At 38.3% G+C, this 72,089-nt stretch overlaps 2 protein-coding genes and 3 long non-coding RNA genes across 6 annotated transcripts in view; 4 read left to right on the top strand and 1 right to left on the bottom strand.

Annotated features, from left to right (window-relative positions):
• The first annotated feature begins 34,712 nt into the window (after positions 1-34,712).
• LOC128210945 (uncharacterized) lies at positions 34,713-37,547 on the top strand. 2 transcript variants are annotated; one of them, XR_008257173.1, is made up of 5 exons: positions 34,713-34,742; positions 34,972-36,506; positions 36,705-36,794; positions 37,070-37,184; positions 37,444-37,547. It is a non-coding gene; the product is annotated as an uncharacterized LOC128210945 (long non-coding RNA). The 2 variants fall into 2 exon arrangements; XR_008257172.1 differs by having other exon boundaries at positions 34,715-34,783.
• An 888-nt stretch (positions 37,548-38,435) lies between these two features.
• Positions 38,436-43,983, top strand: LOC128210944 (uncharacterized). Its single transcript, XR_008257171.1, has 5 exons — positions 38,436-38,564; positions 40,949-41,094; positions 41,541-41,826; positions 42,041-42,144; positions 43,779-43,983. It is a non-coding gene; the product is annotated as an uncharacterized LOC128210944 (long non-coding RNA).
• Positions 43,984-44,961: 978 nt separating this feature from the next.
• Positions 44,962-47,789, top strand: LOC128210943 (uncharacterized). Its single transcript, XM_052915287.1, has 4 exons — positions 44,962-45,081; positions 45,927-46,033; positions 46,558-46,721; positions 47,592-47,789. The coding sequence occupies exons 1-4, from the start codon at positions 45,061-45,063 to the stop codon at positions 47,759-47,761; spliced, it is 462 nt and encodes a 153-aa protein (XP_052771247.1). The 5' UTR covers positions 44,962-45,060; the 3' UTR covers positions 47,762-47,789.
• A 3,381-nt stretch (positions 47,790-51,170) lies between these two features.
• On the top strand, positions 51,171-54,499 carry LOC128210942 (uncharacterized). The gene is made up of 4 exons (XR_008257170.1): positions 51,171-51,197; positions 52,737-52,878; positions 53,132-53,244; positions 54,071-54,499. It is a non-coding gene; the product is annotated as an uncharacterized LOC128210942 (long non-coding RNA).
• Positions 54,500-71,027: 16,528 nt separating this feature from the next.
• LOC128212007 (uncharacterized) overlaps positions 71,028-72,089 on the bottom strand; it is a 19,401-nt gene continuing 18,339 nt past the window's right edge. Inside the window, exon 9 of the mRNA XM_052917218.1 lies at positions 71,028-72,089. This exon is cut by the window's right edge and continues 853 nt beyond it. The gene's annotated coding sequence lies outside the window, so the exon portion shown is untranslated.

The following is a 72,089-nucleotide window of genomic DNA, read 5'->3' as shown; positions in this document are numbered from 1 at the left end:
AGAATCGGCGAGATGATCTTCCCTTGGAATAAGCCGATGCCATTTTCGAAGAAGTCTGATAGTTTATTAGTATGTTTAACACATGACTTGACTTCGCTATACAAAGACCTAAGGCTGTTCAAGATTTTTCCGTCGATCCCTTCTTTCAGTTTGTACCATAATCCACTTCTGTAAATCCGGTCAAAACACTGGGAGTAGTCAACGTAAGCAGCATATATCCTTTCCTTATCGTCCAAATGCATTTGTACAAGATTATGCAGCACAAATATCGCATCGGAGGTACTATGATTTGTTATAAAACCAAATTGGGCGTCTGTTAGCTTTTCGTATTTTAATGCCCAAGATTTAAGTCTATTATTTAACACGCTTGTGAACAGCTTACCAAAGCAGCTAATTAGTGTCACACCTCTATAATTATTTACATCATCTGAAGGTGATTTTTTTAATATTGGCACAATTATTCCTTTAGACCATACATTTGGGAAGGCCCCAGAGTCGAGAATATTATTAAATAATATTTGTAGCGGCCGATCTAGATGGTCAGCACATTCAATAAAATATTCGTTCAAGACATTGTCAATACCGGCAGACTTATTACGTTTTAAGTGTTTTATGCCGTTTCGAATCTCACTGACAGTAAATTCCGAGTTTAGTTTATTGTACATAGTCTCATGTGTGTGTTGTTGTTCATCGAAGTTATCCAAGAAAGACTCAATTTCTTCGGCATCCTCGACCTGAGCTTTTTCTGAGAGTTGCTTGAAATGTTCAACAAAAGCATTTAAAGAAACGCTGGAGTTCGTTTCTGATTTAATTTTTTTGAATTTTTTTCCAGTAGACCCTAGGTTGAGATCGCCTTAAGTCATGCATTTGTCGTCCCCTATTTATAGCATAGTTACGCTTCGTTCGTCTAACACAATATTTGTAGTCCTTTCTACACTCTTTCATAATTTTGAATTTAGCATCGTTACGTGTGCAATTATAACGTTCGGTACTAATTGATAGATATAAGATGAAGTAAAGTAAATTCTTAATGAATACGGACGGAGTAAGTGAAGCGAAACATTGCTCCGTAAAAATTGATGTTCAAAATAAAATATTTTTCAAAATCTTTGAAAATTGGCCAGAATGATGTGTCAGGCATGTTATCCTTACTTTTGCTAAAATGACCTATATTGGCGTCGTCAGTTATTGCAAAAAGAGCTTACACCGTACCCCTTTATTTACATTTTGATTCTTTGGGCGTCAATCAATTGCCGTTTGTCATTATAAAGTTATTGAAATTGCTATAAAGATGCCTTACTACAGTTATATAACTGAATACAATATGCATTTTCAACAAATGTGTAAATTATGTAATGTGAAGAAGATATGCTGCGTGTCATTATATAATTGTGCACGTATATTTACGTTCAACGACTGGCCATGACGTGAAAATTACTTCCTTAAATGCTCGGCACTTTTTATATTTTTACTAACATTTTATAGCCTTTATTCAGCCTTTCATTTTATATAATAAAATATATGTGTTTTCGGGCTAATTAAGCAACCAATAAAAACAATGCGTTCAGAAACGTTTGTTTTTAACGTTGCTGACGTCATCGTTGTTTTGATTTACGCAGTCATAATGCGTAAAATTGTGATATTTTAAAAATTGAATGCTAAGAGAATGGTAATAACCAATAAAGGAATGTTAAAATAACAATAAACAAATGCAACCGAAATATGATTTTCTATAACAAAATGTGTATTTGATAGGTTTGCATTAATGATTGATACATTTTTCGGAAATCGACACAAGCTAGTGATATCACAAAACCAGACCTTAATGCTTTGATGTGAATACAAAGTTAGCTGCAGGTAAATGTTTCTTTAAAAAACTAAAAGCGAATGAAACTATTCACAATTTCAAGATACATGTGTACAAGATACAAGAATCTTTATTTAAAATCGGGTAGTGTTAACAAGAAACATTAGCTCAATGAGCTATTTTCCGACATAAATAACAAACATACATAACATATCAAATAACAATAACAATGAGCTTGTGACCTGGAAGAAAAAGTACATATGTTAAAATGAACACATATTGCAGCATGCCTACAAGTACAAATAGGAAAAAAGGATTAGAGCATTGTGAACAGTGATAACACCAAAACGTTTTCCACGCTGTACGGCCAGTCCACACGCGCACGGTTCCACTTGTTGATAAAATGGTTAGTTGTTTCAACAGAATAACCTAAAGGGTAATCATATACATTGAAGTAGCAGAATTGTGAGTATCAAATATACAAGGGAATAACAGCTTTGTACATCGACATGTAGTTTGTAAAGAAGACCAAACAACAAACTTGTAATTAATCTAGCATGATAGGAAAAATACTTTGCAATTATTACTTAGGCCACTACTTTTATATAAATTGGTTTACAAAACTGGCGGGTCTAATTTTCCGAAAAGTACAAAAAAAAATAAAAAATGAATTTCACTTTTTTTTCAATTTTTTTTCCCGACCGTATTGATTTTGGTGCGAAACGAACGAAAAACGAACAGATAAAAGTACGAATGCAGTAGATCTCGACTGGTTTGTTGTTCCGTAGCCGTATTCGCCGATTTATAGTGATAGCATGTGAGCCAGTCAACTGTTATGGCAGCGCCGTTGGCAATGGCGGAATTGACGATATCAGTCATTCTTTGTATGAAATAATTAAGTTAAATATGCAGGAGTTGTTAAAATAACAATAGCAAAATACATTGGCAAATTTAACAGCCGACACAAACAATAACTGTCACGTAATTGTTGTTTTTCCCCGCAAATTTAGGTCATGAAAATATTGTTGTTTATAGATGAAAAATAAGTGGCAGCGGCTACCATCGAATAAGTAGACACAAATATCTGTAAATTATGTGTGAGAAAAAATATTTTATAACATTTGATGGTTAAATATCAAATAACAGTGCACTTAGTGTGAGTGGTGAAATCGAAAGTAAACTTGTCATTGAGTCAATGTAAAGCTTGTGTTTATTCTAGATTACATGTTTATTCATGTTTGGGTTAATAGTAGAGTAAAAACAATGAAAGAGTTGAACACATGTGTCAATGACATTTACTAATGCCAGGAGTTGTGTGCAAAACATTAAGATAAAACAACACGGAAAACTATTTTGAATAAGTCCATTTTAATTTGTAATGAACTTGATATTTCACCATAAATGAGATTTGTTGTAACCAAGGAATACTCTTTAAAATGAAAAATAAACACTCATGAAGTATAGATGCCCTGTGAACGCATGATACACAAATTGGCGGAGTTGGGAGAAGATGAAAATATCCGATACATAATTATGGATTTCACAGTTACAATCATTGGTACATAAAGTTAAGTCACATGCTAGATTTATTATTTTGCTATGTGATTTTTATGTACTGATGTGGTAATTTGCTGCAAGATTTGAATTTGAAATGGATTTGCTGAACATCGCATGGTAAATATCCCGGTCCGAAAATATCCGGACTTAGCATGGATTGGGTTACACACAACTAGGACCCCGCATGGTAAAGGTTATTACAACTCAAATCTAGGTCTAGTTTGGTTTTTAGTTTTTCAGGAATTGTTTGCACAATATTAAAGCACAATGTCTTCATACAATATTACTTCCTTATTTACAAAATTGGAAATTATTTCACTTTATTGACATTTTCCAATATTGAAATAACTGAAACAATGCTTAGAAAATGTAATGTGTTGTCTTAATACAGTGCAATTCTTGTGTATTTTAAAGCGTAAAATTTGCCTTCCCTTTTTTCCAATTTAATATTGGTCAGTTTTTAAGTGTTCTGCATTCACTTTTGCTTTAGCATACCCTTAAAGCTAAACAAATGTCCTGCCGAGTAATATTCAATGTTTCTTTGATAAAAAGTGTAGTTTATACATGTAAACATGTTTTATAGTCAATTTCATTGATGTTTTATATGCACAGTATGTAAGATTTAAACTGTGTGTTTAATTAGAACTTTGAAACTTTGAGTGTATTAAAACATGCATTAATAGCAGTTTAAAAATTTAAAATGTCAAGTAAATGATATCAATTTTCAATGTTTTTATGTTGTTCTCTGATTTTCACCCTTTAAGAGTATGTTTTGTGACTTTTTTCCTTTTTTTTTTTCGACCACCCGGTGGACATTTTTTTCCAAAAATTCTTGTAAACCAAAAAATAAAAAAGGAGTGGCCTTAAGGGAGGTATGTTATGTACCATGTTATTTTGATATTATACCTATCACTGTAAAGAATGTTAATTGAAAAAAATGAAAGTGAAGTCGTAACACCTCAACAAAATTTTTGCCGAAAGAAAAACACAAGTATGTGTTCGACAGATGTTATATAAATTTGAACAACCATAATTAGATATTACCCCATGTAATTTAATTTAATTAGTTGCTATTTTAGTCAAAGAAGTCCGCTGGAATCTTTTCTGGTATTTAAATCCTATATCTTGTCCAGAAGGTGTAAGCCATCCCACTGAAAACAAAACTCCTTTTCCATTAAGACAAAGGATAAAATATATTCAGTGCAACATCTAATAGTTCTTAATTTCTTCTATCTTTAAAGCAAAAAGGTATTATTTACACATTGAACATTAACAAGAGGGACCGGTCCAAGTGCGGATCAGCCTTCTAAATTCCAGGTAGTTTTGGGAGACCCTTATTTCCTTTGGGAGGCTGTTCCATACCTGACTGGCCTCAAAGCGGAAATAGTTTTTTCCATATTTAGTTGAAATTGCTTGAAATTTATCAGGGTTAGCCTGCATTTGATTGGAAGTAAACCAGTTTAACAAAACGTAACTTTCCTCTTCAAGAGTGGTCTTAACATCAGGATTTTTATCACACACAGAAAGAGTATTGTCATCTGCATAATTATACAAAGCTGCATTATTGATAAAGTAGAATATGTCATTTAGGAAGATGTTGAAAACTAAAGGCCCTAGTATTGATCCTTGTGGTACGCCTTTGAGGATGGAGTCCCAATAACTGGTAATTTGACCAAGTTTGACACGTTGCATTCTGTTTGTAAGATAGCTGTGCATAAGTTTACATGCTGGGGCTGAGAGGCCGTATGCATTAAGCTTATCTAAGATGAGATCATGGGGCAGGCAGTCGAATGCTTTTGATAGGTCCATTATAACTTCACCTACATATTTGTTCTCATCAAGGGCCCTCTTCCAGTCTTCCACCAGCCTTAACAGGGTGGTTTGACATCCAAATGTATGTTGTTCTGAATGCTGCCAGGAAAGGATGAAAAATGTTATCAAAATGATTTATCAGTTGCTCACTTATGACCCGTTCGTACAATTTGGACATTGATGGTAAAATACTAACTAGTCTATAGTTCTTTTCAACAAAGGGGTCATCTTTCTTGAATATAGGGGTAACTTGTGCTAGCTTAAGACTATTTGAAAATGATCCTTGGTTAATAATTTCATTGGCGATGTTTCTGATGGGAACCTGTAAAGTATCTTTCCCAGCTATGATGATTTTGGGAGGAATCAGATCTATATCTGTTCCTTTTTTGGGATTTAACCTGTCAATGTATTTTCCAATATCTTTATCGGTAACTGGGGTAAAGTGAAAGGCAGGTGGTGTTTTGCAATTTTCCTTTATTTTGTAAATACTCGGGTGTTTTTCTTTATCCTGAGTTCCAGATATTCCAATATTTTCAGCTATATTAATGTAAAATGAGTTCATTTTGTTGGCCACAAGCTTTTGATCAGAAACCAGATTCTCTACGTTGTCTTTGAGTATTATTGGGTTATCTGATTAATTTGTCGGTTTCTGTGACAGAAGTCCTTAGATTTGGGTCCTCCACTACACCGTTCTTGGAAATAAACAGCTATAGATTCTTTTTTCATCTTGGTTTTGAGATTTCTGAACTTAGTGTAGTTTAACCAGTTGGCCATGTTCTGATTTCTGTTATAGGTGTTTCTTGCTTGACGAGCCTTGTAAATTAGTTTACGGTACCTGTAGTTAATATAAGGTGGTGGATTCATTTTGGGGTTTTTCTGTTTTAGTGGGGCATGCTCGTCAATAACTTGTTTCAATAGGTGTTCGTGAGCCCAATATATATCGTGCATGTCCTCAAGGATATGGGCGAGATGGAACGGTACATGAGAAGGATGTTCATTAAATGATTTGTTATCAAAGTTCTTGTATGACCTGAAAGTAACCTTCTTTTTCATAAATGGCTCACATTGTTCTGGTTCACTTGTGGCTATGAGGTTGTGACAGTCGCTTAGGCCGCAATTAAAGTTTACATTTGTACACAAGAAAGGCTTTGCATTGATGAGGATGACATCAATAAGTGTGGGCCTGCAATTTTTCATAAAACATGTAGGGTCAGATATAATATTTTCTAGGCTAAAGTTATCACAAATGTTATTAAGAGGTTTACATTTTTTTCTTTTCAGTAAGTCATTATTCAAATCGCCTATGCAGATAATATGTTCAAAAGTTATTTACATTTTGTCCAAACACTTAGAAGTATAATTTTCTGGATCTGGCATCGACGGTTTTCGATAAAAGCACAAAATACCCCATTTCCGCCTCTGGAGTGACAGCTCATAGCACAGGCACTCAAGTTGATCATTTTCTTGGCCCCTGCGGCGTTTGAAGGGGAGATCAGCACGGGTGAAGGCCATCAATCCTCCGCCATGACAGTTGCGATCTAGTCTTTCTAGCTTATATCCGTCTACAGTGAGGAGGTTGTTGTTGAAACTCTCACCCAGTTTGGTTTCAGCAATTACGAGCAGATTTGAAAGTTTATCATCAAAGATTGTACGAATTTCATGAAATTTGTACCGTATGCTGTTGATATTTAGGTAGCTTAGCATCGGACGTTTATTGTTATAATTTCTTAGAGATTTTAGGTTGTCAAATAAATCTGAAGAGTCGCTGTTTGTGCTGCAAGATCAAGCAGAATCATTAGTCATATGGGTTGTGGTGTCCGCTGTTGTTTCCTCGCCAGGTTGTAGCCTATCTTCCTCTGGATCAGCGTTGGATCCCAGTTAAAATGCTCTTGTTGTTATACAAGGCCGCGAAACAGTGGTTCCAGCTCTTTTAAGAGCTGTGTATAAAAAACAGTCAATGACACTTCTGAGCTAGAGCAAAAGAACGGATATCATCATAAAACGTAAGTATGACTCGTTAGTTTATTTTATATCACAATTTTGAGGACTTATTTGAGAAATCGGGGAATGCAGTGCCATATTAATATGTTTAATCTTCACACGTATTTCGGTTACTTTGTAAACACATTGTTTATGGAATTATAAAACCGATTCTCCCATCATAAACACACGCATGTTTACAAACAAAAGCAGAAATTGTTAGCTGAATTTGCCTCAAGAAACTTACATTTAAGATAAAACCAGTATGATCGAGTGCTTTTATTTGGTCGGGAATAAAAAGACCGCCTGTTTATCGGTGCAGTAATAAATAAAAATAGTACTTATAACTAGATAATTTTTATACCCGTTAAATAATTCATTGTGTCATTTCAGCAAACGACAGTGACATAATTCCGCTGTCAGGTAAGCATTTGGATACCGGCGACACGTTTTCGCCATACATTAGACCCGCCGGTATTCCGACCACCATCACATCGCTTACCGAAATTGCGATACACCTTCGTGGTTGAAGACATTTGACAACCCCGTCCTGATACCACACAATGCAGCTTTTGACACCAGAGTATTAATAAATAACTTCCTGCTTTGTAGTGCATGTAAGCCATTCGCATATGATTTATGGTTTTGCGGATAATTTAAAGCTATGCAAAGTGATCTTTCATGGACGTTCAAGCTAAAAATTATCTGCTATCGTCTAAAATATATTGAACATATACTTCAATGCTCACGACGCGGAAGCTGATGTTGCCGCCCCTGGAGCCTTGCAACAAACAGTCGACGCTCTACCACAGAAGCTGCAGATAACGCTGTTACAAGAAGCGCATTATAACCTTTACAGAAAAGCACTACCTGCGGACATATGGAATGTAAATAATTCCAAAAGCATTAAGAAAAGCCGTAGCAAAAATACTCAGCAAGCAAGGCTAAATGGGTCCCATATGGGCTGAATCTGGGCAAAAAGCCCATATGGGGCCCATATAGGACCCATACGGTTGAAAATGCCCAGATTGGACCAATATAGCTGCTAATCTATATTAATTGGATACACAAACGGAAAAGAAGATCATTGTTATATGAAAATATGTAAACATCGATACTATGTGAAAAAAGCTCATAATTCCATGCATCGGCTTCATATCTTTTGCCATGATATGCCCCAGATAGGTCCCATATGGGTCCCATATACTCGGCATTATCATTATAGTAGGGCAGTGTTAGATGGTAAGGCACGATGTTGTGGCGATGATACACAAGGAACAGATATTTTCCCGTAATTTCATATTTTATAGCTAATCAAATATGAACCTTTTGCAATTTTGTTTTTAGTAGCAATTTAGTCACAAAAAAAAAATATGCGGAAAATTTGATTTGTCACGTGATATTTTATCGACGCACGAATGATGAACGTGATTGAGTAAAAAAACAATGGTCTTTAAAGGGGAGGTAAAGGTTTTATTTAACTTTTAAAGCAAGTTGTATCTACATTTATAGTATTTTGATTTAGAACAAGTGAATTACTGATGACTTCCATGCAGAAGTATTGTTCGTGCTAAGAGTTTGTAATTTGTCATATAATTTCGCGATCATATCGATGTAAATTATAAAGTAACCTGAAACTTGTTTATTTGTTTAAACGCCTATTTCTACATATAAATACATATTCAATGGCGTTGTACAATAATGAATTATAAGATAATAAAAGCAATACAGACACAAGAATAAAATAACCAGTAATCAATGAAAAAAAATCACGAATATTAGCACACAGTACACAACATACATAGTTCAATGAATAGTATATAAATTATTTACAATATGATGGGTGTTCACCATCGTGTAAACAGACAGTAGCTCATCAATATATTGGTAAATAGTTCATGGGTATACATTTTAAAACAATGCATAATAATCTCTGAAAAGATGGGTTTTCAAATGTTTCTTGAATATGTTTACTGAATCACTTTGTCTAAGGCTCAGAGGCAGTTCATTCCAAAGCTTAGGGCCAATAGTTCTAAAACTTCTGTCACTGAAGGCCTTTTTCTCAATTAAAGGCACAACATAGCATCCTATTGATGATTCCGAGGATCGTAGTGTGCGTTTTGAATTTTTTCTAGACAAAAGTTCAATAAGGTATTGAGGAGCATTTCCAACGGAACAGTTATACATATAAGTGAGGATCTTAAAATTAATTCTTGCCTTTATGGGTAACCAGGTCATACAATGCCTGTTTTGAACTATCACGCATAAAGCGGTTGAGAACAAGTTTGGCACACATATTCTGGATGCGTTGTAATTTATGTAGTTCCCACTGAGCGACACCATACAGAATGACGTTACAATAATCCAAGTGTGAAATTACTAATGACAGAACTAAGACCTCAGTTGCTTCTTTGGTTAGAAACTTACGGATAGTTTTTATCTTAAAATAGTTCAACATAGCAGTTTTACACTTTCTTTTAATATGCTATTTGAAATTAAGTGTGGCATCTAGAAAAGCACCCAAATGTCTGATATAATTCTGCAGTTTGATGTTATCACCGCATATTTCAATTTCTTTGGTGTTACATTTATCCAACTGCGGGCGACTACCAAACATGATAAGTTCTGTTTGAGATGCATTCATTTTTAGTTTGTTATTGTTCATCCAGTCGCTTATGACAATAGCACAGCCTTGAAGTTCCTGAATTGCAGCCTCTTCTGCGATTGTTGTTGGTTTGAAACGAACGTTCGCTGTATGGTCGTCCGCAAACCCAAACACGGAAATGGACGGGGGCACAATGTCAAATAGAGGCCCAGCATAGGTCAAATAGAGCAAGTAAAGGCATTCGGGATGGCAGATGGCAAAACAAAACTAAAAAAAACAATGGCAAATTAATGGTTCATGCAGCTGTGGGGAACCTATTTACATATAAACCACCAAAGATACTTTGACATATTCTTTTCTCTTGAATGGATTCTGACAATCTGACATTATCTGTTATCCAATTTAAAAGTGCACCAAGGAGGCTGTTCGAGGATGTGAGCCAGGGTGAACAGCCTGCCACTGCTGCTAATGGTGATGATGGCACTGTTACAGCCAAGACTAACACCCCCCAACTTCCAGCGTCCCGTTTATTATTCGATGCTCGGCAGAGCAGAATCCATGAAGGTAAATAGAAAAAAAATCATGAAATGTAAAATGATTTTCATAATTGAATCTTGCATCTTTTTATTATTAAAAACATTAACAAACAGCCAATCACATTAATGGTTTAATGGTTCACTGTATGTGACCTAAAGTGTCTTGTTTCAATTTTAATTTTTGACAGAATGCTATTTGTTCCAAATCCGGTCACCTGGATATTTGTGATGTTGTTAAATCAGCAGGAGCATTTGCGACAGCATAGGCGGCTCCTGTGTCTCATCCTAGCGAGAGATTCAGCACAAGATGCAGTTCCTAGTGAGTTGCCAGAGCGGATATCTTCCCCCTGAAAACTCTGGAGGATTCGGCAGCCTTCAACGAACGAATGTCACAATCGAATGCTGCAACATACATTGTAAGTTTCCCAAACACAGTTGACCGATTGTTTTTTATTAGGTGTCTTTAAATCTAAGAATGCATAATTCGTGCCTTAAAATTACATTTTGAAGTGACATTATTCATTCAGTTTTGTTTTTGAAACGTGATCTGATCAATATATTAAAGAGCAGGCACACAAACCGAGCCAGTACTAGGGGGTGCTGACAGTGCTTCAAATTTTAAAATGTTATTGTACCACATTAAGTGTGAAACTATTGTTCATCTTGAAATTATTTACTGATTAGCATTTATATGTTGATTTACAGGCATTTTCATGCACAACTTTTTGTTCAAGGTAAAATACTTGGCAGAATATGGTGGGAGTGACACAGTGGACACGGTTTCTTGGATAATGAAGACGGTGTTGACAACAAATCTGGCCAGCCAATACAACCTAACGGGAACCAAACAAAAAGAGAAACTGGACGTATTCCACTTGATAAACATCTTTTTGAGTAAGTAGTTTTGTTGTTGTATATATTAAGGTGTTCTAAATGAAACTACTTATGCTGTGCATATACATCAATGAATTTAAAAAAAAAAAGTATTAGTATTAAAAAATGACAAACTTTTTAAGATATATGTAAATTTATCTGCCCAGCTAAAATTACAATATATAGTTGAAGATGAAATGCTGCTTATTTATTACTAAACATTTGATAATCACTTTGATGAAATTACTGTCTCAGATATTCATCTATCACTATTTACAGGATGTCTACAATTGAACCCAGCAACACGCTCTTGTGACCGCAAGGAAATTGAGGGGGCCATCCAGAAGTAGCTTTCCGAGTCTCGAGGTCGTGAGGTTGGCCACAAAGGCCGAGCAAGGGTTACCCCGATGCTTCCTGAGTAGAATGTTGACTAATTTACTTACCAAAAAATTTCGGATTTACGATTCGAAATTTAACCAAAAAAAATCCGATTATAAACAATAGGCATGCACCGATTATTTTATCATAAACATCAATGTCTTGTGACATGTTATGTAGTTTGTATGCAAAATGTATCTCAATAATGTAATAATGAGATATCTTCAACTTTTTCAATAAATTTTCATATCGTTAAGGGTTGCAAGAAGAGCATTTCTTATCTATATTTATAGGCAAATACATGTTGCTTTAACTTCTTTGTATAAGCATAAGATAAACTGTCCATGACAAATAAGAGCCCCATCAACAAGACAAATATGTTGAGTTCACATTTTAATGACTATTCAAAAGAAGACACTAGTATTCAAATTGGGGTACACTGGGAAATTTCTGAGACTCTTAATAAGCTCGTAAAAGGACCTGAAATGTGTGATAAGAGTGCAAGGACTTAAATAAGAGCAGTTGGACGTTTTGCGTTCTGTTAGGCAAGGAGGGGTCCTGTCAACATTTTTGTATTTGGTTTACGTCGACCTACTTCTCGTCGACCTTGAACGAAGCAATTATGGAAGTATGGTTATGTCAGTCAAGGGAGGTAATCCATCGTTTGCGGATGATATCTCACTAGTATCAATCACTCCCCTTAATCTACAACGCCTAGTAAACATTGTATATACATATTGCCAGAGCTGGAAAATTGAAGTCAATGTCAAGAAAACAAACACGGTTGTCTTTACAAAACGACGAACTGCACCACCAATTGGAGTACTTTATGGAAACATGTACATTGAACAATCAAGCTACGTAATCCATCTTGGTATAAGGCAGGACTATAATTTAAAATATACCACTCGCATTGAAGAAATATTACAGAAGGCGAGAAACGCATTTTATTCCATGGCTGCGCAGGGAGTTAGTCCCCATGGAATCAACTCACTGATCTCTATAGATCTATATAAGAAAATTGTCAAACCAATAGCATTATATGGTTGTGAGCTTTGGTGTAACATGTCTACGACAAATGCTAACTTAGTCAATAGGTTTCAACACTTTATTGTAAAAAAGATACTGGGGTTTACGATATTGACTAGATCTGATATGTGTGAAGCGATAGTTGGCTTGCATAAGCTTAGTTGCGACATTGAAATTAGAAAGCTTCTGTTTTTGCACAAACTCCTAAGCTTAAATGTCCACTGCATTAGCAGAAATCTATTTATTCGTAGGTATCTATTATACTTATCACAAGTTGGAACTCACATGTATGGTTTTGTAACTGATATCTGTTGTATCCTATGTAAATATGGTTTACAGTCAACTGTTAATGATGTGATTGTTAATCCATCAAAGCTGCCATCCAAATCAAATTGGAAGAGCCACGTTAAGACCTTAGTTTACCAGTTTGAAGAGAGCGAATGGAACTCGCGTGTGCTTTGTGATGACAGTTTTCAATATTTTAGGGTTCTTCACCCAAACGTCCGCTATGTATAGTATACAAAGTGTGTTTTCACAGCGGATACACGTCATTTATAAGTGACATTCATGTTTTTGGGACGCAATTCCCTGCAGACTTATTGCATCTAGATGGAAAACCTTGTTTTCCCCAAACGATCATTTAAGTTCATCTTCGACTGTGTTAAAGTTCCCCTTTAGGGAAGGTAATGCGTAGGGCACGCAGGACATGTTGCTGACGTTTATAGAAATATATACATGTATACATATGTAAATGCATGTACCTGACCGACACGCAAAAGCTGTACACATATTGTGTTAACTACATGTATGCTGCATTGTGCATCACCATGTTTTTTTTATTTAAACATTATGTAACCCTTCCATTTATAATATGTTTATTGTAATAATTTGTACATAACTTGTATATCTTCAGTAATGGAGGAAATAAAGAAGATAGATGGATAGAGGTGTCAGTAATGTCATGTTTTACTTCAATTTTTGTTTCCCTGATGAACATTGTAAAGGAAACCTGTTGGCATTGAATAATAATCAGTATCGGAATGATGTCGGTTTTTGTTCTACTATAATATTGTCTTATCCTGGGTACACCATTTTAAACTTTGATACACTCACTATAAACTTATTTTAAGATGAAGTAAGAAATGTGGCTGAATAAAATAAGCTACTTAAGGGTGTTACGCTTATAAGAACTTTCGAGAAATTGGAGCCAGATGATTATTATTAAATCAACACCATTTATTTCCTTGGCTATAACAGTGATCCCTGATTTGTACATTTTTTTAACCTATGGAGTGATTTTGTATATATTAATTAATCCTCCTTGATTGACAGCAATGAAACTGGTCTAAATGATATAAATTATTTAAATATTTGTTATATGCTGTTGCTATATTTTTGTTTCATATGCATTTTGTAATGTAACTTTTCATACATGGAGGAAATAAGGATACATATGTTTTAACATTCAGTCATGTCAGTTCACTAGTCAGGTGCATTAATTGAGTTAGTCAATAGTTCTGGTTTGTGTATAATATTTCTCGTTTTTGATTCTTTTTTATTTTACATTTATATTTTTTGTGATTGAATCCAATGCGCCTATTAACTTGAAACTGTTATTTTATTCTGGTCTGAAACACTGCTTTATGTCAAAGCAATATTGTTATACTTGATTGTGTAGATGCACTCCATGCTCTGTTTATTAGAATTGTGCGTCTTTGATTTGTGTATTTTTTTTAAACACATTCGTTAAAGCATTTGGAGCATCTGGATGTATGCCGGTACATCAGTTTAAGTAGTTTGTAAATTTTTAAATTATATCATTAATTAAATGTAGGGTTTTAGAGTTGTATTTATTGATCTAAGTTTAAATTGATTGCCAGTGAAGTGTATTATTGCAAACATAATTAAGATTCCAAAGAGTTATTAACTGCTAAAAAGAATTACGACACAATAGACTTGCAGCGGACTAAAGGACTAAAACATACCGCATTTTGAGAATGTAAACCGTCGAAATACATCCGAGGTTGTATTTGATAAAAATGGCCGAGGAGCTCCAAATGTCGTTAAAGCCTTTAAAATGTGTGTTTTTACATGTAATTTTTGACAAGCTTTTTTAATTCAACAGCTTTAATTAAGTGACAGATACAATCAATAATACAAAGTTTACACTTTATATTATTAAGTTAATAATCAAATTCCCATATAAATGTGCTAGATCCCTTTAACTTGGTATTGTCAAACCAAACTGAAAAAAAGTGTCAAAATTTCACATTATTTTTGTGTGCCACTTTAGTATTTAATTTTTGTTGACTTTTTAGTTTGTACATCTTGTTTTACATTTCTGTTTTTTCATATTATTAAACTTAATAAGAGTATTGCTATCTTCGTTGTGTAATGAAATATTATGTTGACATTATGTCATTTGTACTTCTCAACATAGCTGTTGGTCTAGATAACCAATGAAGGGATAGTAATGCAAAAGGTGAACACTGGAGATAAAATATTTAAGTTAATTGGAATCACTATATATAAAACATGTAATAACAAAAGTAACGGTTTATTGCTTAGGTATGGCCCATATACAGCCCAGATATACCATGTGGACCCATATGGGTCTCATATCAAGCCCTGTTCCAAAACCCATGTGGGGCCCACATTCGACCCATATGGGTTGCCCATATGGGACCCATATGTTTTGCTGGCTGGGTATTGGCCTGTACTAGACAGCACGGGATGATACTCCAAACAGCGTAACACCGTTCTGGTGCGATGGACTATCTGTTTTACTAAAAACAAATAAGTTAAATCAGCAAAACCAATCGCCGCTATATCACCTTCTTTTTCTGAGTTAATTATCAATTATGGTTGTTAACCTGATTCACATATATAGACTATAGTAGTGTTTTGAAATGGATGTGTGAATTTTTGTCAAAAAATTACAACTGTTTTACGTTTTCGCAGTACAATTTACGATTGCAATGGTATTGTTTCATATCTTTCCAATTATAATTAAAAATAAAAAATATTATTATTTTTAGCCAACTTCACGCCGCTAGGCCGCTATATGCCGCTGAACTGACAACGTTTTGGAAAAATGTTGAAAATCGCTTGAGATTTATAATTTGTGCATTAAAACAATTAATTTATCATTGGTTTAGAAGAAAACGCACATAAAAATATTCTGAATAGAAAACCATTTATTGCCGCTATGTTAATATATGAATAAAACATTGATTTATCATTGTCTTCCAAAAACAAAAAACGCATGAACAATTGCTTAAAAATAGGAAATAATTAGGCCTCTTGGCCGCTAGGCCGCTAACTTCACGGCGCTAAGCCGATTGGCCGCTAACTTCACGCTGCTAGGCCGCTAACTTCACGTACATCAATAATCATGTCTTTTTACCTTTGGCAGCCGCCTTGTGTACAGCTGCCAGCTAACAGTTGGCAGTCAGCTGGCAGCCTGTTAACAGTTGGCAGCCAGCTGGCAATTGACAGCCAGTTAAGAGTTGGCAGCCACTTTATTTTAAAACAATACACACCTAGGGTTAGGTTAGGGTTACGGACACCACAGCTGGTAGCCTGTTAACAGCTAACAGTTGGCAGCCAGCTGGCAATTGACAGCCAGCTAACAGTTGGCAGCCACTTTATACTTAGCCATGCTTTTTGGTTATTTAGTTGTTGGTTTTGACGCTGAATTCAAATCTGTAAACCGTTTTTTTGATATCTGTATCCGTTCCACCGGAACCTGTGGGCGGGTGGTTTTCACAAAGTGGTTAGTTTCGCCCTGACCCATATAACTTTTTTATTTTTTAAGATTTGAAAAAACGGACTTCATATTCGTTCTCGGCGTCATTATTTACCATATATATCAAAGTTTTAGGCGATATTTTTGTCTAAAAAAAGACAGACATTTTTTCACTTAGGGAAATTATTATAAAAAATTAAAAAAACATGAACTAGGGGTTTCTAAGGTCTTTTATCGTCTTTAGAGACGTGAAATACCTGTAACTAGACTGTTTTGTTTCTTGTTTAGTAGTTGATTATATTATACGTAAGGGCTTATCAGTTCGGGGCGATACTAACCAACCCCAAAAAAGTACCCATTTTCGCGAGTTTCTTTTTTATTAATTGAGATATCGCAAAACGGTTTTCAGATACTTGTTCAGCACTAAAACTACCACGAAAATAACCACCTTTGTCGATTTATTTTTTATTTTTGCCTAACCGCAGAATTTTTGCCAGGGTATAATCAGTAGAAATTCTGGGGTTAAAAAATAAATTTAAAAAAAGAGATCTTTTTGGTTATTGAGTTGTTGGTTTTGACGCTGAATTCAAATCTGAAAACCGTTTTTTGATATCTGTATCCGTTCCACCGGAACCTGTGGGCGGGTGGTTTTTACAAAGTGGTTAATTTCGCCCTGACCCATAACTTTTTTATTTTTTAAGATTTGAAAAAAACGGACTTCATATTCGTTCTCGGCGTCATTAATTACCATATATATAAAAGTTTTAGGCGATATTTTCGTCTAAAAAAATAAAGACATTTTTTCACTTAGAGAAATTATTATAAAAATAAAAACATGAACTAGGGGTTTCTAAGGTCTTTTATCGTCTTTAGAGACGTGAAATACCTGTAACTGGACTGTTTTGTTTCTTGTTTAGTAGTTGATTATATTATACGTTAGGGCTTATCAGTTCGGGGCGATACTAACCAACCCCCAAAAAGTACCCATTTTCGCGAATTTCTTTTTTGTTAATTGAGATATCGCAAAACGGTTTTCAGATTCAAGTTCAGCACTAAAACTTACAAGAAAATAACCACCTATGTCGATATTCATTTTTTTTTGGCCCAACCCCAGAATTTTTGCCAGGCTATAAACAGGAAAAATTCTGGTGTTAAAAAAAATTTTTTTTTTTAATATTTTCGGTTATTTCGTAGTTGGATTTCACGCGGAATTCAGATCTGAAAACCGTTTTGCGATATCTGCATCCTTTCCACCTGAACTTATGGGGTCAGTGGTGTCAGAAAAGTGGTTATTTTCGCCCTGACCCATATAACTTTTTTATTTTTCATGTTATGAAAAAAAGGACTTCATATTCGTGCTCGGCGCATTTATTTAACCCAAAGTATCAAAGTATTTGGCGATATTATAGTCCAAAAATTGATCCCCAATTTTGTACAGCGGCAAATTATATAAAACAAATAAAACAATGAACAAAAGGTGTAGGGGCTAAGGTGAGTGCGCATATTAGGGCATTATTTGACGCTGAATTCAAATCTGAAAACCGTTTTTCGATATCTGTTTTCGTTGTACCGTAATCTTTTTTTGGGGTGAGTGCTAAAATAAGTTGCGTTCAAAATTTCTAACTTTTTTAATATTCAAGCTAGCTCAATTCTGTTTTCAGATTCGTTTTTGTCGTGCCCAAATACCTTGCCAGGCTTATTATTTTATATAAAATCTGACATAATGAACAAATGAATTAATATGTTGTGGTTTTGAGTCACTTAAAAATAGCCATAAGTGCACGTTCGGACGAACGCACTCGGTGACCCCAAAGTGTCGTACACCGTTGGTCGTGTTTTTTTTAAAGGCGCCTGTCCAAGTTTCAATAAGATACCTCCTAAGACAAAAAAGTTATTAACAAAAACAGATCGCGCGGACGCGTAAGAGAGCAACTTTTAGCACACTGGTATTGCCCCACCATCTCGTACGGACGAACGAACAGAGATACGCCCATAAATCTTTTTGCGTTAAAACAGGCATAGATTATACTAAAATCTGACCATTTCAGAAGCACTGCTCAAAAAATAAAGCTAAAAGAAAAATTTCAAACCAGGACGCTTCTATAATTACCTGTAAAATAGCACTGCTTCTACTTTTGCGCTCAGACAGGCGGACAAACGTTGTTTTTCGCATTCATTTTCACGTGTACGTCTAGCGCATAGATATACCTGACATATAATGGCGTTTTCTTAAATATATTCCGGGTATTTTGGTCCTAAATGAAATCCCCGCAGGTAAAATGGCCCGTAAATTGACCCGTATCGGATCTATCTCGAGAACAAAAAATAAATAAAAATATTGTTCAGCCTTCTTTATTCTATGTGTGAAAATTGAAAAACTGAACAGGGGGCCTTTGGGGTTGTGTTAGAGTGTTTTTTAGTGGTTAGATTTGACCCCAAGATGACCTTAGCCAGCCTTTAGGCCGTCATTTTCCGAAGGCGACTGACATTTGGCAAAAGTTAGGGGGGGGGGGTACCCCGGTTTCTCATTGCGCTCTTGGAAGTTTCCGGGCCATTTAGGAGTTAACCCTAGGGTTAGGGGTGTGGTTACTGGTATTTTAGGTGGTGAAATAAACAGTCAACGATTCTTAAGTCGCTCCTTCGATCTTGTTAATCGATTGGAAAACATCACATCTTTGGGTATATAAAAGAACACAATGTCTACAACTAGGAAATAGTTTATTTCAAAGTGTGCGTGTTCCAGAAAGTGAACCATTTACAGATACTGTTCCGATTACATATAAACAAATCAAATAACATCAAATTGCACTAAGGCCACCTAGTGAAGCTGCTGGAGCTCACACGCCCGCTCCACGTTCCTGCTACGTTCACTGTGTTCACTGCCTGTGAGGGCCCGGAACCGAGGTCGTAATAACGCCTCTCCGTTTCGCTATGCCTGAGCTGGCGCGCGACCGCATCCCGCATGTCCGGCCGGAAGTCTGCCATTAGGGTGGCGAAGCGTTTCCTATTTTTCGTACTGCTGAAATCCCCGTACGCAGCCTGGCAGCCAGTCTCGCGCCACGCTTCTCGTAACTCGTACCCACCCTACTGCTAGGAAATGGCCGTCCGGTGCTCGACACGAAGGGGTGGGTGGCCGTGGGTGTACTCTCACGGACGTAACGACACAGTGCCAGTGCTGCCAGGTGCCACCGCTCAAGTGCCGGTATAAGAAAACTCCCCAGATTGGCCGTCTTGTGGTTAGCGACGGCAATCACGTAGTAGACGGTGCCGTCCACGGCCACCTCCCGTCTGGCCGCCTCTATCTCCTCGATCGTCAAACCCTCCAAGACGCCGCTTCGCGCCCCAGAGGCGAGTAGGAAGTTTGACATAATGTATCTTCGGGCGCGGTTTACATTGGCCGGCCCGACTCCGTCAGCACCGCGCGGTCTATTGTCGCCGTGTTCGTGCTGTGTTCGTAGAACACACTCAGGTTTCCGGGAGCCACGACCTGTTCTCTGTCCTTTGCGGCTAGTGTCAGCCTACGTCTGACCTTCTGCTTGTTGAGCGATCGCTTGGTACCCTCGAGCGAGGCGTTGATCGCGGCGAGGCGCTCGGCGGTCAGGCGACCCAGGTAGTGGAGGCAGCTGGCGAACAATAGTAGTATGGTCAGCCGGCTCGTGAGCGTTCCCGGCGCTAGCCCCTCACTTTCGCAGTGATCAAGATAGTCCTCAACGTTGTGCCGGCTCAGCGCGACCTCACCGGGGATGCCCTCCCCACAGTAGTCAGGAACTTCTGCGTAGTCCGTGCGTACTGTTCGGCTAATCGGCTGTCCGCTGCCCCCCGGCGCGACGCTGGAGGTGCCGGCGGAACTCAAGTGCGTCCGCGCCCAGCTGCACACGAGGACGGCCGGGGTCGCGCCTTGCTCATCGCGGTCCGGGCTGGATCCTGAGGTTGCGGCGTCCCCTTCCGCTCCAATGACTGGCTTGTCAGTACTGTCTCTAGGGCGGCCGTCTGTAGTCGCAACGGTCAGCTCATCGTGCTGGTCCTCGGATCGGTCGGCCACCTCTGCGGGCATTGGTCGCCCGTCCTGGACCATCTCCATGTCTGGCATCTCGTACCTGCCGACCGGCTGCGCATGGAGCCGGCGTATATCATCAGTGTCGAGCGCGTGCTGCCTCCGAAGGTGAGCGGTAATGAACCGTGTCACGGCTCCGCAGCCGTCCACCGGGCATATCTTGTACAGGCGTGCGCCCTTGGATGTTGCCGATGTTGGCGACGATCTTCACCTGCAGCTCGGTTAGCCTGTTACCGTGTTGACTTCTTACATGTGCCCTTAGACGCTGCACGATGCTCGTGCAGAGTGGGCATCTCTTCATGTTTCTATGTCCTGGCATTGTTTGTGATATGAACAAGTTCAGTGTGTGAATAGTCAAGGTAAACTGTGGCTGTCTCAGCGGCAGTGTCCGATTATATACGAACACCCTAAATTGACTGGCATTGCTCATGAACAGTGGCACATGCCAGTAGGGGCCCATTGTACCCACACCGAGCGAGGTGCTAAATGACACCTTATTGGCAGGCAGTGGCCTGTGTGGGGAAGGGTCGTTCGCACCTCGCGTGTCCGCCTCAGAGGCGTGAAAATCTAGACGACAGGCCCTTGCGCCAGCACTGACATCCTGGTGCTCAATAATTACGTGTTGTTATTTTTTCTCAGTAACATTGTACACGGTGAATGGTTGGTACAACACCGAGAGATAACATGATTTTGTCGTGCATTGTAAACATAAGACGCTAAACTTCAGAACGCCCTTCGAGCCCAGACCCCGGGACAGTCCAAGCTCCGGGGCTAGCGGGGTCGGTTCGTTAAGGTATCGTCGAGCCCTATCCAACAGTACTTCAATCGCCCGGATCGGCCCACTGGCTGCTGAGGAACGGTCGTTCATAATTTATCCAGCCACCCCCACCCCACCCCACCCCCCAGCCCCGTCTCGGCGACTTATTACCTCCCTTTGATTATTTTGGTTCAGGGTTTATCTCATTTTCCAGTTATTTGTCAAAACGCTACGAGAACAGTGTCATTTTTACATTTCAAAACAAATGCCTGCGCCATGTATGAGGCGAAGTGTATATAAGGGACCAGATTCACATTCGGTTTGACGGTTAGCTATTTACGTACTGAGGTTCTTATTCATTTTATTGCGACAAAACGTGCATATATGTTGAATGCAGCGGCGTGTGATCGCCGACGACCGGCGGCTCACTCAGGGACGCCCTGGGCATTATCGTTTGCTACTCTTCATTGACACGAGCGTACATCTACAGTGATACGAAACATAAGATTAACACGGTGGTCATTAGCGTTTCAGCGCGCGACTGGCGCGCACGGGCACAGGAACGCTTAGAACACGCTTGCCCAAGCACTGTTAGCTGGGGACACGTTAATGGCTCTCTTTCTTTATATGAGCATTTAAATCTGTCGCATTCCAGTATACGGGCAGTAGCATGCGCATTCATTTGAATGTATAAACGCCGCCGTCTGCCGCCCCCCCACCTCGCCTCTCGGCTACATGCACTTTAGAAATACGGTTTTTCGAGAACGTCTTAACTGGGGACACGTCTACCTAGCTGTGTGCAAGGTTTTGTAGGTGTACACGGAATAATAACGTTTTAGTGCTCAAACATTATGTCTTAATACGGCTTTCTTTCAGCAAACTGCTTATGTTGCCATTCACCAGCATGCATGGACAGAGGATACCCAGCACACCCGTGCTAAGTTAAAATTATTTTCTGCTATGGTTACACGGGCAGTACATAGGCCTTCATTGTCTCGAAGTTTCCACACCCTGTTCGCAATAATGAATTTTAAATGAATTAATGAAACCAACACGCGCATACTATGTTATAACCCGTATGACACACGGCCGCCATCCTGCCGTCGACCCCACCTCCCGTGCGGGTACTTGGGCTTTAGAGATGAAGTTTCACGAGCACAACGTAACGGGGGACACGTTTACCTAGCTGTGTGCAAGGTTTCGTACCTGTATTCGGAATAATAACAGTTTAGTGCTCAATCCTTATGTCTAAATACGTCTTTTTCCCAGCAAATTGCTCCTGTTGACAATCACCATCGTGCTTCGCCCGACGATCCCCAGCACACCCGGGGACCAAGTTGGAATTATTTCTGTACCGTGTTAACACGGGCAGGACATTTGCCTTCATTGACCCGAAGTTTCCACGCCCTGTTCGCAACAATGATTTTTTAAGGAATTAATGAAATCAACACGCGCATTCATGTCTATGTTATAACCCGTTATTGCGAATGTAATTTAAGATGGGGCGAACGAGCTACCGTTGTAAGGTCTCGGCGAGCTGCGTCCATAGCCGTCAAGTTCGCGGCCGGGCTCGAGCCCGGTACCCGCGGACGGACGGGTACCTGCTCGAACGCGATACCTTGACTGCTTACAGACTTTGTATCTGAACATCTGAGAATCGTGATATCAGATTCGGTTCTCAAGATGGATCGACATCCGGTTTGCCGCCAGCCAGCTTGCAGCGCCGGAAATTGATTTTTTGGTAGGTATTGACCAAAGACCATTAACAGCGGAGTGCCAGGTGCATCTGCTAGTGAATATATGAACACGCAAAGCTCTCGGGTCAATTTACGGGCCGTTTTACCTGTGGTGATATTATGTTATGACAAAATTACCCGATATATAGCGAGGAAACACCCATTTGTTTGAGTTATAACCATGCCCTAGACGGACATGTGAAAATCAATGCAATAAACGACGTGTGTCCGCCTGTCTGGGACCAAAGTGCCATGCGGGCCGAGTTTCACATGTAATTATAGAAGCGTCCTGGTTTGAAATTTGTCTCGTACCTTTAGTTTTTGTGCAATGCTTTTGAAATTCGTCATTATCTAGTATATTCTGTACCTGTTTTAACGCAAAAAGGGACGCTAAACCCTTCAAGATGCACCCCTTGGGGTGTGCGGGATGATAGTTTTTGACTGGTTTCAACAGCGTCAAAGTTTGCGCAAATTCGCGACATTTCGTACACAAAACGCGCTCCCATATAGCTACTAAGGGGGAGCTAATCTCGAAGGTATCTTCGGAACCAAGAGTGATAGGAGCTTGGTTCTGGTATTGAAATTTACGTCTCACCATACCCTACGTCACGCGCACGTCGGTGCATCGCTGGCGTTATTACGTCACATTTTACATTCGCCTATAACGTTATTTTATACACTAAAATGCAGCACAAAATGCCCTAAAATGGGGTCGGCAATCTCGAAGATATCTCAGCATCCCTACACGTGATCAGGCTGGGACCAATTTTACCTTGTAGGGGACGCTAAACCCTTCAAGATGCACCCCTTGGGGTGTGCGGGATGATAGTTTTTGACTGGTTTCAACAGCGTCAAAGTTTGCGCAAATTCGCGACATTTCGTACACAAAACGCGCTCCCATATAGCTACTAAGGGGGAGCTAATCTCGAAGGTATCTTCGGAACCAAGAGTGATAGGAGCTTGGTTTTGGTATTGAAATTTACGTCTTACCATACCCTACGTCACGCGCACGTCGGTGCATCGCTGGCGTTATTACATCACAGTTTTCATTCGCCTATAACGTTATTTTATACACTAAAATGCAGCACAAAATGCCCTAAAATGGGGTCGGCAATCTCGAAGATATCTCAGCATCCCTACACGTGATCAGGCTGGGACCAATTTTACCTTGTAGGGGACGCTAAACCCTTCAAGATGCACCCCTTGGGGTGTGCGGGATGATAGTTTTTGACTGGTTTCAACAGCGTCAAAGTTTGCGCAAATTCGCGACATTTCGTACACAAAACGCGCTCCCATATAGCTACTAAGGGGGAGCTAATCTCGAAGGTATCTTCGGAACCAAGAGTGATAGGAGCTTGGTTCTGGTATTGAAATTTACGTCTCACCATACCCTACGTCACGCACACGTCGGTGCATCGCTGGCGTTATTACGTCACAGTTGTCATTCGCCTATAACGTTATTTTATACACTAAAATGCAGCACAAAATGCCCTAAAATGGGGTCGGCAATCTCGAAGATATCTCAGCATCCCTACACGTGATCAGGCTGGGACCAATTTTACCTTGTAGGGGACGCTAAACCCTTCAAGATGCACCCCTTGGGGTGTGCGGGATGATAGTGTTTGACTGGTTTCAACAGCGTCAAAGTTTGCGCAAAATCGCGACATTTCGTACACCAAACGCGCTCCCATATAGCTACTAAGGGGGAGCTAATCTCGAAGGTATCTTCGGAACCAAGAGTGATAGGAGCTTGGTTCTGGTATTGAAATTTACGTCTCATTATACCCTACGTCACGCGCACGTCGGTGCATCGCTGGCGTTATTACGTCACAGTTGTCATTCGCCTATAACGTTATTTTATGCACTAAAATGCAGCACAAAATGACCTAAAATGGGGTCGGCAATCTCGAAGATATCTCAGCATCCCTACACGTGACCAGGCTGGGACCAATTTTACCTTGTAGTGGATGCTGAACCCTTCAAGATGCACCCCTTGGGGTGTGCGGGATGATAGTTTTTGACTGGTTTCAACAGCGTCAAAGTTTGCGCAAATTCGCGACATTTCGTACACAAAACGCGCTCCCATATAGCTACTAAGGGGGAGCTAATCTCGAAGGTATCTTCGGAACCAAGAGTGATAGGTGCTTGGTTCTGGTATTGAAATTTACGTCTCACCATACCCTACGTCACGCGCACGTCGGTGCATCGCTGGCGTTATTACGTCACAGTTTTCATTCGCCTATAACGTTATTTTATACACTAAAATGCAGCACAAAATGCCCTAAAATGGGGTCGGCAATCTCGAAGATATCTCAGCATCCCTACACGTGATCAGGCTTGGACCAATTTTACCTTGTAGGGGACGCTAAACCCTTCAAGATGCACCCCTTGGGGTGTGCGGGATGATAGTTTTTGACTGGTTTCAACAGCGTCAAAGTTTGCGCATCAATTCGCGACATTTCGTACACAAAACGCGCTCCCATATAGCTACTAAGGGGGAGCTAATCTCGAAGGTATCTTCGGCACCAAGAGTGATAGGAGCTTGGTTCTGGTATTGAAATTTACGTCTCACCATACCCTACGTCACGCGCACGTCGGTGCATCGCTGGCGTTATTACGTCACGGTTTTCATTCGCCTATAACTTTATTTTATACACTAAAATGCAGCACAAAATGCCCTAAAATGGGGTCGGCAATCTCGAAGATATCTCAGCATCCCTACACGTGATCAGGCTGGGACCAATTTTACCTTGTAGGGGACGCTAAACCCTTCAAGATGCACCCCTTAGGGTGTGCGGGGTGATAGATTTTGACTGGTTTCAACAGCGTCAAAGTTTGCGCAAATTCGCGACATTTCGTACACAAAACGCGCTCCCATATAGCTACTAAGGGGGAGCTAATGTCGAAGGTATCTTCGGAACCAAGATTGATTGGAGCTTGGTTCTGGTATTGAAATTTACGTCTCACCATACCCTACGTCACGCGCACGTCGGTGCATCGCTGGCGTTATTACGTCACAGTTTTCATTCGCCTATAACGTTATTTTATGCACTAAAATGCAGCACAAAATGCCCTAAAATGGGGTCGGCAATCTCGAAGATATCTCAGCATCCCTACACGTGATCAGGCTGGGACCAATTTTACCTTGTAGGGGACGCTAAACCCTTCAAGATGCACCCCTTGGGGTGTGCGGGATGATAGTTTTTGACTGGTTTCAACAGCGTCAAAGTTTGCGCAAATTCGCGACATTTCGTACACAAAACGCGCTCCCTATAGCTACTAAGGGGGAGCTAATCTCGAAGGTATCTTCGGAACCAAGAGTGATAGGAGCTTGGTTCTGGTATTGAAATTTACGTCTCACCATACCCTACGTCACGCACACGTCGGTGCATCGCTGGCGTTATTACGTCACAGTTTTCATTCGCCTATAACTTTATTTTATACACTAAAATGCAGCACAAAATGCCCTAAAATGGGGTCGGCAATCTCGAAGATATCTCAGCATCCCTACAAGTAATCAGGCTGGGATTAATTTTACCTTGTAGGGGACACTAAGCCCTTCAAGATGCACCCCTTGGGGTGTGCGGGATGATAGTTTTTGACTGGTTTCAACAGCGTCAAAGTTTGCGCATCAATTCGCGACATTTCGTACACAAAACGCGCTCCCATATAGCTACTAAGGGGGAGCTAATCTCGAAGGTATCTTCGGAACCAAGAGTGATAGGAGCTTGGTTCTGGTATTGAAATTTACGTCTCACCATACCCTACGTCACGCGCACGTCGGTGCATCGCTGGCGTTATTACGTCACAGTTGTCATTCGCCTATAACTTTATTTTATACACTAAAATGCAGCACAAAATGCCCTAAAATGGGGTCGGCAATCTCGAAGATATCTCAGCATCCCTACACGTGATCAGCAGCTGGGACTAATTTTACCTTGTAGGGGACGCTAAACCCTTCAAGATGCACCCCTTAGGGTGTGCGGGGTGATAGATTTTGACTGGTTTCAACAGCGTCAAAGTTTGCGCAAATTCGCGACATTTCGTACACAAAACGCGCTCCCTATAGCTACTAAGGGGGAGCTAATGTCGAAGGTATCTTCGGAACCAAGATTGATTGGAGCTTGGTTCTGGTATTGAAATTTACGTCTCACCATACCCTACGTCACGCGCACGTCGGTGCATCGCTGGCGTTATTACGTCACAGTTTTCATTCGCCTATAACGTTATTTTATACACTAAAATGCAGCACAAAATGCCCTAAAATGGGGTCGGCAATCTCGAAGATATCTCAGCATCCCTACACGTGATCAGGCTGGGACCAATTTTACCTTGTAGGGGACGCTAAACCCTTCAAGATGCACCCCTTGGGGTGTGCGGGATGATAGTTTTTGACTGGTTTCAACAGCGTCAAAGTTTGCGCAAATTCGCGACATTTCGTACACAAAACGCGCTCCCATATAGCTACTAAGGGGGAGCTAATCTCGAAGGTATCTTCGGAACCAAGAGTGATAGGAGCTTGGTTCTGGTATTGAAATTTACGTCTCACCATGCCCTACGTCACGCGCACGTCGGTGCATCGCTGGCGTTATTACGTCACAGTTTTCATTCGCCTATAACTTTATTTTATACACTAAAATGCAGCACAAAATGCCCTAAAATGGGGTCGGCAATCTCGAAGATATCTCAGCATCCCTACACGTAATCAGGCTGGGATTAATTTTACCTTGTAGGGGACACTAAGCCCTTCAAGATGCACCCCTTGGGGTGTGCGGGATGATAGTTTTTGACTGGTTTCAACAGCGTCAAAGTTTACACAAAACGCGCTCCCCCATATAGCTACTAAGGGGAGCTAATCTCGAAGGTATCTTCGGAACCAAGAGTGATAGGAGCTTGGTTCTGGTATTGAAATTTACGTCTCACCATACCCTACGTCACGCGCACATCGGTGCATCGCTGGTGTTATTACGTCACAGTTGTCATTCGCCTATAACGTTATTTTATACACTTAAATGCAGCACAAAATGCCCTAATATGGGGTCGGCAATCTCGAAGATATCTCAGCATCCCAACACGTGACCAGGCTGGGACCAATTTTACCTTGTAGGGGACGCTAAACCCTTCAAGATGCACCCCTTGGGTGTGCGGGATGATAGTTTTTGACTGGTTTCAAAGCGTCAAAGTTTACACAAAACGCGCTCCCATATAGCTACTAAGGGGGAGCTAATCTCGAAGGTATCTTCGGATTTTGATTGTCCAATGTCCATGTCGTGCCAGCCCAATATTCGATTTTGAATGTCCAATGTCCAATGTTGTGCTAGCACGACTTTCGATTTTGAATGTCAAATGTCCAATGTCGTGCCAGCCCAGCAATCGATTTTGAATGTCCAATGTCCAATGTTGTGCTTGCACGACTTTCGATTTTGAATGTCCAATGTCTATGTCGTGCCAGCCCAATATTCGATTTTGAATGTCCAATGTCCAATGTTGTGCTAGCACGACTTTCGATTTTGAATGTCAAATGTGCAATGTCGTGCCAGCCCAACATTCGATTTTGAATGTCCAATGTCCAATGTCGTGCTAGCACGACTTTCGATTTTCAATGTCCAATGTCCATGTCGTGCCAGCCCAATATTCGATTTTGAATGTCCAATGTCCAATGTCGTGCTAGCCCAAGAATCGATTTTGAATGTCCAATGTCCAATGTCGTGCTAGCACGACTTTCGATTTTGAATGTCCAATGTCCAATGTCGTGCTAGCACGACTTTCGATTTTGAATATCCAATGCCCCTGTCGTGCCAGCCCAATATTCGATTTTGAATGTCCAATGTCCAATGTCGTGCTAGCCCAAAAATCGATTTTGAATGTCCAATGTCCAATGTCGTGCTAGCACGACTTTCGATTTTGAATGTCCAATGTCGTGCTAGCACGACTTTCTATTTTGAATGTCCAATGTCCATGTCGTGCCAGCCCAATATTCTATTTTGAATGTCCAATGTCCAATGTCGTGCTAGCACGACTTTCGATTTTGAATGTCCAATGTCCATGTCGTGCCAGCCCAATATTCGATTTCGAATGTCCAATGTCCAATGTCGTGCCAGCCCAACAATCGACTTTGAATGTCCAATGTCCAATGTCGTGCTAGCACGACTTTCGATTTTGAATGTCCAATGTCGTGCTAGCCAGCCCACAATCGATTTTGAATGTCCAATGTCCAATGTCGTGCTAGCACGACTTTCGATTTTGAATGTTCAATGTCCAATGTCGTGCTAGCACGACTTTCGATTTTGAATGTCAAATGTCCAATGTCGTGCTAGCACGACTTTCGATTTTGAATGTCAAATGTCCAACGTCGTGCCAGCCAACATTCGATTTTGAATGTCCGGTGTCCAATGTCGTGCCAGCACGACTTTCGATTTTGAATGGCAAATGTCTAATGTCGTGCTAGCACGAATTTCGATTTTGAATGTCCAATGTCGTGTAAGCATATTACAGTATAGGGTATTTTTAATTTTGTCAAATCTCATTTTATGTTTATGGCAATGTATAATATTGATCATATATATGTTCAAGTATGTATAAAATATAATTTTGGCTAGTTGAAATTATTTATTTTGACTTTATTGAGCCCTTGTTATCAAGCCACTGTGGTTTAAGCCATAAACATTAATTTTCAAACGGAATAATGAAAATCCTTTATTTGATTTTTTTTTTCAGCATTCTTGTATCATAGGTTTGCAGATATATACGCAAAATTTGGCTTATTCCAAGACAAAAAGGTAAAAAAAGTTGTAAAACGGTAAATCTATGAGAGTTCAGCTTTTACAGACATTTCAAAACAAACTGACCAATCATGTTTTCACTACTGATGCAAGGGAAACAACTTAGTCTGCGGTTGTTACAACTATGAGTACGAATTGTCTTTCTTGTCCATAATAATCTTATATACCGCTGATTAAGTTCTTTAGGGATTCTCAACATTGTTTAAAAACACACGGATATATTAACTATCAAGATTTCCTTGATCCCATTCTATGCAGTGACTTGTGCCTGTTTTTGAAAAACAAATGTTAGTAGCCCATTATATGATTACGTAAAGTGTTTTGTTTGCACGCTTGTAATCGCATCAGTGTTTGTTAACCACATTAACATAATATATTCATAAAAATATTCATTTCTACTTTTAAGGTTGTTTATATATATTTTGTTGTAAGATGTATTGAACAATCAGCCAACAAAAAATTCATAACTGGGGAGGGGAGGTGGGCACAAGAAGGCGGAGGTTGTCGCTCAGCCCAATGTTCATTTTAACCGATCCATTGAAATGTCATGTTTAAGGGGTGACATATAAAGATGTATTTCTGTATTAGGACTGAAAAATAAACTAAAGAAAGACATTAACTTAACTGGAGTTACTATTGACCATGAAAGACGACCTAGATATATTTTCATGTATTTTAGCGTTCAGTATGAACATCAATTCCATGTCGTCCAGATGTCGGCAGTGATTTATACCAATAGATGGCCAGCTATTAAAAGTTTGAAATGGTGCATATTGCATTATTTCATGTATTTGTAATGCTGTTTTGTTTTATTCAAGGTTATGCCCAAACTTCCCTTGCCAGCCAACTGTCGGAGCGGGAGGGGTGCACGGATCTATTTGCCCCCCCACCCCCTTTATCCAACGACCTGGCGGAATAGCCACTGTGCTTTCTCTACAATCATTTGAGTTTGCAAATCAGGTTAAATATACAACAAACAAGGAATGGATGGCTATTGTAATATTGCAAGTTTTTAATAACCCAGCCAAAGTTTTGCTTTCGAGCTACTTTCAAAATGAAAGTGTTTTACATGATATATCTGCCCTCGTTCAATGATAAAAGCACGAAAGTTTCTTTGAATCCCTTGCATGGAAATATCTTCAAATTGCAACATAATGATTTTGAAAGGAGAGGAGCGAAAGCGTCCACGCCTTCGTCCCTTCACTCCTTGGCCCTCGTACTTTCCCTTCTTCGCATTCGTCCTTATGTGTCTTCGTTCCTTCCAGTGAGGGCGAAGACATGGTGGCCATAACGGAACACCGTTCATAACAAGGTGAAAGTCATAATCCTGTACAAACGAACAGTAGAATTGTTTGACAAAGAAAATCTACAACTGTGTACAATATATACATGTTCCATTCTTAATAACTCCGAAGTTGTGGTTTAAAAATCTCAATGACAATATTTACGTATCTCAATGACAATGTTCACGAATCTCAATGAGAATGTTTACGAATCTCAATGACAATGTTCACGAATCTCAATGACAATGTTTACGAAGCTCAATGACAATGTTCACGAATCTCAATGACAATATTTACGTATCTCAATGACAATGTTCACGAATCTCAATGAGAATGTTTACGAATCTCAATGACAATGTTCACGAATCTCAATGACAATGTTAACGAATCTCAATGACAATGTTTACGAATCTCAATGACAATGTTCACGAATCTCAATGACAATGTTCACGACTCTTAATGACAATGTTCACGAATCTCAATGACAATGTTCACGAATCTCAATGACAATGTTTACGAAAATTAATGACAATGTTTACGACTCTTAATGACAATGTTCACGTACTCAATGACAATGTTCACGAATCTCAATGACAATGTTTACGAATCTCAATGACAATGTTCACGAATCTCAATGACAATGTTTACGAATCGCAATGACAATGTTTACAAATCTGACAAATTATGAAATTAGCCTAAACGTTTCTTAACACCTTAAGCAATATCTTCCAACGTGGAATGGGTTATACTGTTCCCGCCAGACCAATAGACACAGGTTCGACACCTGTTGCGTTTCATCTCTATTTTGTGTCAGGATCGCTTGAGGTGATCGAGACATAGTCATCACAATGACGGATCCGTGAATGTGCATGCGTCCGTCCGGACTGAACCTTGTCCGGACTGAACCTTGTCCGGACTAAACCTTGTCCGAACTTAACCTTGTCCGGACTAAACCTTGTCCGAACTTAACCTTGTCCGGACTGAACCTTGTCTAGTTAAAAATTGTTTGTAACCCCAGTGCTTGTCAAGCTTGGTCTTAAAAGCGTTAAGGTCTTTTGCATCCACAACCCAGTTGGGCAAACTATTCCAATCGTTTACAACCCTCACACAGAACGAATACTTCCTGACATTTAGTCTGCTACGCTGCTTTTTCAGTTTCATGCTGTGGCCCCGGGTTCTCGTACCTTGGGATAGAGGCAGTAGGCTGTCTTGGTCAATCCTGTCAATGCCCTTCAGGATTTTGAATACCTGGATCATGTCTCCTCTCTCTCTTCTGAAGTAGAGGGATGGCAGTTTGAGTTTTCGTAGCCTCTCTTCGTAGGGCAGGTCCTTGACATCGTTACAAAGCTTTGTACTCTTCTCTGAACTTTCTCCATTTTGTCGATGTCAATGGCATACTGCTGTATTCTGGGGGCATTCCCGTACTCCAGCACTGGCCGAACCATGGTCGTATACAACTTCTTCATAACATTGTTAGCTCTTGTTGTAAAAGTTCTCTTTATGAGCCCCAGGATTCTGTTTGCCTTCCCCACTGCAGTGTTGACATGTTGATGAAGGTCAAATTGTCATCTACATTTAGCCCAAGATCTTTTTCCATTTCTGCTGCTGCTAGTTCTGTTTGCTGCCCTTCACTGTCGCGCATGTAGTACTGGTGCCGCTTGTTGTTATGACCAAGGTGCATAACGCTGCATTTACTTGCATTGAAGCGCAGGAGCCACGTGTCTGACCAATTTGACAGCCTCTCAATGTCTTCTTGCAGCTCGCCCTGTCTTCGTTCGTCGCAGATTTTCCATACATCTTTGTGTCGTCGGCGAAGATACGAGTCACACTCCTGACAGCATCCGGTAGATCATTTATGAAGATTACAAAGAGTATGGGTCCAAGGACGCTGCCCTGAGGAATACCGCTTGTCACTTCCGCCCAACTGGATGTGTGCCCGTTGACTGCTACTCTCTGTAAACGGTCTTGTAGAAAGCTGATTATCCAGTCTCTCACTTTCCCCTTTATGCCGTAACTTCTTATCTTGTTGGATAGTCTCTGGTGTGGAACCGTGTCGAATGCCTTCTTAAAGTCGAGATACACAGTGTCCAGCGGATCCCCTGTCCAACGCCTCGGTCCATTCATCCAGGCAAACTAACAATTGTGTCATACATGAACGACCAGGGACAAATCCATGTTGTTCGTCGCAGAAAAAATTATTTGCTGTCATATGGTCCATCAGTGCTTCTCGAATGAAGGACTCCATCACCTTACATAGGACCGATGTCAGACTGACAGGCCGATAGTTCCCGGGTGTACTGCGGTCTCCTTTTTTGAATATTGGGGTGACTTGTCCGTTTCCATTGTGAGGGCAGCTGACCGGAATCAAGTGACTGCCTGAAGATTTGACACAGTGGTGCTGCGATGCTCTCTGCTACTCCTTCAAGATTCTTGGATGGAAACCATCTGGCCCAGACGATTTGCTGGTCTTCAATTTCTGGAGGTGCTTGCAGATTGATTCTTCTGTGATGTTTTGTCTAGCAAGTCACTTCCATTCGCTCTATCTGTCATATGTGGTACACTCTCAATGTCCTCGTTAGTGAAAACACTACAGAAAAAGTTGTTGAGAATCTCTGCTTTGGATTCGTCATTGCTGTACATAACACCCTCATTGTCCTTCAAGTCGCTAACCCCACTCTTAAACAGTTAACTTTGACTGTGTATATTTCTAAAAAGCTTTTGGATTGGTCTTCACCTCAGTTGCTAAGGATTCCTCAAAGTTCTTACGCAGTTCTCTTGTATAACTCCTGAGTTTGTTTCTAGCAGTGCAATATTTCTGGTAGTCATACATGTCCCTCGATTCAGTGTAGTGAGCCCAAGTTCTCTGTTTGGCTTTAATGAGCCTCATGCCTGCTTGTCCATATAAGATCTTCGTTTAGCCTTATGTTGTCTTCCTGTGCGGTGGGTCGGTATATGGGTATGCATAGCACTCTCAAGAATACCACTAAAACTGTCCATGCTTCTTGTATGCTTTTCTCCCCTAGTACTGTATTCCACTCAACACTAGATAATATGTCTCTCATACCGTCATAATCCCCTTTGTCATATTTAAACTTCACTGTCTTTGTATTGACCATTCTACATTACACACATATTCAAATGCTAGAGTACAATGATCACTGTTCCCAAAGGGAGCTCCGTGTTGTAGGTCTTTAATGATGTTCTCCTGATTTGTTAACACAAGGTCAAGCACAGACGGTCTTTGGTCCCCACGGTATCTGGTGGGTTGGTCAACATGTTGTATCAGAAAACAATCTTTCAAACACTCTGTGAACTGATCACTATCAGAATTTTCCCTGTCAGTTGCAGCATATAAAATCTTTTTGTTATAGAGTTATCTCAAGAAGTGCATGTATGTATTTAGCACTTTAAAATGCTATACAACCTATCTGGGGTTTTCTGAGTTAATTTCCAGTTAATTTCCGGGTAATTAATTGTCTCCTTTACAAAATTGTTGTCGCTGAATAATATGGCAGTTGTCTAAAATATCCGAACGAAGTGGCACTTTAAAAAAATGAGGCGTTCATTGAAGGTAAATGTTTATATATGGAAGGCAAATATTTAATTGAAACTTCTTTTGAACATTCCGATATTCGATTCTACTCGTCTGTGCTTCCAAGAAAGCAAATATATGAAGTATTTGATATTAGCTGGGTAGGTATGATTAGTGTAATGTAACCGCCCCACGGTTGCCTCCCCTTGTTATAAAGTATTCATTTGCTGCCATAAGGAATTCCTCATTGTCGCATTATTTTAAGTTTAAAATGTATAATTATTTACAGCGTAATGTTCTTTAACAATTTCTGTGTATGTACTTGCTGCAGTCATTTAATATTGCGTTCAAATTTTATTTTGCTTGGCTGTTCTTTTCGGGCGTAAAATATCAGTTTCTTTAGTTGAAACTTTTGTATCGAGTTGCAGGAGTGAACTGATATCGATTTTTTTCTAATTTTAAGATGGCATTGGGAGTAATTTGCGCTTTTTGTTTATTCCAGCTTAGCTCTGGTATTACGGACAATTTTGATGGCAGAGATGAAGGACATATCTGTGGGGTTTTTCACATCGTTGCAAGTGTTCCATCAGGTTATAATTAGTTGTGGCAGACTGTGTGTGAGTAATGTGTACTTGGCAAACAATGTCTTCAAGGAAAAAAAAAACTGATTGTAAAAGATTTTAACAGTTTTGGTACTACTGGGTTCAAATTAAGTAATTTTAAAGATGATTGTGTGGCCTCAAGGACGAGTGTGGGGCCTCAAGGACGAGTGAATAGGTGACAAAAGTGATGCCCCCTGAACACTCCCAGGTAGTTTGTGTGAAGGGTCTCAATTCAGAAGAAAAGGTGACCGAAATGTTGGCGGAATCATTTGGCCAGAAAGAAGCAACTTCATAGCCAGGGAAAAACAAGAGATACAGCAGTGGTTGGCAGAGAAGTAACGGTCAGTCGAAGAGCTAAATCAGCAGCAAGAGCTGATTTCATTTCCAGTAAAAAGCACATAACACCATTCAGACAGATGCCAGACTTACAGAAAGTGGTGGCAAAAAACTTATGTTTGGTTTATCATTGACTGACAGTGACTTTGATTGGTCTAGTACAGAAGATTCCTCAGAATAAACAGCAAAGGGTAATTCAATTTCTATGATAAACACAAAAAAATATTCTAAGAGTTCTGGAATAACAGGCGCGTAGGAACTGGGGCCGCAGGGGCCGTGTCCGTGGCCTGAATATTCTGGCTAGTTAAGGCAATGGGGCCATGAATATTTGATACTGACTTTCTTAATAATCATATTTTAAATAAAGCTATGCGCATATAGATCAAAACCAGTCTGACACGATATTGAATAAATAGGTAACCAAAATTAAACCCGTGACCATCTAGCTAATTGGCGTGTGAATGGCGTGAAAACATGGTGGTGGTGGTATGAATGTGTAACTCAGAATATTGCTTTTTACGAACTAACTTTTAATTTATTTGTAGCTGGTGTGAAGTAGAAATGATATATAGAATGGTGCTATCTCTTCTACTAAGATGGGTGTATCTGAGTTTATAGATAGATTTATTTTATTAAGGAATGCACATACATGGACTTTTAAAATAAACAACATGTATAGTAAATAACATTATACATACATGATATTATCAATAGCCATGGCAGGCACCGAACCAAGGATGACACAAAAAAGAGAAAACACTTATTTCCCTTGTGGTCCTTATCATTGACTGACAGTGACTTTAATCCATCAAGTACCGAATATTCCACAGTATAAACAGCAAAGGGTGATTCAAAATCTAAGATAAACAAAAAATCTTCCTCGCCAACCTTCACAAAGGATGTGGCAGGAGAAGGCAACAACTACGTTAATAAAGTGCCTGACATTCCTCTTCACCAGCCTGGAGAGGAAGCCAGGGAAATAAAATTATGTGAGAGCCTGGTCTAGTAAAAAACACACAGGACCACCGCTTTGTGATGTCCCTTCACATGACTGGCTGATGCTTTGCCTCATCTAGCAGAACTGTCTGTTGCTATGCAGGTATGTCATCTTTAGACCCTTGAGTAAGACCTAGTAAATTTATTTATTATCTATAACAATCAGAATTATTTTATCTACATCTTCTAATGACTACCAGTAAGTCATAACTCTTTCTTTAAAGGCACATTCAAAAGATCATTTAAAGGCTAATTGAATGCAACTGATTAATCATTTGGTTTACCTTTTGTGTATTTTCAGGCAAGGGATGCAGTGTACACCACAGTGTCAAGCCTCTGGTAAAGGGGACATGTGCTATCCTGCAAGGACTGCTGGCAGAGCCTACCAAGCGTATGTAGATCATGTGACCATCTTGAACCGTCAAGGTTTTACAATCAGAGAGAGTTTAAGACAGATATTGACTATTTCCAGAACAAAGTACACATGAAAAATAATTTCCATGACACAACTCTGTGAACATATTATTTTTACTGTTATTGTTTTTTTAATTAAATAATGAAATGTAATATAAGGTTAAATATACTGCATCTTGTTCTATTTCAAAATTTCTTTTGTTTAAGTGATCAAGATCATTCACTCCTGTTCAGTTAGATATTGTTGTGCAGTTGCAGATCTACAGTCACTTCCTGATGAACATTGTGGTGAACCTAGAGGATCGATTCCCAGACCTTCCACTCCTCTAGAAGTTTGAGGTCTTCAACACCCGGAAGTTCCCTCAGGGTAGGAGCCAACCTGCCATGAGGAAGATGGCATTTAAACGTTATAATGAGTATATCAAAATAAAAAATGATCGTGCATGCTGAGAAAGTAGTTACATGTTGCCTTGACTAAATTGCTTTGTTTATTTTGATATCATAATGTAAATAGAATAGTTTATACAGTCATGGTATAAATTATAGGACCATTCTTTTGTGTTTTTAATCATTGCTAAACAAATGAACTTCAGTTTGACTGTAAGAATACAAATATTTGTCTTCAGACCCGGTAGGAGAGTATGTCAGGGATGGTTTGATGCAAGCTAAGCAGGCCAAAGTTGATTGAAAAGATTATGTCCAGACGTATGGGAACTGTACAAGATGTGTTGTGGAGCAGGGATACGGTGATGATGACAGAGGTAGGATACTTTGTCTTAAAGCTTAGGTATGTGTTTTTAAGTGCATGTTATATTCAGGGGACATAGGAATCTAGTCAAATCTCGTACACAACAGGGATAGCTATGATTATCAGGAAGGTATTGTAATGTAGTGTTTATGTACATCAGCACAGACTGGATATATTTAAGAAACGATCGTGCTAATAATGGAGAAAGTGTAGTTTTTTGTGTATGTGCTTGTAAAAGTTAGCTATCTAGTCCTAGTAAAAACTAATGCATGAAACCTTGCAGGTGGATAAAACTTCCATAGATAATATGAAGAGGAAAACTGTGTGTGTTCAAGTAACTGTCCTGATGTGAATTAATGGACCAGGTATATAGATTTATAGCTTAAGGTTAATAAACAGCTCTCAGAGATCTTTTTTTGTCATGCTATTTCAGATGAGAATACAGCTACTGATACCCATGGAACATGGTGCTTGGATGAAAAAAACATTGCTATCAGTAATTTAGCAGACATGTAGTCTATAGTAGTATGGCTGGTCATGGCTTCTTAAAGAGGACATCAGTAACAGACACTTGAGTGATTCATACATGTATCACCTCAAGAGTGCACAATCAAACAACTAGTGAAAACTAACATGTTCATTTGAATGCTTTAAACTACTCTGTAGCTTCTTCCATGACAATACACAAGTTTTCATTTGGACATTTATAAGGATAGAAATACACACTTAATAGTCACATGCTTAAATGATGAATATATTTGAATATTTAGATATTTAGAGTTGACTTTTATGGTGATTACCGTATGATGAAGTTGATACTATCGTGTCCAACATTGTAGACTAAACAACAACAATTATAATGTTGGTTCCAGCAGTAGCAGCATTAGGGACAACATGGACTTGAATCTTCCCAGGGATGAGAGGCCAGGACAGAAATGGGCTGCAGGGGCCAGAAGTAACAATATAGCCGACATTGTGAGAGGTCTTGTTGCCACAAAGGTAGGGATGCATTAATAAGTTGTCATAGCCTTGGTTTTGTTGTCAATCCTGGACCATAGCTAAAACTGTAAAAGATATTGAGACGGAACTTGGTACACATGTTGCCAGGGACAATCACACATGTTAAGCAAGGCCCAGTATTCAGGCTGAGTATACAAAATGTAACCGGCTTTAATAATTGTTGTTATATTTCCCTTATTCAACTAACAAAATGCAGATAAGCGTTCGTTTTTGCTCCATTGTGCATTTCTAGGCTTTGATATTGAGTAGGTTTTTATAGGGTAATCAAAATGTGTGATTATGAATTTGAATTGAAGGTTTTTACAGATTAGATCAAGAAATGTTTTTGTGGCTGACATGCAATATCAATAGCTCTATATTTTCAGTGTGTTGATGGAAACCTCATTTCCAGCTTTTGCTTTAACTTGAAACTATCATTTTAGTGTAATTGTGCCATCTTGGTTTCAGCAAGTTTTAATGATTTTACAGATCAAGATTATGATTTTCAACCTGTCCTAAATACATTAAGAGTAAATCAGTGTGTATAGGACGCATTATTTACTCCCAGAATTCCCATAAAAATGCTTACTTTTTATCTACACTTAACAAAACTTATAAGTATAACAGGTATAAATATGCTCATATCTCTGTAAATACTGGCCTGATTTTGTGGAAATTTTCAACAAATATTGCTTAGATATACGGTATGTTATTTTATTTATTACATTTCATAAACGATCAGATTTAACACACAAAAATCAATAAATGTGATGACGCGTAAAATGTAAATGTCACAATACATAAAAAAGAGAATCTGCCACCCACGTTGAATTTGACCAAGTCTAATACGTATGTGTCCACCCTGAATGTTGATCACAGCAATGCAGCGTCAACGCATTGACATGACATATCTTTGTACATAATTTTAGTGTATAGTATTAGACTTTGACATTGTTTTCTGGCTGAAATTGCATAAATAGAGAAATAATTGGAGGAAAGGTCTTTAATGTTTACATTTCACTTCAACAGGACATTACTCAAATCGATTGATGGATCAGTGGAAAATTGGGCAGGTTTAGCTGCTAGTAATAGCATCAGCAGACAACAACAATCAGTCATTTGTTCATTCTAAGTTTCAAAAATTTTAGGGTAGATTTTACATTGTATGATTCTGTATTAAAAATATATAGACATTTATACTGTGATGTTGCGTGAATGTGCACTGTCAAAGTGTGAAGGTGTGAAAAACTCCCTCTATCTAACGCCAGCAGCCTTTCTATACTATTGCTATAGTACAAACTGTTGCGATGACAGTGTTGTTCCTTCCATTATACCACATGTTTGAAATACTTCGCCTAAAGTGTTTTACATAAGTATACAATTGCTTTTACTATTCGCAACGACAGCAAAAAATTGAGGGTTTAGAGGAGAGGACATCAGGATGACAGAATGAAATTCCTGATTATTAATTATTTAATACAGTAATGCAATTAACCATTAATCAGCTTTGTACCACTTTGTGTCATTGTTATTTGAATATTTTTTATCATTTATGTACATGGACTGTACTATTTTATAAACTTTGCCATTCCTTTATTCAATACAATTCGTCAAAACAAATACGGTGGCTGCCGACTGACATTTTTCACTGGGTCCTATTGTATGAATTTTTTTCCATGATTTTTCTCGTGTTTTTTTTTGCCTGCATCCTATCTTTGCTAGTGTCCTATACACAGTGATATATATGATATGCATAGAATAGTAGAAAATTTGGGGAAGATTGGGCGATTGATCTAGTATTGCTTTACTTTTGCTAAAGCTATTTTGTTGTTCCATACCCAGGTTACAAGGATAATATTGTGTGTTACAACATAATCTTAACCAGGACTGCCTCTGACAAGGAAGAGGAAGGCATATATTTACTGGGGTGATAAATTTAAATTTTAAAAAAGATAATTTAATACATTGTCAGCTTGACTATTCAAAGAATTAAGACCTTGGATATGTGGTCCCAACTATCTAACCTACCTAATTCATCAAATTATATTTTAAGTATCTCCCATGGCTTGTGTAAGATATTAGGTTCATTGATTGACTGATTGATTGATAAATGTTTAAGTGTTTATACTTTTCGGGACGTTTTCTACCTTTTTTAAGGCTGCTATCAAGTAACTACATGCTTTGGGTAACAAGGCTTCCAATTTATAGTTGTTATTTTTCCTTAACAGACATATCTAGTTAGTTTTTCAGTCATCAGTGTCTGACCCAAAGAACGACTAAAGTTACATGTTTCTGCATTTTTGACAGTACTCATGTAATGATTGCCTCACTCTTTTGTAGGCATATTTCAAGTAAAGTTTCCATGAGCTCATGGTCATTTTCAGGTATCTGATGTTGTGTGTTGGCAGAAATGCAGAGTGGTACCACCGGTCACCTGAGCCACCTTTCCCCTCACAGACGAGAGACTCGTCTGTCAGTGACAGTAGTTTCCAGAGTAGCACTGAATTGCATGAAGCCTTACAAACTTAAGGTGAGCAGTAAATCAGGTCCATATGTTGCTTCTACCAATCTTTCTCAATCTTTTTATAATTCTTATTTGCCTAGATCCAGGATACTGTGGGTCAGCTTTCTTACATACATTCCAGGTACATAGAAAATCTGCATTCTAAGGGCAGTTGTCAGTGTAAGAGCTAGTATCTTCCTTTCACAACTCTTCTGCAATTGCATGAGCCATCTTTTATTCTGAAGGTGGCTCCATGTATTGCAGACTTGCTATACAGAATGCATAGCTACATGGACATTGAACTTCATACTACTTCATAGTTTGTGTTGGGCAATTAAGCACCCGCCCAGCACAGCTTGTCACCACTGTGATACTCGTACTTGTGACTTGTGTGATTTTCAATAGCTACACTATAGACTTTAGAAGCAGCTTGTCCAGGTTTGCATGAAGAAACCATGTGCTTTGAATTACAGCAGCCATCCACTGACAGGCTGGAGTGATTTGGATTTCCGATGCCACATTTACCTTTGTGCTCAGTGACAAGCTGGCGCTTAGCTGCCATGTCTGATGATCCTCATTGAGTTTAATGGTGTTTCTACTGGCCTTATCATCAAGTCTCTGCATATGACTTCTTGCAGTAGCTGAGATATCCATATATGTGAGAAGCACATTTGCCTTTGTTATTCCAGCAGGCATTTCCCTAAACCCAGAACCAAGAAACGTGTTTATTGTGGCTCCCTTGCCATCTTTGCACTCGCTGTAAGTGTGCACTTGTTTTGATCAAAATCACAGTTTTAGCATCTAAATTCAAGTTTAGATCCTAGACCAAACATTGTTTGTTTAATAATTCTTAAATTCAGATTTTGGCACTTCTAATCATTGTATAAGGTTCATACTTGTAGACTACTTATATAAGTTAAGAATTTTCTCAAATTGACTATGCTGTTTCCCAGATTTACACCCTTCTTTGCAGATACTGGCGTAAGTTCCGGTGCACCAGGCAGGTCTTCCTCATTTGGAATCCACATCTTCAGCTGAACTGCGGCAATGAATAAAATCAGACTCCTTAGCAGCATGGTGAGCTTTGTTTTTTTTCCAGGATGGCAAACTCCACCAGACTTCCTGAGTTTGAGCTTTTTATGTAATTTTTACAAAAAGTTACTTAGTGGTATCACAACTGTGACACCTTTGGAGACTAGATACAAATTGAGGAATCATGATGTGTAGAAAGCCTTTAGAATGCTTTAAAATCAGATAGGTAAACAGGATTCTCCTGGATCATAAGACACCTTGTGGACATTAATTTCTTTTCTTGGGTAAGGGCAGCTGGAGTATGTAAGAAAGGGATACAGATAAGAAAGTAAACACTGTTTTACAAGGTTTATTTGTTTGTCTTTAATCACCACTTTGAAGCTCATGGTTGTCTATCTATTATAAATGCTAGATTAATATTTCTCATTTGTTCTCATTATTCAAATATTGAAATGCATGATTTTTATTGAACATTTAAAGTATTTCTATCATAAAACTCTATTAAACTCATTTTAAATGGTGTGAAGGGACTAAATCAGGGACAAGGGATCCATTTCTCAGAAAAGGTAGCTGTCTCACTAGAGGGCCTTAAGTTTCCATTGTTGAATATCACTGCCTTTAAATTGCTGTTGCAGGACAGTTTTTAAGAGCTTTGATACACACTTAAAGTTGTACTCTAACAGATTGACAGCTTTGTCAGGTTTTTTCATTTTGTCTCAGAATCAGCTGATTTTGGTATCAATGCCTTCACTTCACTCATATAACGTAATACTCACAATACAACAGATCTCAATTGTTTGAAACAAGGCCAAAAATTTCAATTTTCTTAAAGTGTTTGTTTTCACAAAAAATAGCTCATTCCAAGACATAAAAAGTTGTCGAAACAGTCAATCTGTGTTCGTGCAAATTTAAAAGTTAGGAAAAGTGAAAGTAAAGAAGTGAAGGTTTGCATAAAGGTGTCGGTACACAACAAAATGCTTTCGGTTATAATGTATACCCTCAAGTAGTTAACTTAAATACCTTGTTTCTCCTCATTTAGGTAGCATTTGTTAATATGTTTAATGCTTTCTTGAATGTATGTAAAAGTTTTCATACGATTTACATCATAATTTAAGACATTACGCGTTATAATGAGGTTTTGAATGATATTTTGCAGGATTTTCTTTGGTGGATGGATTTAGAGATGAACCCATAGATATGGCCATTACAGTATCAAATGGATGTTATAGTGACTTTAAACAAATGATGATATAAAAAAACAAAACTATCTTGATTAGGGTTTCGGGTGTTTAATAAATCAACAGACAATGTGTTCATAATTTGTGGAATAATAGTGTTCAAGCTTTAAAAAAATTCTGCGAATTCGTAATATAAAAGGGAAAAGGAGTAATTTTGCATAAAACAAAAAGGGAATTTCATTATTAAAGAATCATGTGTGATCATGTAATTCATGTTTTATTTCTCGGTTGTAATAGAGCAGTTTTCTTATATACACACATGTAATTGATATAAATCTTATTTGAATTTTTTAATTGGTTCAATGAAGAATAAGGTTACGGTTCCTATTGGTTAACTTAGTTGATACAGACGTTTGCATTTCATTTGGTTCAATAAACATGTGAAGGTTTGCCTAGTAACCTATTTCTGTATGTGTTACTGACAAAGACTTCTACCTACAGGGCTTCACAGTCTTGGATGAGAGCATGGCTTGGGTAACAGATGCTGGGAGCCAGTCACAAGAGGAGGAGGTCGGGACACAGATTCTGGGAGCCAGTCACAAGAGGTGGAGGGCGGGACACAGATGCTGGGACCCAGTCACAAGAGGTGGAGGGCGGGACACAGATGCTGGGACCCAGTCATAAGAGGTGGAGGTCAGGACACAGATGCTGGGACCCAGTCACAAGAGGTGGAGGTCGGGACACAGATGCTGGGACCCAGTCACAAGAGGTGGAGGTCGGGACACAGATGCTGGGACCCAGTCACAAGAGGTGGAGGTCGGACACAGATGCTGGGACCCAGTCACAAGAGGAGGAGGTCGGACACAGATGCTGGGACCCAGTCACAAGAGGTGGAGGTCGGGACACAGATGCTGGGACCCAGTCACAAGTGGAGGTCTGTACACAGATGCTGGGACCCAGTCACAAGAGGTGGAGGTCGATAAACAGATGCTGGGACCCAGTCACAAGAGGAGGAGGTCGGGACACAGATGCTGGAACCCAGTCACAAAAGGAGGAGGTCTGGACACAGATGCTGGGACCCAGTCACAAGAGGAGCATGTCAGGACACAGATGCTGGAACCCAGTCACAAGAGGAGGAGGTCAGGACACAGATGCTGGGACCCAGTCACTAAAGGAGGTAGGGACAGGGATGCTGTGACCCAGTCACAAGAGGAGGAGGTCAGGACACAGATGCTGGGACCCAGCCACAAGATATGGAGGTCAGGACACAGATGCTGGGACCCAGTCACAAGAGGAGGAGGTCAGGACACAGATGCTGGGACCCAGTCACTAGAGGAGGAGGTCAGGACACAGATGCTGGGACCCAGTCACAAGAGGAGGAGGTCAGGACACAGATGCTGGGACCCAGTCACTATAGGAGGAGGTCAGGACACAGATGCTTGGACCCAGTCACAAGAGGAGGAGGTCAGGACATAGATGCTGGGACCCAGTCACTAGAGGAGGTAGGGACAGGGATGCTGTGACCCAGTCACAAGAGGTGGAGGTCGGGACACAGATGCTGGGACCCAGTCACAAGAGGAGAAGGTCAGGGCACAGATGCTGGGACCCAGTCACAAGAGGAGGAGGTCAGAGCACAGATGCTGGGACCCAGTCACAAGAGGAGGTCAGGACACAGATGCTGGGACCCAGTCACAAGAGGAGGAGGTCAGAGCACAGATGCTGGGACCCAGTCACAAGAGGAGGAGGTCAGAGCACAGATGCTAGGACCCAGTCACAAGAAGAGATGGACCGGACACTGTCGCAGGTACATGGAGCCATTTGTTCATCAAAACAATGGAAACTACACGGACAAGCCCAGAATCCTCAAATTTAACCAAGATCCTGTTTAAAAAATAAGAATTAAGGCCAAGCAAGCCCCAATCAAGAGACACAATGCTACAAGACAAGAAACATTATTGTAATATTGTCATTGGTGACTGTTGGGGTGACTTTCATTGCACCGTCAGTGAAACTTACGTAAAAACTCCCTGGGGCTTAAACAGGTTTATGTGCAATCAACCTCCAGTATATCTTGCATAGTAGTTTCTCCATGCACATTTAACACATATGATCATGTAAATATGAACGATGAAAATGGTCATACAAGTATGATGTGTTTGTGGTCTTTCAATTAGAGACCTGAAGTTTCCCTACCAGGTGGTAATTATCTAGGTCTGTTAAGTTATACCTGCTGTAATGCCCATAAAACCAAAAAGAGAGCCGCGGACCAAATACCAACTTTCGTTTCTTGATTAACATTCCACAAAGGGGCACAACTCAACAAGCATTAAAGCCAGAGTAATGGGCCTTGCTGAACATATCCACCAAGTTTCATTTGAATACCTTCAACATTTTATCTAGTGTTTACTATGGTAAAGTTTATGCACAAAGACGACACTGCCGAAGCCTATAAAACTGACAGTACCTTTACTATTTTTCCTTGCACAAAACAGACAATTAATCAATCATGTGTCATTTATAACATTGAACAGAACTTGTGCAAAAAATTCTTGAGGAAAGTCAATATCCTTCATGAATTTCAACATGTTATTAGTTGCATTCCATTTAGTTAACATACATGTTTACATAAAGACATGTTTCAAACTTCAGTCCCAAGAAGCAGACAGGCAATCCCAGGAACACCAGCCCATTTTGTTGCTCACCAACAGTATTGATGATAGTGACATAGAAACATCCGTATGGTGGAGAAGGCTGAGGTATTCTGATTGTTTGTAAAGCAGTGCGGTAAGTGGCTCTTAGGGTAACATTTAACTATTAACTTAACAATGAACGAGAAATATGTTTTAAAAAGATAAACAGCGATTAATTAGGAAACAAAGTCGGGAAGAGTGTATGAGAAAGCCAGATGAACTTAACATGTGTATATAGTTTCATATGTAAGATATGTATTAATTAAGTGGTCTTTTTTAATTTAATGACATCTGGATGTAATTTTTATTGGACAAGTTTCTTACATTTAAAATGTCTACTCTATTCATATTAGGATTGCTTGACCGTTTAAAACATCGAGCTTAGTCCATTTATATTTATCTACTGTAACCAGACTTGGAGGAAGTTACTTGCTAGCCATTGCCTATTCTACAACCATGCAGTGGATAGACAACAGTAATGATGTAGATGAAGCTACACATGCTCATAACGACGTAAACAATGTTACAGCTTACTAACAAGAAGACTCCTATTCTGGCTATTTTATTTAGCAGATTTATTTCCATTTTAGCTGCAAGGCAAGCAGATCACAAGGTGTTTTGGGGGTGTGTTTCCAGCACCATCCAGCAGCTGATCTAGCAGTCATCACCCACCAGTTGCTGCACAACAAGGTGTTAGCAGTCCAAGACTGGTCTGTGTTCTGGCAGCAGATTCGGATGAACAGCAATGTAAAAGGTCACTTGCTATTTTCACTGATCATATATTCTTTAAACTGAAACATATGTTTGTATCAGTAATAAATGTCTCTCCATCAGTCCATTTGTCCATTGGTCCATCCTAGGGCATCGGGACAAGTCTACTTTTTTCCATTACTCAATATTTTTTGAGGTATTGACTTCAAACTTCATACACATATTGACTGATTTGAGGTGAAACTCTGCAATTGTCTGTTTTGTGTACATCACAATTCCTGTCTGCTTCATAACATTCAACCAGTTGAAGGATTTTGAAATTACTCCCAACAAAAGTTCACCATATTGAGACATTGAGACAATATGCAGAGAGCAACCAGCTTGGCTCAAGGTCAAGGTCACACTTAGACATCAAAGGTCATATTACTGCATTTCATGTCTGCTCTATAATCTCTTAAGCCTCTTTCAGGATTGGAAATAACTTGCCACAAATGTTCACTATATTGAGATGGTATGCAGTGGGGGAAGACTTCAGTTTTTAATAACAAAACAACTGTCTAGTTTTATACTATATCAAGTTTTCTTTTCTCCATAACTCCATATATTTTTGAGATATTGACTTCAAGCTTCACACACATGAATGAGTTGAGGAAAAATGTTGTGCATAAGAAACATGATTTTGTGTATGGGCTTTTTATTACAACAGTCTATAGCTTGTACAACAAAAGTGTTGACTAAACCATTCACTCTGTAACATCTTTCAAGTCTAGGCCAGACATAGTATTCTCATTTCCCAACAAATTCACTTTTTCACTTTAAAGTTATATTTGTGGAAGTAGAGTTATGCTCTGACAAAAATGTAGCCATTTACAAGAACATGTATATTATCTGTGGTGATATTTGAATGCTTCAGTGGCTGAAATTCCATGTTGCTTGACACAGGCTGAACTTTCCCCAGTGATATCAGAAGAGGTCCAGCCCCAAACAAAGTGGCATCCAGGGAGTGGAAGTTGGCCCAGTGATATCAGAAGAGGTACAGTCCCAAACAAAGTGGCATCCAGGGAGTGGAAGTTGGCCCAGTGATATCAGAAGAGGTACAGCTCCAAACAAAGTGGCATCCAGGGAGTGGAAGTTGGCCCGTGATATCAGAAGAGGTCCAGCCCCAAACAAAGTGGCATCCAGGGAGTGGAAGTTGGCCCAGTGATATCAGAAGAGGTCCAGCCCCTAACAAAGTGGCATCCAGGGAGTGGAAGTTGGCCCAGTGATATCAGAAGAGGTACAGTCCCAAACAAAGTGGCATCCAGGGAGTGGAAGTTGGCCCAGTGATATCAGAAGAGGTCCAGCCCCAAACAAAGTGGCATCCAGGGAGTGGAAGTTGGCCCAGTGATATTAGAAGAGGTACAGTCCCAAACAAAGTGGCATCCAGGGAGTGGAAGCTGGCCCAGTGATATCAGAAGAGGTCCAGCCCCAAACAAAGTGGCATCCAGGGAGTGGAAGTTGGCCCAGTGATATCAGAAGAGGTCCAGCCCCTAACAAAGTGGCATCCAGGGAGTAGAAGTTGGCCCAGTGATATCAGAAGAGGTCCAGCCCCTAACAAAGTGGCATCCAGGGAGTGGAAGTTGGCCCAGTGATATCAGAAGAGGTACAGTCCCAAACAAAGTGGCATCCAGGGAGTGGAAGTTGGCCCAGTGATATCAGAAGAGGTACAGCCCCAAACAAAGTGGCATCCAGGGAGTGTAAGTTGGCCCAGTAATATCAGAAGAGGTACAGCCCAAACAAAGTGGCATCCAGGGAGTGGAAGTTGGCCCAGTGATATCAGAAGAGGTACAGCCCCAAACAAAGTGGCATCCGGAGTGTAGAAGATGGCCCAGTGATATCAGAAGAGGTCCAGCCCCAAAACAAAGTGGCATCCAGAGTGTAGAAGATGGCCCATGATATCAGAAGAGGTACCAGCCCCAACAAAGTGGCATCAGAGTGTAGAAGTTGGCCCAGTGATATCAGAAGAGGTACAGCCCCTACAAAGTGGCATCAAGGAAGTAAAGTTGCCCCAGTGTATCAGAAGAGGTCCAGCCCCAAACAAAGTGGCATCAAGGAAGTAGAAGTTGGCCCAGTGATATCAGAAGAGGTACAGCCCCAACAAAGTGGCATCAAGGAAGTAGAAGTTGCCCCAGTGATATCAGAAGAGAACAGCCCCAAACAAAGTGGCATCAAGGAAGTAGAAGTTGACCCAGTGGTATCAGAAGAGGTCCAGCCCCAAACAAAGTGGCATCAAGGAAGTAGAAGTTGCCCAGTGGTATCAGAAGAGTCCAGCCCAACAAAGTGGCATCAAGGAAGTAGAAGTTGCCCCAGTGATATCAGAAGAGGTACAGCCCCTAACAAAGTGGCATCAAGGAAGTAGAAGTTGCCCCAGTGATATCAGAAGAGGTACATCCCCAAACAAAGTGGCATCCAGGGAGTAGAAGTTGGCCAGTGGTATCAGAAGAGGTCCAGCCCCAAACAAAGTGGCATCCAGGGAGTAGAAGTTGGCCCAACCCCTGCAGTAGACAAAGTGGAACAACAAGACATTGAAGATGAGGGGTATATTGAGCCATGGTATATTTGTTGAATCTTTGTCATTATAAGCTGGAGCCGTATTCATAAAACGTCTTATCTATCTTAAGTCAATTTCTCAAAATTTTTGTTGTCAAATAAAAAAGAAATGTAGAATTTAAAGTATGCTTCTTTCAATTTTAGAGGTCAATGAAAATAATGAATTTCCAAAATTATTTATTTTTATTTCAAATGACCAAAGAGATACTAAAATAAGGAAAGCGTCTTAAGTTTGGAAATGACTTAAAAAGTTTTATGAATACCGCCCCAACTCTGTTTTTAATTGAATAATTTTCAACTGAAACTTTGTAGGCTATGAAAAGAATAAAAAAGTCAAAGCCTCACCCATCCTGTTTCACCGATTGCTGGTCAATAAAGAGTCATTTCAAATATCATTATTTAAACAATATATTTAAAGGTAGTGAAAGTAATTAACATAGCATGTTTTTAAACTTGTTAAAATCTATAGAAGTAAAAAGATAAAACAGACAATTTAACTACCTTTCAATGAGGTTCATTGTTGTTTAATCTTACCAGAGCACTAAGTTAATTAAACAATATCCTACTGCAAAAATTGTTGCATGACATTATATAGTAGTTAACTTTGCATGACTCTATTAAGTGTAATTAATTATTGTTGAGTGTTTATTAAGATCCACTCTTTACTCTATATTTAATTATCTGTCAAATTGACTTTAAAAAAAAAGTAAAACATGTCATTTTGAATAATGCCTTTCTGCTATATGAGATTAGGATATGACTATGCAAAAGTAAATTCCTGATATCTGGGTCTCCAGGTTTGAAATTCTGATCACCTCATCTATGGTCAACAACTTGGTCAAACTGGATTACACAAAAGCGGCTGCTTTTTAATTCAATCTTTGCCAAACTTGAGACTAGAATGATATTGATTAAGTTAAAAAATATACTAGTTTATCTTGGGTCAAAACATGGTCACTAGGTCAAGTCTTTTATTCAGTAGGGGCTGGTAAAATGATTGTGTTGTTTTCTTGGTAAATTTAAATAATGGTCGTTGCAGGTGAAAAAAAGGTTATCATTTCAGCTAAAGTAGGCTGTGTCCTCAGGTGAGAAGTATATGGCCATCTTGTTGATACTATGTAGGTATTATAATTGTATAGTTACTGCCCTTTGTTACTTTTTCTTGTCCGAAGCATAACTTGAAAACTATTTGAAGGAATTCAATTAAACTTCATACAGTGATAGATCATAATGAGAGGAAGTTCAGTGTACAGGAACCGCAATTCTATTTGTGAATCAGCCAATTACAGAGTTATTGCCCTTTGTTACTTTTTCTTGTCAGTAGCAAGTTACTTGAAAAAAAGTAACTTAACTCATTTATAGATGGCCATAGGCAATCGTATATTCTGTGCTTTAGAACATCAAATATATCAGTATTAACATCTCAGTATTAGCATCACTGATATTGTTTAGAGCCTTTTTCTAACTTTTAAAAACATAATAAAAAAATGAATAACTGACGATAGTCCATAAAATAAAGTTGTCATTTAAAGGTTGGCTTTCCAAATAGTTGACTGCAATTTCATATCAGGGCGGCATTTGGGGGTATTAATCACCTTCAGTGATAGCTCTAGTTTTAAAAAATTCTGCAGCATCAGTTTATAAAAAAAGTGCATTTACTTCAGGGGAAGGGACCAGCAGGCCTTAAGACGTATGTATGAAGGTCTGCCAGGCAATTATAGATTACTTGTAGATATTGACAGAATTGTTTTCCCAGGATCTATATGTATACAATGTACCTTATTTAAGTTTTGCTAATTTTAATTCAATTTTATTTTCAGAATCTTGCACAGAGTTAAACACTTCAACAGACACCTGAGCATTGGCATTCATATGATCTACCTGTGAAGTTCAACCAGGCTTTTAAAGCATTACACACAAGGCAGCTATGGTTAGTAGTTGCACGAAGATATCCTTCTTGACCCCCCCCATTTGATTTTGATGTGTTACACCAGCCAACAGGCTAAGTGTTTAATTTTATGCATATCAGACCATCATCAGACATTCTGCCATACATATCAGACCATCATCAGACATTCTGCCATGTCAGACCATCATCAGACATTCTGCCATGCATATCAGACCATCATCAGACATTCTGCCATGCAAATCAGACCATCATCAGACATTCTGCCATGCATATCAGAATTCATCAGACATTCTGCCATGTCAGACCATCATCAGACATTCTGCCATGCATATCAGAACATCATCAGACATTCTGCCATGCATATCGACCATCATCAGACATTCTGCCATGTTAGACCATCATCAGACATTCTGCCATGCATATCAACCATCATCAGACATTCTGCCATGCATATCAGACCATCATCAGACATTCTGCCATGTCAGACCATCATCAGACGTTTGCCATGTCAGACCATCATCAGACATTCTGCCATGCATATCAGACCATCATCAGACATTCTGCCATGTCAGATCATCAGACTATCATGTAGAGACCATCATCAGACATTTTGCCATGTCAGACCATCATCAGACATTCTGCCATGCATATCAGACCATCATCAGACATTCTGCCATGTTAGACCATCATCAGACATTCTGCCATGCATATCAGACCATCATCAGACATTCTGCCATGCATATCGGACCATCATCAGACATTCTGCCATACATATCAGACCATCATCAGACATTTTGCCATGCATATCAGAACATCAGACATTTTGCCATGCATATCAGAACATCATCAGACATTTTGCCATGCATATCAGAACATCATCAGACATTTTGTCATGCATATCAGAACATCATCAGACATTCTGCCATGTCAGACCATCATCAGACATTTTGCCATGCATATCAGACCATCATCAGACATTCTGCCATGCATATCAGACCATCATCAGACATTCTGCCATGCATTTTATAGAGTTAAGGCCATTTCTTGTTTTTTTTGTGTTACTTTGATGAGGTTTGATAAAGATGAAATAAGTCTGCTGTGTTACTAGGCAACACTTTTAATTTGGGCCTTAATCACCGAGTTGGAGCTTGGCGTTTTCTATAGAAATCTTTAACCAGATTTTCTTCTTTTAAAATATTTGCTTGCCTGTTTAAGCTTATAAGTGCAGTATTAAACAGCCTTCTTAAGATCTTTATGTTGCTGCTGACAAGTAACTAGATGGTCTGAATGTGCACTCAGGGTGACAAAAGTTGTCAAGTATTAGTTGTTTCTTTTCTGTCAACTGAAATTTCTAGTGAATGTTCATGTGTAGTAGTTATGATGCTGCAGAGCCAGCACAGCTTCATGACAGATATACACATGTTTAGGCAATTTGACAGTATTGCTGTATTGGATGCCACACACATTTTTGTGTGGATGTGTCATCTGATACAGACTCGAGGCATATTCTCAGTATAGCTTACATAAGTGCATGGTCAATAATTTCTCTGTCATTTTCAGATACACTGTGTTGTAATTGGCCAAAAATGCAGATTGGTAACACCAGTCACCTAAGCCACCATTGCCATTGCAGACAAGAGTGTGAAGTAACAGCCCCTACAGTTTACAGCAAAGCCCTCGACTGTAGCCCTACAAACTTCAGGTAAGCGATTAAAACCTGGACTACAAGCCATCGATGCATTCATTAATAGTCTATACTTTTTACAAGCATCAAAATTCAAATTTTGATACAAGATTTAACCTTTTCTTTTTTAGAATTATACCTAAGTGAAGATCATGTTTATAAGTTACATAATTACATGTTACATACATAAATACATACTTCTTAGGACGGATAAAAACTTTCTCAATTTGGTTATAAATGCAGTTTCCAAATCAACACCTTCCTCTTGCAGATACTGCCGATGGCGTAGATGCACTGAACTTTGCCAGTTTTTCAGCTATGTTGAATTGACATCTCCAACTGATTTTAAGAGCCAGGATTGATATCAGACTGCTTGACAGCACGGTGAGGCTCTGCATATTTAATTACAGGCCAGCTTACATGGCCAGAAAGCAAGCGTTTTTGTTTTTATTGTTTTAAAAACAGATAATATAAAAAGGTTCTCATTGATTTTGATAAGCCGAGTGGACCTTTCATTCTTTTACTGGACATTTTGCTTTTTTTAAGTCACCATTTTGATGTTTATGATTATATATCAATAATATATGCTAAAAATAAACTTGATAATAGAATATAACTGTTTCATTTTTTTTATCATTCAAATATGGAAGTGCATGACTTTTATTGAAAATTCAAAGTTTTTCTATCATACGTTAGCATGATACAATTATTTAAATGTAGTGAAGACACTAAATCAGGGATAAGGAACACATATTAACACATAGGCAGTGTAATGAATTTTATAATTTCATGTTAATCTATTAAATATATCTGGAGAAACATCAAATATAATCTGATCTCCATTTCCCAGAAAATGTAGCTGTCCGAGAGTCTAATTTCCACCAATGAGTATCACTGTCTTTAAATTGTTGTTCCGTAAAAAAAAATTGATTGATAACAAATGGTAACAAGAGTATTCTTGCCTAGATACACAGTTAAGACATAGGAAAAGTATTAGTTTTTATGTATAAAGAAGTTAAGGTTTGCATAAAAGTGTCAGGGAAATGGTTCCGGGTGTCCAGTACCCCTTCAAGTATTTCTTTAAACAATGTTTCTCCTCACTTGGGTAGCATTTAATGATGTGTACATTGTATTCTTGTATGTGTTTCTACGTTTACACATGATTCATATCATATCTGGAGACATTTATGTAATTTTGAATATTTTGCAGGACCTCTTTCTTGGGTGGATGGATTCAGAGATGACCTACAGATGCAGCCATGACTGTGGCACATGAATGTTATAGATGATGACTGTAAAGAAATGATGATAGCAGAAAAATGAAACTATCTTAATATGGTTTTCTGGAATTAAATTAGCAGACAAAGTATTCATATTTCTGTGGAAAAATAATGTCATAGCTGAAATATGTTTTGCAAATTCAAAATGGTAATGTTTTTCTCATATTTTATGCTGGCATCACAAATATTATCATTGGCTCTGTATACGGTAATCTCTCACTTCAAAACATAACTAATTGGACTATTTGAAGATTAAATCTTCATTATTTTTATTTAATATAAAATGCTATGCTGGTTTTACTGTCTTAAATAATGTTACTTATTATGTCTGAAAAGCCTAAAATAAAGTTTACAAATTTTGTGTCGTCCTGTTGTGTTTCTGTAAAAGAAATGTTTCAAGTCTCTAAAGTCAGTTTCTTATAATGCTGCAAGAAGTAGAACTAGAAATGCCAATGTGCTGTCTCATTAGAAATCAGGTGATAAACGCTGCAGTAGTAGAAGTAGAGCCAATCTATTTCATAGAAGTTAAAAGGTAAAATGAGTGCTGAATGCTGTCACAGAAATGGTAGTGGTGATCAGTGCTGCAGTAGTTAAGTGAAAATCATTGTTATTGTAGTTTAAGTGGTGATCATTTTCACAGGAAAGGAAGTGGTGATCAGTGCTGCAATAGTAGAAGTAGTAGTGCCAATTTCATGGTGCTTAAAGGGGTTCCTCAGCTCAATGTTGCAGTAGAAGTGCAAATTGTTGTTGTAATTTTAAGTGGTAGTGCTGATCACTGTCACAGTAGTGGAAGTGGTGACCCTGCAATTGTAGAGGAAGTAGTGCCAGTGTCATATTAGTCAAAGGAGTAGTGGTGATCTAGAAGTTGTTATCAATGCAGTAGTAGTAGTAGTAAAGTCTTCAGTCTTGTTGTAGTTAAAAAGGTAGTGCTGATCATTGTCACAGTAGTAGAACTGGTGATCTAGAAGTTGTTATCGGTGCAGTAGTAGTAGTTAAGCCAATCATTGTTGTAGTAGTTAAAAGGTAGTGCTGATCACTGTCACAGTAGTAGAACTGGTGATCTAGAAGTTATCAGTGCCGATATTGTAGTAAAGCTAATCATTGTTGTTTAATTAAAAAGGTAGTGCTGATCACTGTCACAGTAGTAGAACTGGTGATATAGAAGTTATCAGTGCCGATATTGTAGTAAAACCGCTCATTGTCGTAGTAGTTAAGGTAGTGCTGATCACTGTCAGAGTAGTAGAACTTATGATCTAGAAGTTATCAGTGCAGTAGTAGTAGTTAAGTCGATTATTGTCGTAGTAGTTAAGGTAGTGCTGATCACTGTCACAGTAGTAGAACTGGTGATCTAGAAGTTGTTATCAGTGTGGTTATAGTAGTAAAGCCAATCATTGTTGTAGTAGTTAAAAGGTAGTGCTGATCACTGTCACAGTAGTAGAACTGGTGATCTAGAAGTTGTTATCAGTGTGGTTATGGTAGTAAAGCCAATCATTGTTGTAGTAGTTAAAAGGTAGTGCTGATCACTGTCACAGTAGTAGAACTGGTGATCTAGAAGTTGTTATCAGTGTGGTTATGGTAGTAAAGCCAATCATTGTTGTAGTAGTTAAAAAGGTAGTGCTGATCACTGTCACAGTAGTAGAACTGGTGATCTAGAAGTTGTTATCAGTGTGGTTATGGTAGTAAAGCCAATCATTGTTGTAGTAGTTAAAAAGGTAGTGCTGATCACTGTCACAGTAGTAGAACTGGTGATCTAGAAGTTGTTATCAGTGTGGTTATGGTAGTAAAGCCAATCATTGTTGTAGTAGTTAAAAAGGTAGTGCTGATCACTGTCACAGTAGTAGAACTGGTGATCTAGAAGTTATCAGTGCCGATATTGTAGTAAAGCCGCTCATTGTCGTAGTAGTTAAGGTAGTGCTGATCACTGTCAGAGTAGTAGAACTTATGATCTAGAAGTTATCAGTGCGGTAGAAGTAGTTAAGTCGATTATTGTCGTAGTAGTTAAGGTAGTGCTGATCACTGTCACAGTAGTAGAACTGGTGATCTAGAAGTTGTTATCAGTGTGGTTATAGTAGTAAAGCCAATCATTGTTGTTGTAGTTAAAAGGTAGTGCTGATCACTGTCACAGTAGTAGAACTGGTGATCTAGAAGTTGTTATCAGTGTGGTTATAGTAGTAAAGCTAATCATTGTTGTAGTAGTTAAAAGGTAGTGCTGATCACTGTCACAGTAGTTGAACTGGTGATCTAGAAGTTGTTATCAGTGTGGTTATAGTAGTAAAGCCAATCATTGTTGTAGTAGTTAAAAGGTAGTGCTGATCACTGTCACAGTAGTAGAACTGGTGATCTAGAATTTGTTATCAGTGTGGTTATAGTAGTAAAGCCAATCATTGTTGTAGTAGTTAAAAGGTAGTGCTGATCACTGTCACAGTAGTTGAACTGGTGATCTAGAAGTTGTTATCAGTGTGGTTATAGTAGTAAAGCCAATCATTGTTGTTGTAGTTAAAAGGTAGTGCTGATCACTGTCACAGTAGTAGAACTGGTGATCTAGAAGTTGTTATCAGTGTGGTTATATTAGTAAAGCCAATCATTGTTGTAGTAGTTAAAAAGGTAGTGCTGATCACTGTCACAGTAGTAGAACTGGTGATCTAGAAGTTGTTATCAGTGTGGTTATAGTAGTAAAGCCAATCATTGTTGTAGTAGTTAAAAGGTAGTGCTGATCACTGTCACAGTAGTAGAACTGGTGATCTAGAAGTTGTTATCAGTGTGGTCATGGTAGTAAAGCCAATCATTGTTGTTGTAGTTAAAAGGTAGTGCTGATCACTGTCACAGTAGTAGAACTGGTGATCTAGAAGTTGTTATCAGTGTGGTTATAGTAGTAAAGCCAATCATTGTTGTAGTAGTTAAAAGGTAGTGCTGATCACTGTCACAGTAGTAGAACTGGTGATCTAGAAGTTGTTATCAGTGTGGTTATGGTAGTAAAGCCAATCATTGTTGTAGTAGTTAAAAAGGTAGTGCTGATCACTGTCACAGTAGTAGAACTGGTGATCTAGAAGTTGTTATCAGTGTGGTTATAGTAGTAAAGCCAATCATTGTTGTAGTAGTTAAAAAGGTAGTGCTGATCACTGTCACAGTAGTAGAACTGGTGATCTAGAAGTTGTTATCAGTGTGGTTATGGTAGTAAAGCCAATCATTGTTGTAGTAGTTAAAAGGTAGTGCTGATCACTGTCACAGTAGTAGAACTGGTGATCTAGAAGTTGTTATCAGTGTGGTTATGGTAGTAAAGCCAATCATTGTTGTTGTAGTTAAAAGGTAGTGCTGATCACTGTCACAGTAGTAGAACTGGTGATCTAGAAGTTATCAGTGCCGATATTGTAGTAAAGCCAATCATTGTTGTAGTAGTTAAGGTAGTGCTGATCACTGTCAGAGTAGTAGAACTGGTGATCTAGAAGTTATCAGTGCGGTAGTAGTAGTTAAGTCGATTATTGTCGTAGTAGTTAAGGTAGTGCTGATCACTGTCACAGTAGTAGAACTGGTGATCTAGAAGTTTTATCAGTGTGGTTATAGTAGTAAAGCCAATCATTGTTGTTGTAGTTAAAAGGTAGTGCTGATCACTGTCACAGTAGTAGAACTGGTGATCTAGAAGTTGTTATCAGTGTGGTTATAGTAGTAAAGCTAATCATTGTTGTAGTAGTTAAAAGGTAGTGCTGATCACTGTCACAGTAGTAGAACTGGTGATCTAGAAGTTGTTATCAGTGTGGTTATAGTAGTAAAGCCAATCATTGTTGTAGTAGTTAAAAGGTAGTGCTGATCACTGTCACAGTAGTAGAACTGGTGATCTAGAAGTTGTTATCAGTGTGGTTATAGTAGTAAAGCCAATCATTGTTGTAGTAGTTAAAAGGTAGTGCTGATCACTGTCACAGTAGAACTGGTGATCTAGAAGTTGTTATCAGTGTGGTTATAGTAGTAAAGCCAATCATTGTTGTAGTAGTTAAAAGGTAGTGCTGATCACTGTCACAGTAGTAGAACTGGTGATCTAGAAGTTGTTATCAGTGTGGTTATAGTAGTAAAGCCAATCATTGTTGTTGTAGTTAAAAGGTAGTGCTGATCACTGTCACAGTAGTAGAACTGGTGATCTAGAAGTTGTTATCAGTGTGGTTATAGTAGTAAAGCCAATCATTGTTGTAGTAGTTAAAAGATAGTGCTGATCACTGTCACAGTAGTAGAACTGGTGATCTAGAATTTGTTATCAGTGTGGTTATAGTAGTAAAGCCAATCATTGTTGTAGTAGTTAAAAGGTAGTGCTGATCACTGTCACAGTAGTAGAACTGGTGATCTAGAAGTTGTTATCAGTGTGGTTATAGTAGTAAAGCCAATCATTGTTGTAGTAGTTAAAAGGTAGTGCTGATCACTGTCACAGTAGTAGAACTGGTGATCTAGAAGTTGTTATCAGTGTGGTTATAGTAGTAAAGCCAATCATTGTTGTAGTAGTTAAAAGGTAGTGCTGATCACTGTCACAGTAGTAGAACTGGTGATCTAGAAGTTGTTATCAGTGTGGTTATGGTAGTAAAGCCAATCATTGTTGTTGTAGTTAAAAGGTAGTGCTGATCACTGTCACAGTAGTAGAACTGGTGATCTAGAAGTTGTTATCAGTGTGGTTATAGTAGTAAAGCCAATCATTGTTGTAGTAGTTAAAAGGTAGTGCTGATCACTGTCACAGTAGTAGAACTGGTGATCTAGAAGTTGTTATCAGTGTGGTTAGTAGTAAAGCCAATCATTGTTGTAGTAGTTAAAGGTAGTGCTGATCACTGTCACAGTAGTAGAACTGGTGATCTAGAAGTTGTTATCAGTGTGGTTATAGTAGTAAAGCCAATCATTGTTGTAGTAGTTAAAAGGTAGTGCTGATCACTGTCACAGTAGTAGAACTGGTGATCTAGAAGTTGTTATCAGTGTGGTTATAGTAGTAAAGCCAATCATTGTTGTAGTAGTTAAAAGGTAGTGCTGATCACTGTCACAGTAGTAGAACTGGTGATCTAGAAGTTGTTATCAGTGTGGTTATGTAGTAAAGCCAATCATTGTTGTAGTAGTTAAAAGGTAGTGCTGATCACTGTCACAGTAGTAGAACTGGTGATCTAGAAGTTATCAGTGTGATAGTAGTAAAGCCGTCATTGTTGTAGTAGTTAAGGTAGTGCTGATCACTGTCACAGTAGTAGAACTGGTGATCTAGAAGTTATCAGTGTGGTAGTAGTAGTTAATCATTGTTGTTGTAGTAGTTAAAAGGTAGTGCTGATCACTGTCACAGTAGTAGAACTGGTGATCTAGAAGTTGTTATCAGTGTGGTTATAGTAGTAAAGCCAATCATTGTTGTAGTAGTTAAAAGGTAGTGCTGATCACTGTCACAGTAGTAGAACTGGTGATCTAGAAGTTGTTATCAGTGTGGTTATAGTAGTAAAGCCAATCATTGTTGTAGTAGTTAAAAGGTAGTGCTGATCACTGTCACAGTAGTAGAACTGGTGATCTAGAAGTTGTTATCAGTGTGGTTATAGTAGTAAAGCCAATCATTGTTGTAGTAGTTAAAAGGTAGTGCTGATCACTGTCACAGTAGTAGAACTGGTGATCTAGAAGTTGTTATCAGTGTGGTTATAGTAGTAAAGCCAATCATGTTGTTGTAGTTAAAAGGTAGTGCTGATCACTGTCACAGTAGTAGAACTGGTGATCTAGAAGTTGTTATCAGTGTGGTTATAGTAGTAAAGCCAATCATTGTTGTAGTAGTTAAAAGGTAGTGCTGATCACTGTCACAGTAGTAGAACTGGTGATCTAGAAGTTGTTATCAGTGTGGTTATAGTAGTAAAGCCAATCATTGTTGTAGTAGTTAAAAGGTAGTGCTGATCACTGTCACAGTAGTAGAACTGGTGATCTAGAAGTTGTTATCAGTGTGGTTATAGTAGTAAAGCCAATCATTGTTGTAGTAGTTAAAAGGTAGTGCTGATCACTGTCACAGTAGTAGAACTGGTGATCTAGAAGTTGTTATCAGTGTGGTTATAGTAGTAAAGCCAATCATTGTTGTAGTAGTTAAAAGGTAGTGCTGATCACTGTCACAGTAGTAGAACTGGTGATCTAGAAGTTGTTATCAGTGTGGTTATGTAGTAAAGCCAATCATTGTTGTTGTAGTTAAAAGGTAGTGCTGATCACTGTCACAGTAGTAGAACTGGTGATCTAGAAGTTGTTATCAGTGTGGTTATAGTAAAGCCAATCATTGTTGTAGTAGTTAAAAGGTAGTGCTGATCACTGTCACAGTAGTAGAACTGGTGATCTAGAAGTTGTTATCAGTGTGGTTAGTAGTAAAGCCAATCATTGTTGTAGTAGTTAAAAAGGTAGTGCTGATCACTGTCACAGTAGTAGAACTGGTGATCTAGAAGTTGTTATCAGTGTGGTTATAGTAGTAAAGCCAATCATTGTTGTAGTAGTTAAAAGGTAGTGCTGATCACTGTCACAGTAGTAGAACTGGTGATCTAGAAGTTGTTATCAGTGTGGTTATGGTAGTAAAGCCAATCATTGTTGTAGTAGTTAAAAGGTAGTGCTGATCACTGTCACAGTAGTAGAACTGGTGATCTAGAAGTTGTTATCAGTGTGGTTATGTAGTAAAGCCAATCATTGTTGTTGTAGTTAAAAGGTAGTGCTGATCACTGTCACAGTAGTAGAACTGGTGATCTAGAAGTTGTTCAGTGTGATAGTAGTAAAGCCATCATTGTTGTAGTAGTTAAAAGGTAGTGCTGATCACTGTCACAGTAGTAGAACTGGTGATCTAGAAGTTGTTATCAGTGTGGTTATAGTAGTAAAGTCATTGTTGTTGTAGTAGTTAGGTAGTGCTGATCACTGTCACAGTAGTAGAACTGGTGATCTAGAAGTTGTTATCAGTGTGGTTATAGTAGTAAAGCCAATCATTGTTGTAGTAGTTAAAAGGTAGTGCTGATCACTGTCACAGTAGTAGAACTGGTGATCTAGAAGTTGTTATCAGTGTGGTTATAGTAGTAAAGCCAATCATTGTTGTAGTAGTTAAAAGGTAGTGCTGATCACTGTCACAGTAGTAGAACTGGTGATCTAGAAGTTGTTATCAGTGTGGTTATAGTAGTAAAGCCAATCATTGTTGTAGTAGTTAAAAGGTAGTGCTGATCACTGTCACAGTAGTAGAACTGGTGATCTAGAAGTTGTTATCAGTGTGGTTATAGTAGTAAAGCCAATCATTGTTGTAGTAGTTAAAAGGTAGTGCTGATCACTGTCACAGTAGTAGAACTGGTGATCTAGAAGTTGTTATCAGTGTGGTTATAGTAGTAAAGCCAATCATTGTTGTTGTAGTTAAAAGGTAGTGCTGATCACTGTCACAGTAGTAGAACTGGTGATCTAGAAGTTGTTATCAGTGTGGTTATAGTAGTAAAGCCAATCATTGTTGTAGTAGTTAAAAGGTAGTGCTGATCACTGTCACAGTAGTAGAACTGGTGATCTAGAAGTTGTTATCAGTGTGGTTATTAGTAAAGCCAATCATTGTTGTAGTAGTTAAAAGGTAGTGCTGATCACTGTCACAGTAGTAGAACTGGTGATCTAGAAGTTGTTATCAGTGTGGTTATAGTAGTAAAGCCAATCATTGTTGTAGTAGTTAAAAGGTAGTGCTGATCACTGTCACAGTAGTAGAACTGGTGATCTAGAAGTTTTATCAGTGTGGTTATATAGTAAAGCCAATCATTGTTGTAGTAGTTAAAAGGTAGTGCTGATCACTGTCACAGTAGTAGAACTGGTGATCTAGAAGTTGTTATCAGTGTGGTTATAGTAGTAAAGCCAATCATTGTTGTAGTAGTTAAAAGGTAGTGCTGATCACTGTCACAGTAGTAGAACTGGTGATCTAGAAGTTGTTATCAGTGTGGTTATGTAGTAAAGCCAATCATTGTTGTAGTAGTTAAAAGGTAGTGCTGATCACTGTCACAGTAGTAGAACTGGTGATCTAGAAGTTATCAGTGTGGTTATAGTAGTAAAGCCAATCATTGTTGTAGTAGTTAAAAGGTAGTGCTGATCACTGTCACAGTAGTAGAACTGGTGATCTAGAAGTTGTTATCAGTGTGGTTATAGTAGTAAAGCCAATCATTGTTGTAGTAGTTAAAAGGTAGTGCTGATCACTGTCACAGTAGTAGAACTGGTGATCTAGAAGTTGTTATCAGTGTGGTTATAGTAGTAAAGCCAATCATTGTTGTAGTAGTTAAAAGGTAGTGCTGATCACTGTCACAGTAGTAGAACTGGTGATCTAGAAGTTGTTATCAGTGTGGTTATAGTAGTAAAGCCAATCATTGTTGTAGTAGTTAAAAGGTAGTGCTGATCACTGTCACAGTAGTAGAACTGGTGATCTAGAAGTTGTTATCAGTGTGGTTATAGTAGTAAAGCCAATCATTGTTGTAGTAGTTAAAAGGTAGTGCTGATCACTGTCACAGTAGTAGAACTGGTGATCTAGAAGTTGTTATCAGTGTGGTTATAGTAGTAAAGCCAATCATTGTTGTAGTAGTTAAAAGGTAGTGCTGATCACTGTCACAGTAGTAGAACTGGTGATCTAGAAGTTGTTATCAGTGTGGTTATAGTAGTAAAGCCAATCATTGTTGTAGTAGTTAAAAGGTAGTGCTGATCACTGTCACAGTAGTAGAACTGGTGATCTAGAAGTTGTTATCAGTGTGGTTATGTAGTAAAGCCAATCATTGTTGTAGTAGTTAAAAGGTAGTGCTGATCACTGTCACAGTAGTAGAACTGGTGATCTAGAAGTTGTTATCAGTGTGGTTATAGTAGTAAAGCCAATCATTGTTGTAGTAGTTAAAAGGTAGTGCTGATCACTGTCACAGTAGTAGAACTGGTGATCTAGAAGTTGTTATCAGTGTGGTTATAGTAGTAAAGCCAATCATTGTTGTAGTAGTTAAAAGGTAGTGCTGATCACTGTCACAGTAGTAGAACTGGTGATCTAGAAGTTGTTATCAGTGTGGTTATAGTAGTAAAGCCAATCATTGTTGTAGTAGTTAAAAGGTAGTGCTGATCACTGTCACAGTAGTAGAACTGGTGATCTAGAAGTTGTTATCAGTGTGGTTATGTAGTAAAGCCAATCATTGTTGTGTGTAGTTAAAAGGTAGTGCTGATCACTGTCACAGTAGTAGAACTGGTGATCTAGAAGTTGTTATCAGTGTGGTATAGTAGTAAAGCCAATCATTGTTGTAGTAGTTAAGGTAGTGCTGATCACTGTCACAGTAGTAGAACTGGTGATCTAGAAGTTATCAGTGCGATAGTAGTAAAGCGCTCATTGTCGTAGTAGTTAAGGTAGTGCTGATCACTGTCACAGTAGTAGAACTGGTGATCTAGAAGTTATCAGTGTGATAGTAGTAAAGCCAATCATTGTCGTAGTAGTTAAGGTAGTGCTGATCACTGTCACAGTAGTAGAACTGGTGATCTAGAAGGTTATCAGTGTGGTTATAGTAGTAAAGCATCATTGTTGTATAGTTAAAAGGTAGTGCTGATCACTGTCACAGTAGTAGAACTGGTGATCTAGAAGTTGTTATCAGTGTGGTTATAGTAGTAAAGCCAATCATTGTTGTAGTAGTTAAAAGGTAGTGCTGATCACTGTCACAGTAGTAGAACTGGTGATCTAGAAGTTGTTATCAGTGTGGTTATAGTAGTAAAGCCAATCATTGTTGTAGTAGTTAAAAGGTAGTGCTGATCACTGTCACAGTAGTAGAACTGGTGATCTAGAAGTTATCAGTGGTATAGTAGTAAGCCATCATTGTTGTAGTAGTTAAGGTAGTGCTGATCACTGTCACAGTAGTAGAACTGGTGATCTAGAAGTTGTTATCAGTGTGGTTATAGTAGTAAAGCCAATCATTGTTGTAGTAGTTAAAAGGTAGTGCTGATCACTGTCACAGTAGTAGAACTGGTGATCTAGAAGTTGTTATCAGTGTGGTTATAGTAGTAAAGCCAATCATTGTAGTAGTTAAAAGGTAGTGCTGATCACTGTCACAGTAGTAGAACTGGTGATCTAGAAGTTGTTATCAGTGTGGTTATGGTAGTAAAGCCAATCATTGTTGTAGTAGTTAAAAGGTAGTGCTGATCACTGTCACAGTAGTAGAACTGGTGATCTAGAAGTTGTTATCAGTGTGGTTATAGTAGTAAAGCCAATCATTGTTGTAGTAGTTAAAAGGTAGTGCTGATCACTGTCACAGTAGTAGAACTGGTGATCTAGAAGTTGTTATCAGTGTGGTTATAGTAGTAAAGCCAATCATTGTTGTAGTAGTTAAAAGGTAGTGCTGATCACTGTCACAGTAGTAGAACTGGTGATCTAGAAGTTGTTATCAGTGTGGTTATAGTAGTAAAGCCAATCATTGTTGTAGTAGTTAAAAGGTAGTGCTGATCACTGTCACAGTAGTAGAACTGGTGATCTAGAAGTTGTTATCAGTGTGGTTATAGTAGTAAAGCCAATCATTGTTGTAGTAGTTAAAAGGTAGTGCTGATCACTGTCACAGTAGTAGAACTGGTGATCTAGAAGTTGTTATCAGTGTGGTTATAGTAGTAAAGCCAATCATTGTTGTAGTAGTTAAAAGGTAGTGCTGATCACTGTCACAGTAGTAGAACTGGTGATCTAGAAGTTGTTATCAGTGTGGTTATAGTAGTAAAGCCAATCATTGTTGTAGTAGTTAAAAGGTAGTGCTGATCACTGTCACAGTAGTAGAACTGGTGATCTAGAAGTTGTTATCAGTGTGGTTATAGTAGTAAAGCCAATCATTGTTGTAGTAGTTAAAAGGTAGTGCTGATCACTGTCACAGTAGTAGAACTGGTGATCTAGAAGTTGTTATCAGTGTGGTTATAGTAGTAAAGCCAATCATTGTTGTAGTAGTTAAGGTAGTGCTGATCACTGTCACAGTAGTAGAGCTGGTGATCTAGAAGTTGTTATCAGTGTGGTTATAGTAGTAAAGCTAATCATTGTTGTAGTAGTTAAGGTAGTGCTGATCACTGTCACAGTAGTAGAACTGGTGATCTAGAAGTTGTTATCAGTGTGGTTATAGTAGTAAAGCCAATCATTGTTGTAGTAGTTAAAAGGTAGTGCTGATCACTGTCACAGTAGTAGAACTGGTGATCTAGAAGTTGTTATCAGTGTGGTTATAGTAGTAAAGCCAATCATTGTTGTAGTTAAAAGGTTGCTGATCACTGTCACAGTAGTAGAACTGGTGATCTAGAAGTTATCAGTGCGATATTGTAGTAAAGCCGCTCATTGTCGTAGTAGTTAAGGTAGTGCTGATCACTGTCAGAGTAGTAGAACTTATGATCTAGAAGTTATCAGTGCGGTAGTAGTAGTTAAGTCGATTATTGTCGTAGTAGTTAAGGTAGTGCTGATCACTGTCACAGTAGTAGAACTGGTGATATAGAAGTTGTTATCAGTGTGGTTATAGTTGTAAAGCTAATCATTGTTGTTGTAGTTAAAAAGTTCGAGAAGTTGTCATCAGTGTGGTAATAGTAGAAATTCAGCAAAACTTTGTTGTTGTAGTGAAAAAGGGAGTGCTGATCACTGTCACAGTAGTTGAACTGGTGATCTAGAAGTTTTCAGTGCAGTAGTAGTAGTAAAGCTAATCATTGACCCTAGAAGTTGTCTTCAGTGCGTAATAGTTAAGCAAATCATTGTTGTTGTTAAACAGGTAGTGCTGATCACTGTCACAGTAGTTGAACTGATGATCTAGAAGTTTTCAGTGCAGTAGTAGTAGTAAAGCTAATCATTGTTGTAGTAGTTAAAAGGGTAGTGCTGATCACTGTCGCAGTAGTTGAACTGGTGATCTAGAAGTTTTCAGTGCGGTAGTAGTAAAGCTAATCATTGTTGTAGTAGTTAAAAAGGTAGTGCTGATCACTGTCACAGAAGTAGAACTGGTGATCTAGAAGTTATCAGTGCCGATATTGTAGTAAAGCCGCTCATTGTCGTAGTAGTTAAGGTAGTGCTGATCACTGTCACAGTAGTAGAATTTATGATCTCGAAGTTGTTATCAGTGCGGTAGTAGTAGTTAAGTCGATTATTGTCGTAGTAGTTAAGGTAGTGCTGATCACTGTCTCAGTAGTGGAACTGGTGATCTAGAAGTTGTTATAAGTGTGGTTATAGTAGTAAAGCTAATCATTGTTGTTGTAGTTAAAAAGGTAGTACTGATCACGGTCACAGTAGTTGAACTGGTGATCTAGAAGTTGTTATTAGTGTGGTTATAGTAGTAAAGCTAATCATTGTTGTTGTAGTTAAAAAGGTAGTGCTGATCACCGTCACAGTAGTTGAACTGGTGATCTAGAAGTTGGTATCAGGGCCGTTATTGTAGTAAAGTCAATCATTGTCGTAGTAGTTAAGGTAGTGCTAACGGTTTAAGAAAACATCATTTTTCAACTTAAACAGAAGTCTGCGATCTAATTTTTTATCAGCTGTGTTATAGAACTGGTTTCCATGCATTTTTGCAAAAATTGTCTTGTTCAAACTACACAAAGACAAAAAATAAAAATCTTGTCAAAATGTTCAATCTGTGAGTGTGCAGCTTTGAAGGGGTAGTGCCAATCATTGACGTAGCAGGTTAAGGGGTAGTGCCAATCATTGTCGTAGTAGTTAAAGATGTAGTGCTTATCATTGTCAGTGTAGTAAAAGGGGTAGTGACAATCATTGACTTAGTAGGTTAAGGGGTAGTGACAATCATTGTCGTAGTAAGTGAAGGGGTAGTGCCAATCATTGTCGTAGTAGGTGAAGGGTAGTGCCAATCATTGTCGTAGTAGGTGAAGGGGTAGTGCCAATCATTGTCGATGTAGTTGAAGGGGTAGTGCCAATTTGTGCCACAGTGATCAATACTGCAGTTGTTAAAGTGTTAGCGTTGATGTAATATAAGTAAAGTGGTAGAACCAAGTGCTGTCACAGCAAAAGTTGTAAATGCCTGCTGCAATAGTAAAAAAAGGTAGTGTGACGTGTTGCAGTAGTAAAAAAGGTAGTATGACGCTGTTGCAGTAGTAGAGATGCTAATTATTATTGCTGCAACACTATGCCAGGTTTGAATGTATGTATTTATAGAGCTCTTATAGTCATTTACTTATGATTTCAAATACAAAGTTATTTTGCGGCTGTTCTGGTTTCGATCATATATTGTTTAGTTTTTGGTTACAAATATGTGTTTGGTTTCTTTAAGATATAAACAAGTATTGATGGACCAGATTTGAATGAAAAAGTGTTTAATCAAGGCTGCCTATTTCATTTCCAACTGTTGCATTTTGCTTGCAGGTAGCTAAATAAATAGTACCTCTTTTACAGCACTTTAAACAGTTTAAACGAATCACCAATATGCCTTAAAAGTAAGTTATCATTTATTTTAACTTATTAATTCCCCCTTCCATTAGAAAATGTAAGGTTATAACACAATTGTTCAGTTAGGGTTCTCACTTCTTACCAACGCAATCCGAAGTTCGCATCCGGGCCAGGGTGCACTTCACAGATTCACAAATATTGAGTTCATTTCCGCATTTAAACATGGCCAAGCAAATATGTATAATGGGATAAAAACAACAAAGGCATTTATTGCTTCTAGTTTAACATATACAAAATACCGTACAACATGGTTTAATATTTTCACAGGCTGTGACCAGCCATAAATACGTACATCATAATTCATTAAGTATATTAGCAGTCACTGGACAAAAATACAAACATCGTTATTAATATTAATAGGTATGTTGTACATAATTTATTCAACAATTTAAAAAATATTTATATTACAATATATGACCAAACAATAATATATAAAGCAAATTATTAAAACATTTCTAATACAATATATGACATCACAATAATATATTTAGCGAATTATGAAAATATTCATAATACAATATATGACATCACAATAATACATTTAGCAAATAATGAAAATATTCATAATACAATACATGTATATGACCAAACAATAATATATTTAGCGAACTATGAAAATATTCATAATACAATATATGACATCACAATAATATATTTAACAAATAATGAAAATATTCAGAATACAATATATGACCAAACAATGACATATTTAGCAAATAATGAAAGTATTTATAAAACAAAATATAACAAAACAAACACACATGTATTAAAGGATTCTAAATGACATACAAATTCTGATTGATAGATGCACATATTACGTACATCCTAGTGCATAAGATGAATGCAGATTAACTAAGATTATTTTAATTTTAATTTTGATATTTAACTGGTTTTGGCAATGTGTTGATTTTAGGACTAATTCTATTAATATTTAAAAGCTGCCTGTAAATTTTGTATAACTATTTCCTTTTTGGTTTATAATATTGATTACAAGGCGAGTCAAATGCTTTAATGTAGTACAAAGCAGAGGTGAACTTTCTCTTTTCTGCAGTATAAAAACATTACAAGCTTAAATCTATTTGTACATCTGTTAGAGAAGATGACATGACTAGGGTGGGCCCTTAGAGTGGTGGGTTTGAAAGGGGACAGAAGGTCAGGGGTCGGGGAAGGGTATGGGAAAGGCAGGATATGGTGGGATGGACAAAGGCGGGACATCAGGCCTGGTCATTTTGTTTCGGGATAAGGTCAGAATACAGGGGCCCCTGATTTTTTTAGAAAAAGGCAGACACAGTTAGGGAACAGGACTGGGAATAAGGTCTGAATATCATTGACAGATTGATGTACAAATAGATTTATTTAAATACAAAATGTTGTAAATTAGCCACAAGGTCAATACAAAATCAATTCCTCAAATTACTATTTCACTCTTATACAGCTCCATTTTTGTAATTGCAGTCTCAAATCTAATAATTGTGCTTGAATTGCATTAAAAAAAACATATGCTGTTTAATTAAACACAGACTGGTTTACCAAACTGACCCTACATAACAGCACCTAAACAAGTAATAATATAATTATCTGAATTATACAGATGTAAAACTACGGTACATTTTTTGTAAATTCAAGATTTAATATTGCTTTTGAAAATAATTTTCATCCAAAGTGTTTAAGTTGTACTTAAGACACAGTTCTAAATTATCTAAATAAGTTTGAATAAAGATTAAATAAGAGCACCACAGGGAAAAATACAATGCTTGACTGTTCTTTTACATCAAAAAGGGGAAGAACTCTTACACTATTATTTTAGCAAGAGTTACATACCTTGCTATGCATTAGCACAAATACACTCATCATTAAGAATTTCATGAATGCACTCATTGTCATTACACATAAGTCAATCATATTCAACACTTTTATCATCAAGAATTTCATATATTCACTCAATTGTCATTACACATAAGTCAATCATATTCAACACTTTTATCATCAAGAATTTCATATATTCACTCAATTGTCTACCACATAAGTCAATCATATTCAACACTTTTATCATCAAGATTTTCATATATTCTCTCAATTGTCTACCACATAAGTCAATCATATTCAACACTTTTATCATCAAGAATTTCATATATTCACTCAATTGTCATACCACACAGGTCAATCATATTCAATCAGCTGCTTTCTGAAGTCAAATGCTGTACATATGAACATAATGTCATGGAAAATATATCACAAGGATTGAAGCATATTGCATAAGTATAATACAACAAGCAATGGTAAGTAACATTTGTTCCAACCTAAAACATTTCACTACAAAAGAGATCTAATACTAGATTATTTAACTGGAGAATGAGAAAGCATTTTAATTTGGGTCAAAATTAATAATGAGCAGGTTTCCAAACTTTTTAGTTTCAGCATAAGTATAGAACTTTCCTTGAATAACTGACAAATAAATTATATTACTTCTACAATAAGGAAAGAAGGACTCTTTACCAAATAGGACAAACACAGGTTAAAGTTTATTATCAACAGTTGCAGAAACAGCAACAACTAAATAAATGGTTTATTATCAACAGTTGCAGTAACAGCAACAACTAAATAAATGGTTTATCATCAACAGTTGCAGTAACAGCAACAACTAAATAATGGTTTATCATCAACAGTTGCAATAACAGCAACAACTAAATCAATGGTTTATCATCAACAGTTGCGATAACAGCAACAACTAAATCAATGGTTTATCATCAACAGTTGCGATAACAGCAACAACTAAATTAATGAGAACTATTAATAAGTGTTCAAAATTCTAAATCAACATTGTAATGCAGTACACAAAATAATGCATACAGTCACAACAGTAATAGCAACAGTAGAACATAAACACTCAATAATGTAAATACCCTACAGCATGAACATGGTTTTAAAATAGTTTACAAACTACATTTATACGCTTTCAGAAGCATCAGCACAAACATTTCGAACACTATTACAGAAAATAACAATAACTGAGGGAAATGTTGCGAATCATTCAAAAACAAAATACGTTGATAATCACCAACAAAAAAAGAGAGCGCACCAAAGTGAACGCCAACACTCGCCTTTTGTTCAGTGTAAAAAAAGGCATAATTCACAACCAATAACCAGAATTATGGCTTTGCTATTCATGTGTGTATTATAGCTCGCCACATGTGTACCAAGTTTCATTTTGATAGCTTGAACATTTGATATGCTTTGACACAATAATGACAACACCAAGGCTATGAGAATAGCTAGACTTGTTTCTTTGAAACAGTCCGGCTGAATTCAAATATGTACATAATTCAAACAAGATTATTTTTTTTTATTTTTTAAGTTTAATTATTTTTTTTTGTATTTTTTATGTAAGTAAAACACAAAAAGGTATAAGTATTTGGTAAAACACGAACAGGTCTAAAATAATGACCATAATTATAATTCAATGCAAAAACAAAAAAAAGTTCCGAATAAAATAATATATATATAAAACTGCTTTTGAAGTTATTTTGAATATGTTTTTTGTTTGTTTTACCAATTAATTACACCTTTTTGTACACTATAAAACAAATAAATGCTTCAAAATAAATGAAACAAATAAACATACATAATAGGTTGCACAAAAATATTTTTTATTTGGTTTTATTTTTTTATAAAAGTTACTAGAACGTAACAAAATATTAAAAATCACTATATACATCCTCCAATCATCATCATCATCCTCATCATCATCACCTTTAACACCACTAACTGCAAGTCGTCAGCATACCGAAAAAATAAATAAAACTGCACAAAAGCAGAAAATAACAAATCAAACGAACGATTGCAACATTCCCCCAAAACAACTTCACTGAATGCAATCAGTAATAATACAGTATCGTATTGAAACGTTCATTCCCAACGAACATCTTATATTGTGTATAATGCTCTCGTAAATGGTTAATAGGCTTGCCTTTCTACTATATACCTTTGTAAACAATAACAGGTTTCATACATTTATCTTTTTTTGATAGTCCTGTGGTATTTCAGTTAATGTTATGAATGTTCTGCTCCGAATGTTTCAGTAGAGGTTATCCTCTGCTTTAATTGGCAAGTTTATTTAAAGTACATAATACAAAATACTGAAACTATGCCAGTCAATGGAAGCATACAGTTCAGGTTATCATGAACTAAAAAGGAACAGTTCTGACCATGCTGCCTTAATTTGTAGTTTCTTTAATTTGTTATATGGTAAAGCTTACTTTTTGTAGTAAAATTAATAACAAGACTTTGTGAATGCTTATATAATTTCATATACACATTCAATCTATTTGTACATCTATGTCTGTTAGAGAAGATGGTATGACTTGGGCCGGCCCTTAAGAAAGTGTAGAGTAGAAGGTTGGTTTGACAGTGGACAGGTCAGGGGTCAGGAAAGGATTTGGGGAAAGGCATTTGTTGGACGGGATAATGGTGGGATTGAAAATTGCCAGGCGTAGGCTAGGAGGGGGATTAAGTGGAGTACAGGGGCCCCTGTTTTCAATATCAAGATGGATCGCAGGACAGGGACTAAGGTC

Source organism: Mya arenaria, chromosome 12, assembly GCF_026914265.1.
Source record: "Mya arenaria isolate MELC-2E11 chromosome 12, ASM2691426v1".
In the NCBI taxonomy this organism is placed as follows: Eukaryota; Metazoa; Mollusca; class Bivalvia; order Myida; family Myidae; genus Mya; species Mya arenaria.
The sequence above is the reverse complement of the archived record's forward strand: the minus strand, read 5'-3'. Positions and strand labels throughout refer to the sequence as shown.

What these genes read in the sequence shown, in the direction of transcription:
- LOC128210943 (XM_052915287.1), top strand. Translation starts at nt 45,061, where the DNA reads ATGGACCGGACACTGTCGCAG. An exon ending in TGGACCGGACACTGTCGCAG is followed by an intron (nt 45,082 to 45,926) that starts GTACATGGAGCC and finishes TTCAAACTTCAG; the next exon opens with TCCCAAGAAGCAGACAGGCA. An exon ending in GATGAACAGCAATGTAAAAG is followed by an intron (nt 46,722 to 47,591) that starts GTCACTTGCTAT and finishes TGAATGCTTCAG; the next exon opens with TGGCTGAAATTCCATGTTGC.